The sequence below is a fragment of the Rhipicephalus microplus genome, chromosome 6, assembly GCF_043290135.1.
Source record: "Rhipicephalus microplus isolate Deutch F79 chromosome 6, USDA_Rmic, whole genome shotgun sequence".
NCBI lineage: Eukaryota > Metazoa > Arthropoda > Arachnida > Ixodida > Ixodidae > Rhipicephalus > Rhipicephalus microplus.
This window is the reverse complement of record NC_134705.1, coordinates 202782102-202854190: the sequence shown is the minus strand read 5'-3', so window position 1 is coordinate 202854190 and position 72089 is coordinate 202782102. Positions and strand designations below refer to the sequence as shown.

The following is a 72089-nucleotide window of genomic DNA, read 5'->3' as shown; positions in this document are numbered from 1 at the left end:
AGTCGGCGAGTGGTGAAATTCTCGAAGGGAATGGCAACGAGTGCACAAGACTGATGCGTCGAAACTCGTGACGCGGTAGTATAATATTGCCATACGCAAATATTGCCATGCCAGATGAAAGATGGCATTTCGTGTGTGTGTGTGTGTAAGAGGGGGTGAGGTGCGTGCGCACGCATTCATTATTCTACATGTGGTACAATTGTTTCGTATGCAAACTGCTTATTCCGTAAGTTTCCCAACAAGACAGGTATCTGGGAAGACCTCCCGCGTACATCCTAGCGTATACAATTACTGTGAGTATAATATCAATCCGACGAACATCCTATAAAGGTTTGCAGACCGGCCGCGAAGCCGGAAGCTTCTTCCGGTGTTGTGATCGCTGCTAAAAGTCATTCTCGAATCTTCCCCATAATCGTGCCTTTCTCGCCTTTGCACTTTGGTCTTCTTTCTCTCTATTTTTTTTTGCATTTGAACGTGACAATAAGGAGAAGTTAATTGCGTTTCTTCTGGCAACGTGTACCCCTCTTTAACGCAGCCACATTACGCGCACCGCCTCCTAGACAGCAAACGTAACTTGTAGCGGATCGCCATCATTAAGGAAATCCTAAGGCACGCCGCACAGCTGAAGAGCAACGCCGTCTGTAATTACACTGCTCGGTTTCATTCATACGACGCGCCCGGCTGCGTCGACTCGCAGAGGCAAGAAGCTCGTTAGCGTGAGTGCCGAGACCGTAACGAACGATCAGGGGAGCGTGAAGCCTGAATGCGTCGAGAAGGGAAGCATCGGGAGAAGTTTCGTCAGGAAACAAGGTAGCAAGATGGCGCTCCAGGACGGAACGTGCGGACGAATACCCGGAGAGGCACAACAAAATGATGAACTCGCATTAGGAGGCCGCATTAGCGGTGCGCCGGGGCCACTAATTAGTGAGGCGATTAAACAGAGAGAATGTATCTACACACTGCGCACACTTTAATATGATAGAAACATTATAGCGCCAAAACTTCTCTGACGGCCCATTGCCGCCCGCATTCATCATAAAAGTCAAGCAGTATAATGACTTACGATATAAAATGCCGTCGTAAACGACGTCAATCGTGACTCAACGCTGTGTGTTTTGCGGCGGGTTGTTAATGTTCGAATACTCAAAGGAGGTTTGGCGGCAAATGCGAAGGATATGATTTAACTTTGCTTTTCATTACTTCTATAATTACCTTGATGCTCAACACGAAACATTATTGTTCAGCAGTATAGCAAAAATTTAGGCAAAAGTTGGTTATGATAGGCCACCAGTTTTGTTATCACGTCAGTAAGTATGGCACACTCCCCATAAACTCCCAGTCTTCTCTAGAGAGCCTCTCCTAATTCGAATACATTGACCTAAAAACGAAGCGCCCCAGCACAGAGTGAACTTGAGCTAAGTGAGCGCTGGCGAGTGATCGTGAAACTATACAGGCGAAACTCGACAATATGTACCACTTATGCAGGTGCTTATATTTTCACAAGTAAACATAGACTACAAGAAAATTAGATGACGCAAACCACCGAGAAGAGGCGAAAGGAAAGAGTGTCTGTTCGAATTTTCTTCCCCTGTGATTAGCGTCGTCTACTTTTCTTGTAGCAGGCACCAATTTGCCAACAACAAGTTTTCCTATACGTACGCAGTCGAGTGGGAATTGTTTTTAGCCGGCCTATAGGCAAAAGAAAAGGAAACGCCGCATTGCTCGAGGTCACGACCTCGAGGCGCATGAGTCATAGGAAAGACAGATGGCTCTTCGGGTGTGGCCAAGCCTGGGCCAAGCTAAACTCCGCAGCTTCGGCATCTCAATAAAGTAGCGGCCATGGCGCACCCTCGTCGGCAGACGTCTCTCGACGCTTAAAACCTCGCAGCTAAACGTATAAGCATAAAGAGACGCGAATAAAGAACACGCCGGTACGAAGACAGATCGTGCACCACCAGGGCTGGACATAAAAAAAAGGCGGAAATTTAAGGCCGAATTTCGCTTGTTAGGTGCAATGTCGGTGAGAACAGGCAATGATGCCAAGGAATTTATATGGGTTCTTATTGGTAGTAAATGCAATACAAACGTGAAGAAAAAAATGTGGACGAAAAGACAACTTGTCGCTGGCAGGGACCGAAACCAAGACTTCCGAATGACGCGTCCGATGCCCTACCAACTGAATTGCAGCGTCAGTCATTCCTCCGTCCACTATAGCTGTATTTAAACATGGGAGTCGGTGCCACTGGTAGCCATGACAGCGAGTGTTAAAACACTCTTGTTCTGCATGTTGGCGTCACGCAGCATCTGATCTTCTTACGCACTGACAGCTGACCAATAATCCCCCACATATAGTCCCGGAAGGAATGCTAGAACGAGATCCTCGCTGAAAACGAAGGAAAGAAAGTCTTATTATTATTGTACCACTTTTCTTTCTTCACATTTGCATTGAACACGCAGTAACTGGAATCACTCTATCACCAACGTCTATCGCGCGGAAAAGCAGCAGGGTAAATCAAAGGGGGATCACATTGCACATTAACTTGTAACATGCACTCACTTCCCCGTAGGCAAGACAAGACATAAAAAAAGTGCGTGTATGAGTGATCACAAAAAGTATAATGCTATACTGTGCCCGTCTGTCGCGTAAGCACATCGCATTATAGCTATATAAGGCATGACCGGTGCACGCCTTACAGCGTTGTCGCTTCGATCAGCTGTTGCTAATGTGCAGTGTTCCAGATGTGACTCTTTTCAGATACCACTTCGATGCCATAATGACCACAAGAGCTGTCAACGAGTCGGAAAGGAGCCGTCGTCGTTTATATTCCTCAGTGGTGATTTTCATGCTTTCGAATGCGACTGTAGCATCACAGGATGAGCACTGCGCGCTTGCATTCTCTGATTTTCTGATCCGGCGCGCTAATGTCGGCCTGAGAAAACAGCCAGATAAACTGAAAACTGCTCGTGTCAGAGAACTGCTGGGGACGCAGGAATTCAAGCAGTGACCACACTCTTTGCTCGAAATGCCCCTATACTGGTATGGCAATCACTTATCACTGCTCCCAGAATTAGCAACAAATTTTGGAAGAGTCAACACGAGTGGTAATTAGTCTTCATGTTGCATAAGCATGACGAGCACTTTAAAAATTTCGATAAGATACGACTAGCTGCATTTCGTGGACACTGTTGAAACAATGAAGCAGGCCTTCTTTTCGTCCGGCTGTCGCAAGTGTATGCTTTGCAAGTCTTTTAGATATGTCCTATTACTGCTCTTTATTAAACAATCTTTGTTAAGCTTCGAGGTGGTAGTATGTAGTTACATTGCATCCGGACTTACCACCCTTACCCACAGATTTACAAACAAGCTTCAGCTGTTGCCTTCATTTCTATTGCTGAGTAGTGGAATTCAGTCGATACGCGCGAATTATGATGGAAGTTTTCAGATAAGCCGCACAGTGGCTGCTGCACGGTGGGATTGTTTGTTGTTCATAGCGTCCAGATCCGAACGAGAGACACATAACGCTGTGTGTGCGTGTTGTGTATCTGCTCTGTCTCGTTTTGAATGCACATCGGACGCACAGTGGCTCGTTTCGTGACGAGTTTTCTTCTTCATTTTTTACTGAACGAACGGTGAGTATTTACCAAATTTCTGTGGCATATGCCAATTTCCAATCCGCGGGTGACAGCAATTTTTAACTCTTCAATTTTTAGAGAACTGAGTAGTGGGTTTTAGCCAGTTTCTGTGGCCCGTTGTTGATCAGCGTCATGATGGCGCAGGACATAAAAGTCATGACAGCTTCACCGCTGAAATAAGTTGAAAACACCATGTAACGCGAAGAACAGATCAGTCCTGGTCAAATGGAACGAGACTCTCGCCAAATCTGGTTCTGTATACACCTACATCCCTCCTATACCACATTAACATTTCATTTCGAGCTGTGTGGAGGCCCCTGGCCCGACCTCAGTCGTATACATTGGGCCTTTCCCAGTATATGTATCTATTGTAGCCCACAGGGCTTGCAAAATCACCCCGACACAGCAGTGAGAGGCCATACTGGTCAGCTCCGACTTAGACGAGCCAGTCTGGATCACTGGGCGGCAGGCGGGACTCCCGGCCGACTCTAAGCGTCAAAAGCTTCCTTAATCGAAAGAACCTGTTTCATTGATTTTCAATGAAAGTATTGTGATTCTCCTTTCGTCAAAGGAAGGAAAACGCGCCCCGCCGCGGTGGTGTACTGGCTGAGGTACTTGGCTGCTGACCCACAGGTCGCGGGAGTGAATCCCGGCTGTGGCGGCTCATTTTCGATGGAGGCGGAAATGTTGTAGACCCGTGTGCTCAGATTTGGGTGCACGTTAAAGAACACCATGTGGTCGAAATTTCCGGAGCCCTCCATAATGGTGTCTCTGATAATCATTTGGTGGTTTTGGGACGTTAAACCCCACATATCTATCAATCGAAGGAAGGAAAACGCAGTCGAAAAGCCGAGCCACGTTGCAGGCCTACTATTCAAGCTGCTGAAGCAATGTGAAGGCACCTTGTGAAGACAACGAGAAGCTCTAGTCTCGCAGCTCAAGAAAGAGAAGTTGTCTATTGCAAACGAATTTAAAGAAACTTGACCAACAGTACATGATTAAGGTTTGTTACCATGTGACGTTTTATCGAGGTCTTGAAAAGAGAACTACAAGCGCTATTTCATTTGTTTCCTTCTGGCGTTCAATGTTCCTAGTGAACGTTAACTGCCACATTCATCGAGGTTAGTCACGTCTGGCTCTTTGTGGGAAGGAACGTCTAGGCGGGCTGGTTGGAATCGCATTCTCGTGAAAACTTAAAATAGACGACGCAGAAGAGAAACACCCTTCTTTCAGCGTCGTCTATTCCAGCCCAATACGAGGAACCATCTCGGACCTCTCTTTGCAGAAGCAACACAACTGTACAAACACGGCTTCTGTGTACCTTTGATATCTTGTCCAGTGCGCGCTCCGCGAACGGCTGTTTCTCCAATCACTTCGTGCTTCGCGGAGCCGCCCATAAAGACGGGGATTCGTTCCTCGAGCAATGTGCACAGCGGCGCGTTTATTCGAGACCATCGCTCCCCGGCACATTACGCTGGCAGGAAAAACAAGGTATTCTGCGCCCCGCATAGAGATCCTGCCGTTGTGGCCATGATCTGAAGACGAAACAACAACATAGCAGGTGAATTTCTACGCGGTTGAGAGAACGAACGAGATGCCGGCTTGCATCAGTTGGCTTCGGAGCAACATGCGGCAAAACAGCAACGAAGCTGCGTTGGGCGTCAGATTGTGCCCGAGTGCAGGCTCGTAAAAGCGCCGGTCATAAAGAGCCGCGATGCGTCCCGCAAGGAGCTCCCGAGATGTACGTAAGCTGGTTTTGCCAGAGCAATCTGACGCTGTGTGTGCAGGAGGAGAGACTGCGCTTCGCCTCACGGCCGGCGTGGGGGCACTGCTATCGCGGAACGCTTTCACGCAGGACGCAGCGATACCGCGAGGGTGGAAAGCGCTATTAACAGTCACTGCAAACTGACTTTGTTCTAACCTTTTTTTTTCTTTTTAGTACGCTGTCTACAACGTGCGTAATCGCCAACTGGCATACTACTTCTTTAACAAAGCTTGAAGAGCGGTGAGATGGTGCATAGCTAACGGGAAATTCAAACGCAAATAACAAAACATTCACAAGAACAGGAGACAGGACGGACGCTATTCTCATCTAACTTTATTTGAGGGTGGTCCGTTCGCCCGCAGATATATTCAGAAAAACGCACATACGCGCACACTCAAATGCATTGTAGAACACGTTTTCACGTCACAAATTACCATCGAGATATTAAGTTTCTGCCTTGAAAAGCATACCCGACGTGTCGCTAACGCACAAACCTCCTTTCTTCTTCATATGGTACGCTTCTAGCAACTCCCTAGTCATCTTGTCCCTGCTTCTATCCAGAATCTTTATTTCACTCAATTCCGACTCACCTGCCCCGCAACACGCGTGATGCTCTGCCGTGCTCGTACTGCACATGCATAGTCGTTCCGAATCCTTGAATTTAAAATGCTGCTCGATAAAAAGACACGTTCACAAGGGGGAATACATGGACAAGCACAAACTCACTGTTTCTAAATGCGGAGCATTTCTTTGCGCACTGCAAGCACTTTCGGAGTCTATCTCTGCGTATCTAGCTATCTATCTAGCCGCTTACATCTGGGTGCTCTCGTGATCACCTTATCAACTTGACGTGAACTAAAATTAGTATGGCAGGGTAATATGTTTCGCGAATATGACGCGCTGGTCAAGATATGAATGATGTCACAATCTCGTTGCGTACGTCTTCAAACACTTTTCTCCGGACAGTGGCACATACCCGGAAGTGGGTATATGCCACTGGTATGCTGGTATGTGTCACAGGTCATTGACACTTAGTATCTACCCAGGAACGGCGAGAAACACATGGGTAATTTTAACACGTAGGCGTTAAGAAAAATCTCACATCGGCAGCGTTGACCCGACTAATGCAAAGAATAAATGTCAGGGTCCCTGCAGGAATCGAACCTCATCGTTTTGCATGGCAATCAAGCATTCTACCACAGGGCCACGCCAGGTCTCGGAACTACTTTTCAAATAGACCGTAATATTCGCAAACGTCAATTGTGGTTGCAGTGCTCGCTATCCAATTTTATAAACTTTACAAATGTCCCCCTATGATACAGCCGTCACGTGGGCTTAGCATCAATTTTAGTTAGGTGTCATCCGTTGAAGTGGATTTATGTATCAGTGCCCAGGGCTGCCAACCTTTCGAGCAGCAGCGCCTCATGTCAGCTTATCGCGTCTGCAGTTGCTAATACTCATATTCCTGTTGGCATCATTGCGCAAGCGCAAACATGATGTCTCATTTCTGTCGCCCAATGAATATCATTCCTACAAGAAGAAGGTGGACGGTGCCATTTTTGGAGGTCAGGACCCCTTTCGAGTCTGACCTGTGGTCTACTCACAGACTCCCTCATACAGCCGAAAGGTCGCTGCTGTTTAATCCACGTTCCGTCATATTTCAAGAATAATCCAATGCATCTCTTCTGCTACGACGCGTAGCAGCTGTTTCGGCTATCTGCTCACACCCTGGGCCCAGAAATCTCGCGGCAAAGCAGTAAGCTCCTTCTTTGCCGCCAGAATTTTGGGTCCAGGGCGTGTTCGGATAGCCGGAACAACCAACGTTTAAACAACTGCTATATTTTTTATGGGCTGAATCACTGAGTAAATAGGAAATATAAAACACTAATATCACACTTGAACACGCCAAGAATGAGATGGTAAATATTGCATTTCATTCATCTGCAAAATGTGAAGAAAAAATAATTGAGCTGAGCAATACGCGCACGTGCATAGATGTGATCCTCGACTGAATGAGATTAACCCCCGTATTCTAGAACCTCCCTTCACTCAACGCTTCGCCTTCACTTGAGAAAGCTGATTGGAGCGCCATTTCTAGGTACGGCAAGTCACTGCATATCAGCAATAGCCTGCGGCAATTATTCAGTAGCGCAGCGTCATTTTCAGCCGAGTGGTGGCGCAGTGCTCAACTCTTTCAAGTGAAGGGTGAAAGTCGAGTCGAGGAGCGTTTGTGAATACGGAGGGTAAGATTATCGAGATGTGCAAACAAGAACGTCAACGTTTGCTATATCACAGAAGGCATCTGCGTGTGTTTGTGATGCTTCTATCGGTATTCACAGGGGAGAGAGGGGGTTTTCTGCTGCACATGTGTAATTCTGATATCTTTCTTGGCGTATGCGCACACGTCCTCGCCTTGGTGTTTCTATTTCCTACTTGTTGTGGGATGGTTCCGCCCATGAATAAAGCAGCGTGAGTTTGCACTTGTCCCTGTACCTTCCCTTGTGAACGTGTCCTTTTTTCGAACAGCCTTTTAATTTCAAGCATGTCGTATCATCATCATCATTATCATAAGCCTGACTAAGTCCACTGCAGGACAAAGGCCTCTCCCATGCTCCGCTAGTTAAACCGGTCCTGTGCTTTCTGCTGCCAATTCATACCCGCAAACTTCTTAATCTCATCTGCCCACCTAACCTTCTGTATCCCCCTAACTGTCTTGCCTTCTCTGGGAATCCAGTTAGTTACCCTTAATGACCAGCGGTTATCCTGTCTACGCACTACATGCGCAGCCCATGTTCATTTCCTCTTCTTGATTTCAACTATGGTATCCTTAAACCCCGTTTGTTCCCTAATTCACTCTGTTCTCTTCTTGTCTCTTAAGATTACACCTACCGTTTTTCTTTCAATTGCTCGCTGCGTCGTCCTCAATTTAAGCTGAACCCTTTTTGTAAGTCTCCATGTTTCTGCTCCGTAGCTAAGTACCGGCAAGATACAGCTGTTATATACCTTCCTCTTGAGGGATAGTGGCAATCTACCTGTCATAATTTGAGAGTACTTGCCAAATGTGCTCCACCCCATTCTTATTTTTCTAGTTACTTCAATCTCGTTGTTCGGCTCCACGGTTATTACCTGCCCTAAGTAGACATAGTCTTTTACATGTCGTATACACTAGGCCAAAACAAGTTTCACTACAATATCGTTCTCAAGTACGTCCTCGTAAAATCAAAGAAAATTCAGAACTTTGCTGATTTTTGTGAAAATTCAGAAGAGAACTCCTGCCTGTGCAAGATTAAGTACTGACATGTGGTGCACCCGCGACTGGTAAATTTGTACGTTGTATTTTCACGCCGGGTGCAAATCAAGTGAGTGTGCGAATGTATTTCTGATCTATTTCTGGGAAACGGCGCTGCATCGGACATCGTGGTGGACACCATGACTTCTGCCTCCCCAAAGTGATAATATTCGTTTATCTAAATATATAAGCTAGCCGTGTTCGCATGCCAAAACTAGTTGCCCAAGCAGTAAATGCATTAGAAGGTGGAAAACCACTGAGTCATTTGATAGATGACAGACAGACACAAAACTTCTTAAAGCCCCGAGTACCACTATAAATACAGTTCAATGCGATAGAGTTACGGGCCGCTCCCACGTTGGGAAGAGAAGGCTCAGCCTCATAGCCTTTTCGCAGGCACTCTGGACAGCCCTGCAGAGTTGATGTAAAAGTTCCGAATTCCTGAGCGCAAAGCTTCATTACTCTTTGGTAATGCGTTGAGGACTTTGTAATGAAGGACATTGCCAGAGAATGTGGTCTAACGTAGAAGTAGCACCACAATATGGGCATCCTCTATCAATGCCTTCAATGAGTTGGCAGGGGGAATGAGTTGGCAGTGTATGACCTAATTTGAAACTTGTGGAAGGTATAGATGCCTGTGCTCTGAAGAGTTTCACGTGAGAAACGGCGAAGACCCTTCCACCCATGTATAGTAATGTTTAGTCACCTCGATGAACATTAGGAGATCGTCCCTAAAGACGCTAAGTTGGAGTCTGAAGATCCCCCAGGCAGCTCAGTACGGTAAGTTTGTGCACTGGTGTGGGTGATCTTCAGTAGACGAGTTTAATTAATCTTGGCAGTGCGTTTTCATACCATGCATAGCACAATTTCATACCATAAGCTATGTTCAAAAAAAAACTTATGGGTCATCTCTCTGAAGGGAACCCTGATGGGATGCGAAGCAGCACCGGTGCACACGGCGTTGACCCGGTTGAAACGGGCGTCTACACGGATGCTGGAATAACGATTTGAGCCGAAACTCGGTGTAACGTCTACTCGAGTAAACTTTTGTTTGGAATGCAAAGACACGGGAGGCGGGTTGAGTTTCATGTAAGTTTCATCGCAGATAAGCGAGCCGAAAGAGTGTTTCCACTCGGCGTGCTGTCAAGCGTAGCGGGCAGTGAAGAGATTGAAGCGAGCGAGAAGTGTGTGCGAGCGGGCGGAGGAGCCGGCAGCTGCGGTGAGCATGCTGCGGGTAAGAGAGAGAGAGAGAGGGACGTCAGCGCGCACCTGCGAGGGAAGCGTGTGAGGGGAGCGTGACGTCAACGCGCAGCTGCGGGTGACCTACTTAGCACCGCTCCAACAACTGCGGTGAGAGAAACGCGTTGCGGAGCGTTCATACGGGTGCACGTACGTACGGCGTTACACACGTGAGTCAAAGAGCTGCTTCACATTTAATAACATTTTTGTTGCCTCCTTCTCCAGAACTAAGCCAGCACATCGTAAAAGGCCCGAAAAAATTCTTGTTGCAAAGGGCCATCACTAATCCGGAAAATAATTTTCCTCAAACCAAAAAAGAGGACTTCCTTGTCCTGGCAGGCTGTGTACTATGAAAGCTTTGAAACTACGACATTTTTGAGTTTGCTCCAAAAGCCCTTATTGATAATTATCATGACAATGATTAGAGTTTACTGCCACAAGGGCCAAAGAGTGCCAAACCGCGCTAATGATTCTAATAAAAACCGCTCCCCTGTAGGGAAAAAAGACAAAATGAAACAAAAGTCAAGCAAAGGGAGGAGAGACGCACCTTGGGAAAGAAAATATGTTGTTACATATCTCCCCTCCTCTAATGCACCAGCCAAAACTACACAAAGTTTCTTCATGTTGTTGGAAAGTTCCGACCCTTCGCTCCCCTATTCACGCATTTGCCAATTGCTTCTCCCATTTCCTACGCTCACAAGCCCGATCATTCTCGACCACTGGATTCGAAGAGACAGGGAAGCTTTCAAAGCGCAATTTGGCTCTTCAAATCTGTTTCTGGATCGGATCGGGGCTGCCTTAGTTTCGGGAGCGTTCAATCGTACGCAAGATGTAGCCAGGAGGGGGAAAAAACGCTTTGAATCCCTCATTTATTGCACTAACCCCGTTTCTGCCCTTCTTTTTTCTTTTCTGTGTTCGTAGATGCCACTGCTTCACTTAGGCAAACTCATCGTTTGGCATTCTCTTGAAAAGCGCCGAAAGTACGATTTAATTAGAATAGTGCCCGTTAAAACTTTTGCGCCTTCGTCGATGCTAATGCCTTTTCTGGTTCAGTTCGAAATATCACGAATGCCGAGAGTTGAATTCAATGAATAATTTCGCGATGGATCGACAGTTTCGAAGCAAATACGAAAAATTAAGCCCAGTAAAATTACAGTTAAAGGGAGCAAGGTACAAATCAGAGTAATTGGTTAACCAGCTATAGCTTGGTGCACTACACTGAAGCAGGGGAGCGCAGGCAGAAAAATAAGATTAAACAAGAGATGCGCCCGCACACTTCGAAGCATTCACAGATGATCACATAACTTGATCTGACGAATTTTTCCTTGGGTCCCTTGGAGTTCGTTCAAGTGAAGTTTCACTAATTTACCTGAACGCATGCATTCTACTCTTTCAGCCATATCAAAATGGATATGTAGTTTCTTTTTCTTTCGCTGTCGAGGAAGTGAGGCTTTGAAGTCTAGATTTGGACGGAGAACTATCTGGCCAGGAAGATTATCGCAAAACGTTTCGGCTTCCACAAGGAAGCCTTTTTCGCAAATTAAAAATAAAACAAAAATCATTTATGAAGGGGCCCTATTGCGGGAGTCGAAACGTCTTGCTTTTATGTCCCTTTTATTGGTGGTCCTTGTCCATTTTAATTGTCTGCAAAGTGAGTATTTGTACCGTGACAATATCTAGATCCATTAAAGAAAAAGTACTTATGCAAATCAACCAGAGCAGTTCTCACAGCTTTTAGCTGCCCTTATCGCAACGTGTTCTTGTTGTGGAATAAAATGTCAATTTCAATTTCAAAATCCTGTCTCACCATATTTTTGTTTATGTTGCTGTTTTTTATATGTCTTCTCATATCATGGTTTTGAACTCGAATTCCACATTATGGCTCAGATCTCTTTGCCGTACACAAGTGGGCTAAAGGAAATGCATGCAAGCTATACAGGAACAAGATTGCTCTAAAAATTGTATTCGTTTTTAAAAATTCCCTTTCTCCTTAGTACGGAGAACTTCAGGAGCCCCGGCTTGTCATCCATTCATGTGGCGTGACAACGCTCACACTAAAGCACTCAATACACAGGCAATGACAAGCAGCAGTGCTCAAATGTAGCTTAAAATGAAACGAGTAGGGTCCTAGAACAATTCATTTCACATAAATATCCGACGGGTTATTGCATTACTCAACTTAGAATCCCTAAAACATATCGCCAACATAGCGGTGACTCCAGTGGGGAATGACCTGTCTTCTCTCCTGCTCCACGTGAAGTTTTTTGCGCCTGTCTTCTGCACCAAATGACGCACGAGAGGCGCCTCGCCGAGTGAGCGAATGTCCATCCCCCTGCACCGCCTCTGCATCGGCGCTGCCTGGCGGAATTAAAGCGCAGCACAAAGTAGTGCACATTTCGCACACCGCGTACAGCCGTGGCCACGTCTGTGTAGAGCACGCGAGCAGCCGGCTTTAGCTGTTATGAGATCACAACTCGGGTGGCACGAAATAAGAAAAAAACAACCTACTACCAAGGACACAGTGGGGCTCGAGCCCGGGTCCACTGCGTGCCAGCCCAGTGTTCCACCACTGAGCCACACCGGTTTTTTTTTTCTTTATTGCATGATCACAGGCGCGTACATCGAACCACGAGCATAACAGATACAAGCAGTGACAGACCTACGAGAGGGACACAAAATAAAATTATTTTAAGTGCTGCCAAGGGTTTTACTCTGGACAACCACTCAGGTACAATCTCCTGTGTTATCTGCAGTTCAACAAACTTGGCGATGTGTGCGATGTTCTATAACTGTACCCCTGTACCGCGCCATGCAGTGGCTCCGGAAGTATAGCTGAAGTGTGTGCGCATATATATATATATATATATATATATATATATATATATATATATATATATATATATATATATATATATATATATATATATATATATATATGAATAAGGGAAAGAAGTATATACCTAAGGGCTCGTTTTTCCGTGTTTTTGACACAATATTATTGATATCTAACAGACAGTAATGCCAAGGAATGTACAGGGGAAGTTATTAGAACCAATGGAATGTAAATAAGAAAAAAAAGTAGGTGAAAAAATAACGAGCAGTGAGCAGGAATCGAATCTACGACCTTCGAATAACGCGTTCGATGCTCTAACCACTGAGCTACCACAGCGGCCTTCCCTCCATCCATTTTTTTTGGGAGGTTTATATGTGAATTTAGAAGTAGGAGTGTCAGTCAGCGCCATCTATAAGCCAAGCGACGAGTGTGAAACACACTCATATATATATATATATATATATATATATATATATATATATATATATATATATATATATATATATATATATATATATATTTTAGGAATGAAGATCGATGGTCCGGTGTAATAGATGATTGAAGAGAAGGACGCACGTACGAAATGTGGATTTATTAACGTTTCGGCTGGTGGACCAGCCTTCGTCAGAATGATTGCAGTATGTTACAGGCACTTAATATATAGGTAGGCGGATGTATACACAGGAACAGTGCCCACTGCCAGATGCTATGCGCAATGAAAGCAAGGTACATGCGCATGGTGGACACAACACCGCACTGTGACTCACAATCACAAAAACAAAGATATCGCGTAAAAAATAATAATAATCGCGTCACTGGCCAGTGAGATACCACGAGCACAGAACATATAAGAAATATAGGCAATGCGCCGAGCGTACATAGCACAAGATTGACTCTACAAAATAATAATAATAACGATACATAATGCACTTTTACGAAGGATTAAACATCCATTCACACACACACGAACGAGATAAGTCTGTCGCCGCATGAGGCCGAGCACGCACTGTATTCTACGCAATTATGCTAGCCAGTTTGCCCGCGTTTTCGTTTAAACCCCTAGAAGCCGTTCCGAACTTATGAATTAGAAATGATTCGCGTATCTCACGCTTATAATGCGACGTGAATCCCGCCTCCAATACAGTTGCCCTAAATGATTCAAAACTATGTCCGGTAGTGGCGACGTGCCTTGAAATCGGCAGATGAGGCATGGAGTGCACATGGGCCTTGTGATTGTTGAAACGGTAGCGAAATGAATTTTCAGTATGACCGATATACTGCAAGTGACAAAAGGAGCACTCAAGCAGGTAAACCGCATTATCTGTGTCACAGGTGAAATCGCCACGAATTTTTAAAGTGAAATTGTTTGCGGAGCTTTTAGCCACAGCGGTGGTTGTCATCTGTTTGCATAACTTGCATCGAGGTTTGCGGCATGGATGGCAACCAACGTGTGAAATGTAATTGTTAGTCCGTACTTTGGAGGACGTGAGGATGTCCTGCAAGTTCCTACAGCGACGAAACACGGCGCGGGGTGGCTCTGAAAAAACTTCTTTTAGATGATCGCTTTGCGTCAATATGTTGTGATGTTTCCTAAGAATGGCTGCTACATTGGGTGCGGAAGCGCTATGCGTGAGTACTAGGTTAGCATTATTGAGGCTATGGGAATGTTTCTCTGCATTGATCAGTGTTTTTCGGTCAAGCATATCAGCACGTGCCACTGCGTCATCAATCATCGGTGCCGGGTATTTCTGCTTTAGAAGAGAAGCACGCAGTTTATCACAACTAGCGATGAAGTCTGCTTGCTCGGAGCAAAGGCGTTTAAAACGAACAGCTTGGCTATATGGTATGCTGGATTTACAATGTTTAGCGTGACTGCTGTTGAAATGTAGGTATTGTTGTCGGTCAGTAGGCTTTTGATAAAGCTTGGTGGTTAGGTTGCCGTTTATTAGGCTAATAGATACGTCTAAGAAGTTTATGGTTTCAGTCGAGTAGACGTGCGTAAAAGAGATGGATGGGTGAACGTTATTGAAATCTGATATGAATGAGAGAAGGTGCGATTCACCATGAGGCCAAATAAAGAAAATATCGTCAATGAATCTTTTATAGCATAGCGGTTTTAATAGGCGACTGCGTAAAAACTCCTCTTCAAGCTTCCCCCTAAAAAAATGTTGGCATAATTTGGCCCAATCTTAGTCCCCATCGAAGTGCCGCCGACCTGTACATAATGGACTTCATTGAATATAAAATTGTTCATGTGGAGAATCATTTCAAGTAGCACCGCAATGGTAGTGCTGTTTACTGGCTTATCATCGGAACATTTCTCATACGCTTCTACAACCGCGAAGATGCCATCCGAGTGAGGGATGTTTGTGTAGAGTGACGATACGTCCAGCGTTACCAGAAAGGAACCATTAGGCACGGTAATGTCGTTAACTACCGACAAAAAGTGGTTCGTGTCCCTCAAGAAAGACTGATACGTGGCGGGAAGGTGACGAATCAACGAGTCTACATAACAAGACAAGTCTTCTGTCACCGTTCCGTTTGCAGAGACTATGGGGCGGCCTGGGTTGTTCGGCTTATGAATTTTTGGCAGCATGTAAAATCGGCCAGCAGACGGACTTAGCGGGACTAGTGTTGTGGCTGCCTTATCACATATTTTTTTATCTCGCCAGAGTGCATATATCTTTTGTTTTAAAGTTTCTTTGAAGTCCATTGTGGGGTCTGCATCAAGTCGTTTGTAAAATGAAGTGTCATTGAGCTGCCGAAGAGCCTCCTTAATATAGTCTGCTGTGTTCATAACCACGATGGCACCACCCTTGTCGGCTGGCTTAATAGTGATGTCGTTGCGCTTTCTTAATAATTCGATCGCTTTCAGTTCTCCGTCGCGCAGATTTCGACGGAACGAAGTTTTCTGCCTATATGCTTGAATTACATCGCGCTGAACAGCATCAATATATAGATCAAGGTATTTATCGCGTTGTAATGGTGGTGTCCAACGTTTAGCTGACGGCAGCACCCCGGAAGCATGGCTACTGTTATTTCTACCGTGAAAGAACTCCCTCAATCTCAGGTTGCGTGCGAAATTATCTAAGTCACTGAGTAGCTGGAATTCATCGCAATGACCCGTTGCGGGGCAAAACTTCAAACCACGCGATAATACAGACATTTCATCTTTGGACAGACTACAGTTCGATATGTTGACTACGTTTGAAACATCATCCGAACGGGGTGTATTTTCGAAACGGGACGGCGCCGTACTTAGATTTTTAAGGAGTTGCGCGGGTGTGCAATGAGACATCACGCCGTCCCTGAGTAACTTCTTACATTTGACAGCACATATTTCATTGCGTTTCTTTTCCTCGAATATGCACAGCGAGTTAACCTCCAGAGTACTAAGCGGGGTTTGATTACACATATTCTTCTCTTCGTTCATCAGAGATTTCAAAGCCGAGCGGTAATGATTAACAGTAATACGCAGAAGTTCTAGCGAAGACTTCTGTAGGGTGTCTTGCCACCTTTTTGCGTTATTATTTGACAATTGAGAAGTGGCAGGGCGTAGGAAAAGGTTCAGACCTTTTGGTGCAATAGAAGCAGCGAGGTAAGTTTCTAAAGTGGCAGTGTGTAGCTCGTAACGAACTCGTTTTTCCACTGCCTTTCTCATCTTTTGAAATCCCTTGGAACAAAGGTGCGAGGTAAAGTTCTCATTGGCATGCGTCGAAGCTAGTCAATTCTTCGAATTACTTTTTACAGCATCGGAAAATTTTTTTCGAAGTGGATACCTTGGGTGAGCAGTAGGACCAACTGCTTTCGTAGTGGGTCCTGCTTGAGTAGTGGCGATGTCTTCTGTAGCAGTTGATGCCGCGGCGCCAGTAAAGCGTCCCTCACTTTGTTGCAACGAATGGCCACGGCGGGACAGGATGACGGAGGAACTTGCAGTGGAACCACTCACGCGAGGGGCTGTATCCGCTGTGTGTCGTGATGTGTCGAAGGTCGGGTAGTGTTCCTTACCCCTCTGCGAAGGACAATGGCCAGCGGGTGGCTGGCATTCGGGGGTGGGATTGTTTCGGATCACTCTCGAAGTGCACCCACCATCATCAGTACGATCACCACGATTCTTGTTTTTGCCCGTTGGTTTCTTTAGCAGGGACACGGCTGTGGACGGCTCAGGACCTACCCCTCTAGTAGACGGCGTATGGTGCTGTATAGCTGGGGCACAATCTTGCCAAGATGCAGTGGTTGCTTGACTCGGAGACTCGAAGCACAGTTGTCGGATATGACATGCCACGAGAGCAACGCCTTCAAAGCTGAGATGTACGCCATCCGCTGCTAGGACTCGTGCGGGGGGAAAACATTCGAGTGCATGGTCCAGAAGGTGCGCCGTACTTAGGGCAACTGTATTGGAGGCGGGATTCACGTCGCATTATAAGCGTGAGATACGCGAATCATTTCTAATTCATAAGTTCGGAACGGCTTCTAGGGGTTTAAACGAAAACGCGGGCAAACTGGCTAGCATAATTGCGTAGAATACAGTGCGTGCTCGGCCTCATGCGGCGACAGACTTATCTCGTTCGTGTGTGTGTGAATGGATGTTTAATCCTTCGTAAAAGTGCATTATGTATCGTTATTATTATTATTTTGTAGAGTCAATCTTGTGCTATGTACGCTCGGCGCATTGCCTATATTTCTTATATGTTCTGTGCTCGTGGTATCTCACTGGCCAGTGACGCGATTATTATTATTTTTTACGCGATATCTTTGTTTTTGTGATTGTGAGTCACAGTGCGGTGTTGTGTCCACCATGCGCATGTACCTTGCTTTCATTGCGCATAGCATCTGGCAGTGGTGCACTGTTCCTGTGTATACATCCGCCTACCTATATATTAAGTGCCTGTAACATACTGCAATCATTCTGACGAAGGCTGGTCCACCAGCCGAAACGTTAATAAATCCACATTTCGTACGTGCGTCCTTCTCTTCAATCATCTATTACACCGGACCATCGATCTTCATTCCTAAAATATTATACAACTATGGATTCCCGGAGGACCACGTCGAAATATATTTCATGGAAATTCCCAAAGGCACCACCTTCCACTGTCGTCGTGGGTGACTCACAAACCAAATATTTGTTCCAGCACTTTGACCCTCTATTGGCAGGTACGCCAGCTTTTGTTTCACATAATGGCGCTGTTATAGCTGACATGCCTTTGCTGATCGATTTTGTCCCTTCAACGACGTCTACGTTGATTGTGCACATTGGCACCAATGACTTAACGAAGAACAATGCACGTGCCGTCTTCGAAAACTACATTCACATGCTTACCTGCATCCAAAAGGAGTATCAAGGTATACGGAATATTTACGCCACACTTATTTTGCCGAGGGCTGCCAACCGCCGCCGTGGATACAAGAATCAAAGGTTTATTCACCGGTTCAACCGTGAAGCCAGCCTTTTCAACAGTCTCTTACGCCGTTATTGCAGACGTTCCAGTACGGCGCACCTTCTGGACCATGCACTCGAATGTTTTCCCCCCGCACGAGTCCTAGCAGCGGATGGCGTACATCTCAGCTTTGAAGGCGTTGCTCTCGTGGCATGTCATATCCGACAACTGTGCTTCGAGTCTCCGAGTCAAGCAACCACTGCATCTTGGCAAGATTGTGCCCCAGCTATACAGCACCATACGCCGTCTACTAGAGGGGTAGGTCCTGAGCCGTCCACAGCCGTGTCCCTGCTAAAGAAACCAACGGGCAAAAACAAGAATCGTGGTGATCGTACTGATGATGGTGGGTGCACTTCGAGAGTGATCCGAAACAATCCCACCCCCGAATGCCAGCCACCCGCTGGCCATTGTCCTTCGCAGAGGGGTAAGGAACACTACCCGACCTTCGACACATCACGACACACAGCGGATACAGCCCCTCGCGTGAGTGGTTCCACTGCAAGTTCCTCCGTCATCCTGTCCCGCCGTGGCCATTCGTTGCAACAAAGTGAGGGACGCTTTACTGGCGCCGCGGCATCAACTGCTACAGAAGACATCGCCACTACTCAAGCAGGACCCACTACGAAAGCAGTTGGTCCTACTGCTCACCCAAGGTATCCACTTCGAAAAAAATTTTCCGATGCTGTAAAAAGTAATTCGAAGAATTGACTAGCTTCGACGCATGCCAATGAGAACTTTACCTCGCACCTTTGTTCCAAGGGATTTCAAAAGATGAGAAAGGCAGTGGAAAAACGAGTTCGTTACGAGCTACACACTGCCACTTTAGAAACTTACCTCGCTGCTTCTATTGCACCAAAAGGTCTGAACCTTTTCCTACGCCCTGCCACTTCTCAATTGTCAAATAATAACGCAAAAAGGTGGCAAGACACCCTACAGAAGTCTTCGCTAGAACTTCTGCGTATTACTGTTAATCATTACCGCTCGGCTTTGAAATCTCTGATGAACGAAGAGAAGAATATGTGTAATCAAACCCCGCTTAGTACTCTGGAGGTTAACTCGCTGTGCATATTCGAGGAAAAGAAACGCAATGAAATATGTGCTGTCAAATGTAAGAAGTTACTCAGGGACGGCGTGATGTCTCATTGCACACCCGCGCAACTCCTTAAAAATCTAAGTACGGCGCCGTCCCGTTTCGAAAATACACCCCGTTCGGATGATGTTTCAAACGTAGTCAACATATCGAACTGTAGTCTGTCCAAAGATGAAATGTCTGTATTATCGCGTGGTTTGAAGTTTTGCCCCGCAACGGGTCATTGCGATGAATTCCAGCTACTCAGTGACTTAGATAATTTCGCACGCAACCTGAGATTGAGGGAGTTCTTTCACGGTAGAAATAACAGTAGCCATGCTTCCGGGGTGCTGCCGTCAGCTAAACGTTGGACACCACCATTACAACGCGATAAATACCTTGATCTATATATTGATGCTGTTCAGCGCGATGTAATTCAAGCATATAGGCAGAAAACTTCGTTCCGTCGAAATCTGCGCGACGGAGAACTGAAAGCGATCGAATTATTAAGAAAGCGCAACGACATCACTATTAAGCCAGCCGACAAGGGTGGTGCCATCGTGGTTATGAACACAGCAGACTATATTAAGGAGGCTCTTCGGCAGCTCAATGACACTTCATTTTACAAACGACTTGATGCAGACCCCACAATGGACTTCAAAGAAACTTTAAAACAAAAGATATATGCACTCTGGCGAGATAAAAAAATATGTGATAAGGCAGCCACAACACTAGTCCCGCTAAGTCCGTCTGCTGGCCGATTTTACATGCTGCCAAAAATTCATAAGCCGAACAACCCAGGCCGCCCCATAGTCTCTGCAAACGGAACGGTGACAGAAGACTTGTCTTGTTATGTAGACTCGTTGATTCGTCACCTTCCCGCCACGTATCAGTCTTTCTTGAGGGACACGAACCACTTTTTGTCGGTAGTTAACGACATTACCGTGCCTAATGGTTCCTTTCTGGTAACGCTGGACGTATCGTCACTCTACACAAACATCCCTCACTCGGATGGCATCTTCGCGGTTGTAGAAGCGTATGAGAAATGTTCCGATGATAAGCCAGTAAACAGCACTACCATTGCGGTGCTACTTGAAATGATTCTCCACATGAACAATTTTATATTCAATGAAGTCCATTATGTACAGGTCGGCGGCACTTCGATGGGGACTAAGATTGGGCCAAATTATGCCAACATTTTTATGGGGAAGCTTGAAGAGGAGTTTTTACGCAGTCGCCTATTAAAACCGCTATGCTATAAAAGATTCATTGACGATATTTTCTTTATTTGGCCTCATGGTGAATCGCACCTTCTCTCATTCATATCAGATTTCAATAACGTTCACCCATCCATCTCTTTTACGCACGTCTACTCGACTGAAACCATAAACTTCTTAGACGTATCTATTAGCCTAATAAACGGCAACCTAACCACCAAGCTTTATCAAAAGCCTACTGACCGACAACAATACCTACATTTCAACAGCAGTCACGCTAAACATTGTAAATCCAGCATACCATATAGCCAAGCTGTTCGTTTTAAACGCCTTTGCTCCGAGCAAGCAGACTTCATCGCTAGTTGTGATAAACTGCGTGCTTCTCTTCTAAAGCAGAAATACCCGGCACCGATGATTGATGACGCAGTGGCACGTGCTGATATGCTTGACCGAAAAACACTGATCAATGCAGAGAAACATTCCCATAGCCTCAACAATGCTAACCTAGTACTCACGCATAGCGCTTCCGCACCCAATGTAGCAGCCATTCTTAGGAAACATCACAACATATTGACGCAAAGCGATCATCTAAAAGAAGTTTTTTCAGAGCCACCCCGCGCCGTGTTTCGTCGCTGTAGGAACTTGCAGGACATCCTCACGTCCTCCAAAGTACGGACTAACAATTACATTTCACACGTTGGTTGCCATCCATGCCGCAAACCTCGATGCAAGTTATGCAAACAGATGACAACCACCGCTGTGGCTAAAAGCTCCGCAAACAATTTCACTTTAAAAATTCGTGGCGATTTCACCTGTGACACAGATAATGCGGTTTACCTGCTTGAGTGCTCCTTTTGTCACTTGCAGTATATCGGTCATACTGAAAATTCATTTCGCTACCGTTTCAACAATCACAAGGCCCATGTGCACTCCATGCCTCATCTGCCGATTTCAAGGCACGTCGCCACTACCGGACATAGTTTTGAATCATTTAGGGCAACTGTATTGGAGGCGGGATTCACGTCGCATTATAAGCGTGAGATACGCGAATCATTTCTAATTCATAAGTTCGGAACGGCTTCTAGGGGTTTAAACGAAAACGCGGGCAAACTGGCTAGCATAATTGCGTAGAATACAGTGCGTGCTCGGCCTCATGCGGCGACAGACTTATCTCGTTCGTGTGTGTGTGAATGGATGTTTAATCCTTCGTAAAAGTGCATTATGTATCGTTATTATTATTATTTTGTAGAGTCAATCTTGTGCTATGTACGCTCGGCGCATTGCCTATATTTCTTATATGTTCTGTGCTCGTGGTATCTCACTGGCCAGTGACGCGATTATTATTATTTTTTACGCGATATCTTTGTTTTTGTGATTGTGAGTCACAGTGCGGTGTTGTGTCCACCATGCGCATGTACCTTGCTTTCATTGCGCATAGCATCTGGCAGTGGTGCACTGTTCCTGTGTATACATCCGCCTACCTATATATTAAGTGCCTGTAACATACTGCAATCATTCTGACGAAGGCTGGTCCACCAGCCGAAACGTTAATAAATCCACATTTCGTACGTGCGTCCTTCTCTTCAATCATATATATATATATATATATATATATATATATATATATATATATATATATATATATATATATATATATATATATATATATATACCGTGTCTACCCTAAATACGAAGGGGTAGACATGGTATGCAGTGCGTGTGGAGAGGAAGAAGAAACTGCCGAACACTTGATAATGTTCTGTAAAGGGCTTCACCCTATAGCTCAGGATTATGGCGCAGTTTTTTTTTTTTTTTCAAAGCACTGGGGTTTAGGGACAGGGAGGGCAAAATAGACTTCAAGCGGGTAGACTTAACTAGAAGGAGGTTATCTGATTGGTGGCTAAAGTCAAGGCACGAGTGAAAATAAACCTTTCACTGCAAAGTACGAATCCTCAACCTCACTATTTAAAGAAGAAAAAAGGATAAATCTAATGGTTAGTTCACTAAGTATTACGGCTAGGTGGTGTTAGCCGCCACCCGATCTAAAGGGTACAGCCACATCTATCCATCCATCCATCCAACCACGTGAACATTTAATTTTTGAACCACTCGCACCATTGCCCATAGTAATGTCTAGTGGGTTTTTTTTTTTTTTCATGAATCAAACAGAAATGAACAAGCAGCATTTTATTGCGTCTCTTGATGCATGGAAGGTTCTTTATTTAGAGAAGTTAGATCAATCACTAGTGATTAATTGTGGGCGGTCCGCTTGATATCATCTGGATAATTTCGAAAATGTTCTACTGCGGCACTTGTGTTCTTGTGCATTCATCTTAATTACTCGGTAAGTAGGGCACTGCTATTGATAATATTGTTGTTTTAGATGTCATACATTGAGCTTTCAATCTGACGTAAATTGCAATTCGGTTTTAGGGTTCCTTTAAGCGATTGAGGAGAATGCAAGTGCCTCCTGCCACGAAGTCCTTTTTTAAGGTTCACGTGGGTACATGATCTGTCAGGTCATTTGAAGCAGACCGTGGTTTTTACTCACCTTGGGGACAAATTGCCTTATCTGTGAAAAACCGGACACTATAGACCACGTTTTTCTTACATTGTTGGGAAGGGGTATACCTTTGGTATGCTCTTCAAAAGTCGATAAAGAAGGAATTGCCTTTAAGCTCTTATGGCCAATAGTTGACGAAGAGGGAATGCCTTTTGATTTGATTATGCTATGCGACCTTCACTGCTTATGGTGGGCCCGTATGGCGGGATTTTATTGCGATCAGGATGCGTGGCCTGCACGAATGTATTTCCGTGTTCGGGACTAGTTTCCAAATTTGCCTTAGGCGGGCTTGATGTCGGGAAATGAATCGCGTTAATATGAGAAATAAAGCGCTTTAGAACATCAAAGGAACAACCAGGTGGCACACAATGCGAATAGCATAACGAGTGGGTCGTTCAATAATCCAACCCATTATAAAAGCTTGTTTTTGATCACCTATTAACTGCGGCGCATACCCACTTCAGGCATAATTCTTTATCGTCGTCAGCCACTGCATGAACAATTGGCACGAAATTCCTTGCAAGTGTTTTGCGGATGCCACGTGCTTCTCAAAAAAATGACAAAGGATAGCATAGCGAATGTCGGCGTACCACCCAGAAGTTATTGTTATTAATGCCGAAGTGGGTACCCAGTAAGCGTGCTTGCAGCAGTTACCAAATGAGTGTATAGAAAAGGCTGTGAAGCGCCGCTCTTCTAGCTTTCGCTGTTACCTATTTTGTTTGTCGCAGCTTCTTAATATCTTCAATACTCATTCATCATGTGTGCATCAATTTCGATTTATTGTCTGCTGATGCTCTTTTTATTTATTATTTATTATATAGTGTTTATTTCATTAAGGTATACTTGTCTTTCTTTTTTTTTTTACTGTTCACTCGCATTCTGCATCGAAACACTTGTCATCGCATCTTTTATCTGGTTGCTGTATTTTTTTTTCATCTAACAGCTATGAATATATACGGATATTGATATCTTTATACGCAACTGTGTTTAAACCACAAAGCTTGTTTTAAACGAGAAACGCCCGAGAGCGCTAACTCAGACGTGCAAATACCGCGCCAGCGAGCGGTCGCGTCCTCTGCAGGCTGTATCATAAACTCTTTCAACTTTTTCGCCTCGTTCACGACACTAGGTAAACCTTTCTAACCACTATATATAGGCAGTGCCTCTTCTATTCAGATGCCTGCCGCATGAGAACGAAAACAGCTTCCACACCATTTTCCTTTTTTCATTTTCAGTTAGTGTCCGTCGCTAGCGCCACTTGTGGCGGCAAGTGCAAACACTTGGCATTTTGCATAGCCTCCGAACTAATGAAGTGCATAAAATAATATTGTATAAAACTATATGGTCATGTGTTTTGCAAATCTCAATAAACACTCGACTAGTAAACTAGAATATGATCATATTCTAGTTCACTATTCTCTCGAGTATCGCGCTCTTACGTGTCACAAGTCACATGCTGGGCTCAATGATGTGTTGAAGGGCAAGAATCAGAACCTTCAGGGAAAGCTAGAGGATGAGATGCGTAAGCTCCGAAAAGCCTCTGGAAGTGTGCATGTGACAATATGCACAGTCCCAGAGGTCTGGGGGCAGCCTCGTGGGATTGAAACGAGGGTAGTGGAGGTCAATTGTGTGATCAAGGGTTTGAGCCGGCAACTCGGATACAGCGTAATGGAAGTTAACCAAGACATGTACGAGCCCGGCGCTCACCCCTTTGCACAGGATGGCATTCACTACAGTGGTGCGACGGGCAGGGGGTCGGTAACAGAATGGGTCGGAAGCCATAGCTTTTTTAGGGGGACCCAGAGCCCTGAGGCCAACAGTGTAGCCAAAGATTGCTCTAAAGGGGCACAAATATTCAATTCACACGGAGTTCATAGGAGAATAAATCGACGTAAGCACAAGGGCCGAGCTAAGCCAGACGTAGGCTATATTAACATGCAGGGTGGCAGGAATAGGTTAAATTGGAAAGAGATAGAAGAGCAGTTGAGGCAGGAGGAGCTGATGGTATATGGGGTTGTGGAGACACGTTTTTGGGACATGGAGCAACCACCCTGCAATCCGGACTACGTATGGGAATATTGCAATAGAACAGAAGGCAGCAAAAAGGGGGGTGGAATTGGTGCATTCATACATAAGAGCATGGGTTGGCAAAGAGTCAAGCAGGGATGCAAGGAACATCTATGGCTAAAAAGGAAAGTGGCAGGGCAAATGACTCTACTTGGTTTTGTGTACTTGTGGACGGGAGCAAAGGCCAGAGAGGAAAACCAGGCAATGGTAGAGTGCATATCAAATGACAATCAGGAGTTAGGAGGAGAGTGCGAGATAAGTATACTAGGATATATGAATGCACACATAGAAGATATAGATGGGTATACTGACTCAACAGGCAAAATGATCATGGATATGTGTGAAAGGCATGATTTGATCATTTGCAACAGTACCGAGAAGTGTGAAGGGCAAATAACATGGGAAGTAGGAAGGCTGCAGTCAACGATAGATTACGCACTAATGTCACATGGGATGTATGATAAGCTCAGGGAAATGCACATATATGAAAGTGGCTCCAGAAGTCTGGGTAGTAATCACAAACGTATCAAGCTAGGTTTTGAAAGAGCAGCGAAAGTGTGAAGGAGACCAGATGAGCAACTACAGGAAAACTTCATTGAGAAAGGCAAATAGAAATTGCTACTAAACAAATTGAGAAAGTAATCACTGAGGATAAGAAAAATGTGCGGACATACACAAATCTAATTAGACTGTTTCGGCTAAAGCTTGCTAAGGCACGTGAGAAGTCATCCCGGAAAAGAAGACACAAGCCCAAGAGTAGGTGGGATGAGGAAGTTAGGAGAGCCATAGCAAAACGTCAGGAAGCCTCTAGGGAACACAGACATGCTAAGCAACGGGGTGAACCAACAGATGATGTTGAAAGAAAATGGGAAATCTTTCTTAGCTCTAGAAGGAAAGCATCCCTCCTGATCAATGAAAAGATTAGAAGAAAGGGTGCTCAGTGGCGGGCAGAAGTACATAAAAAGGACAGAAAGGCAGCTGCGAAATTCTGGAACCATCTAAACTCGCTAAGAAATGAAACAAATCTTGAGCAGAGGTTTATAACTACAGCTCAAGGTGCTAGGCTAGAAGGGGACGAAGCTATTGAATATATAAGAACAAGGATGACAGAAAAATTTCAACAAAGAAGTGCCTTATGCGCCACAATAGACAGGGATGGATGAAGTGGCACAATGGCTCCATTTTCACAACGAGAGTGGGAAAGGGCTGAGAAGATGGTTCCAAGTAGTACATCAACAGGCCCAGATGGCATTCCAATTATGCTGATAAATACATTGGGTCCGAAGTCTGAACAGACTTTGAGAGAGGCAGTGAACAGAACTATAATCGATTGTGAAGTCCCTGATGGATGGAAACTTAGCAGGATGAGCATGATTTATAAAGTAAAGGGGGACAAAGATGACATAAACAAGTACCGTCCCATAACAGTGACATCAGTGGTCTACAGGCTGGCGATGCAGATTATAAAGGAAAGACTGCAGGCATAGATAGAGGACGAGGGGGTGCTGGGTGAACTGCGGAATGGGTTTCGGAAACACAGGATGTTGGAAGACAATCTGTTCTCACTGACGCAGTGCATCGAAATAGCAGAAAAAGAACTCAGGCCCCTGTGGCTAGCATTTTTGGATATCAAGGGAGCGTACGATAGCGTGGTTCAAGAAAACTTGTGGGGAATACTAGACACACTGGGTGTGGAAGATGGAATCACTAATCTTTTAAAGTAAATCTAAAAAGTAACAAGATAGTTATAAAGTGGGAAAAACAGGTATCCAAGCCCACAGAGGTGAAACGGGGACTTGGGCAGGGGTGTCCACTGTCACCCTTGTTATTCATGATGTACCTACAAGTAGTGGAGGCCAAATTAGAGGGAAGTGGACTTGGCTTCAACCTCTCTTTAGTTAATCAAGGAAAACTCATTGATCAGGCACTACCAGCATTAATTAATGTACGCAGATGATAAAGTGCTAATGGCCGACAACAAAGAAGATTTGCAGAGATTGATGGACATCTGCGGTAATGAAGGAGATAGGTTAGAGTTTAGATTCAGTAAGAAAAAATCAGCAGTCATGATTTTTAATGATAACGAAGGTAGTGAGCTTAGAATAGAGGAAGTCACGCTAGAGATAACAGATAAATACAAACATCTGGGCGTGTGGATAAGCAATGGGACCGAGTACTTAAGGGAACACAAAAAATACGTGACTGAAGGTAACATGAATGCAGCAGTGATGAAAAATAGGGCATTGTGGAATTACAATAGGTATGATGTTATGAGAGGAATATGGAAAGGGGTCATGGTTCCTGGGCTGACGTTCGGCAATGCGGTTTTGTACATGAGGTCAGAAGTTCAAGCAAGATTAGAAACTAAGCAACGTGGAATAGGTAGGCTTGCTTTAGGAGCTCACGGGAATACACCAAATCAGGGAGTACAAGGTGATATGGGATGGACATCATTTGTGGGCAGGGAAGCTAGCAGCAAAATAAAATTTGAGAAGCAATTGAGAGAAATGGGGGAGGAGCGTTGGGCTAGGAAGGTTTTCAGCTACTTGTACATAAAGAATGTCGATACAAAATGGAGAAAGCGAACCAGGAAATTGACTGGTATATACTTAGAAAACAGCAGGTGGCCAAACCAAAAAGACCTATCGGTTAAGAAGAAAGTGAAGGAAACAGAGACTGACATGTGGAGAATTGGCATGATTAAGAAGTCCGCACTAGAGATCTATCGAACTTTTAAGCAGGAAATTGCCAAAGAAAGGATCTATGATATACTCGGGGTAATTCTCTACTGTTTGAGGCCAGGACGGGAGTAATGCGAACCAAGACATATCGGGCCAAAAACGAAGGGGTAGGCACAGTATGCAGTGCGTGTGGAGAGGAAGAAGAAACTGCCGAACACTTGATGATGTTCTGTAAAGAGCTTCACGCTATAGTTCAGGATGATGGCGCAGAGTTGTTCAAAGCACCGGGGTTTAGGGACAGTGGGGGCAAAATAGACTTTAAGCGGGTAGACGTAACTAGAAGGAGGTTATCTAATCGGTGGCTAAGGTCACGGCACGAGTGAAAATTGAACCCTTCACTGCAAAGTACCCATCCAACTTTACTATTTAAAGGGGAAAAAATATAAATCTAGTGGCTAGTTCACTAAGTATTACGGCTAAGTGGCGTTAGCCGCCGCCCGATTTAAAGGGTACATCCACATACATACATCCATCCATCCAGTAAAAACGCCGTGATGATAGCATTGGTCGTGAGCGCCACCGTGAAGGCAGGGCGACTTTGTATTCTAGACTCCACTGGCAACACGAGCCATTCGTCAGGCATCTGAAATAAAGGAGGCGTTGATCTAGGCAACGCCACCTCTATTTAGATGCCTGCCGCATGAGAAGGAAAACAGCTGTCACATCCTTTCTCTCCTTCGTTTCAGAGTGTTCTCGGTCGCTAGCGTCACTTGTGGCGGATGGTGCAACAACGCAACACTTAGCACAGCCACCGAAACCGAGGGGCACAGTTGCAGGTCTCAAACAACTCTCGACTGACGCGCCCCTATGGGTCGCAGATAAAAAACACTTCGCTGGTACAACGCCTTTAGTTTCCCGTGCCTGCCGAATGAGCGCGAAACGCCGGTTTTCTACGGCAGCGCTGCCTACGTAGGGGTAAGGGTCTTTGTACTTGGCCTTTGAGATTGGCAACTTTGGCTTTTGCTACTCAGAGGATGCGTTGTATTAAAAAAGTTGCTTGTTGAATGACGGCGTCACTCACGTAGAAATATTTATAATTACGTTTACGCCCTTTTAAAATTTTTACGTTATTTTTGTTGCATATAAGCTCCAAAAGCGTAAAAACTTATTTGAAGACACCCCCTACTTGAGTGGCGCCACTGCTGTAGTTCCGACGACCGCTGCTTCCGAAGTGACCATCGATAATCCGGCAGGCACAGGAAATCTAAAAGGCGATGGCTGGTACCGCCTGCTGCCGGGATGATAGGGTCGATCGCGAGCGCCAACGCGCGGCGCTTGTTTAAAACTGAAGGCAGGCCAACTCCGCTGGGAGCGCGAGCCATTCCTCAGGCATCTATTTAGAGGAGGCGTTGATCTAGGCAACGCCTCCTCTAGGTAGATGCCTGCCGCATGAGAAAAAAAACAGCTGCCTCACTCTTTCTTTCTTTCAACTAGAAAATGTTCTTGGTCGCTAGCGTCACCTGTGGCGGACGGTGCAACAACGCTACACTTTGCATAGCCTCCGAAAGAGTGATGCACAGTTGCAGGTCTCAAACAACTCTCGACTGACGCGCCCCTATGGGGCGCGTCAGTCGAGAGTTGCATCATCATGCAACCATACCAACAAGCCCAAATCGCCACCCTCATTGACTGCAACTCGAGACCTGCAACTCGAGAGTTGTTTGAGACCTGCAAAAACGCTCCGCCTGCCACCGTGATTACAGTGGCTAGAATAGGAAAGTCTGATGAACGCGCCGGCTAGCGCGTAACGCCTTGGGAGGAAACTGCCAGATGGCGCTAGCACACGTTTGCACGTCACCCAAGCTGGTGATGGGCTGCGCATGTATGAGACGGGAAACAACCACGCGCGCGGGCAACGCGAAACATATAAAATATATTTTGTTGCTCGTGCATGGTTTCAAATTGCGACCGAAAAAATATGCTAATAAGCTTCTGGAATTACTGGATGCCTACTCGGGTGCACGACTGAACTGAAATATCGACAGGGTGCCGAAAGTGAGCGCGTTACGGCACTGAAACATTTTATTGATGTGAAATGGTAGAAAAGTGGAACGATGGACTAGGTTGTGAGAGACTGTTTGCAACACCTTCTACGGCGAACCATCATTTCAGGAACGAGAATCCCGAGTTGTATCTTAATGAAAACCTTTTATTTTCTGCACACTGGTCATACAAGGCATTTCCGAGTAGTGACTCACTATCTGTTTACAACAATGCATACTTGATAATTGGTCACGCGTCTTTTTTTTTTTATCCCAAGAAGAAAAGTTTTATATTTCACAAGCACCCCACAGAACATTGTTTCCTTTGGACTGAGAGCAGATGACGCGCCTAGGCTTCAGGTACTTCTTTTCAAGGGAAAATGCTCGCTCCTTGTGGAGTGCCTTTGTGTAAAGACGCAAATGGGTGAGCAGAAAAAAACGTGTTCTCTTGATTGGTGAGGCTCAAACCATGTTGTGCGCAGCCCAGTGTGACATTTTTGTTTTGTTTTTTAATCAGAAAAAAGGCTCTTTCAAGCTGTCACTGTGAAGCTCGTTGTAGCAAAACCACTTTGAAAAAGAGATTTCAAGGGCGTCTACAAGTACGAAGAGCTTCACCGAAAAGTCTACCAATAGGCGTCCGCACAAGGGGGGCAAAGGGGGTGAGCACCCCCCCCCCCTAGTCACCTGTGAGGGGGACGCTAAATCTGCTCTATAGATTGACTAGGCAGCGGGGCACTTTTTAAGTCATCTAATGGGGGGAGGGGCGCAAAATCTGCCTCATACACTGAATTAATAGGAAGGGGGCGCGCTGCAACGAACCTTCGCCCCTCCCCCCTCCCCCCCGAACGACAAGCACGCCTAAGGGCCTACCCCTTTCTATGCGAACCATTTCGCCGTTCACAGTGAGCTCGAAGTGCCGGGAGATGTACATACCTCTCGTCGAAGTGCAGCTTGCACACAGCCAAGTTTTTTTGAAGCGGCTTGTCAGCGCGCGGGATCGCTCTCCGCCACTGCGCAGAGCTTTGTTCTTACTAACGCCGAACAACCTGACTTGTAGCCTGTAGTGCACCCCGGGACGAAGCAATGACTTTATTTTCGCGCCATGAGAGTGCATACAGAAGCATTGGTGTGAGAGTGCCACGGAATAAAAAAACAAAAAACGTGGACGAACGCGCCCGACCAACCTGTCGGAAACGTGCAAACAACGTATGAGGAGGAGCCGCATGGGGGCGCGACTGCGCGCGCCCCCACGCGGCTCCTCCTCAGAGGCTTCAGTGCGCTCCGTAGGCGCTGCTTGCCGCTCATCACAATTTTCTATTCTAGCCACTGCAGCCGTGATGTTAGTGTCGGTCGCGAGCGCCACCGCGCAGAGCTTGTTTAAAACTGAAGGCAGGCCAACTCCGCTGGGAGCGTGAGCCATTCCTCAGGCATCTTTCTAGAGGAGGCGATGATCTAGGGCATGATCTAGGGCATCTAGGGATACTGCCTCCTTTCGCGTGCGTAAACAAACATGGCTCTCGGTACAGTTCGCGATAGCCCGATAAAATGCATATTTTTCTGCGAATTTCATCCAACGGCTGGGCCGAAGATAATGTACCAGGTGCGTGTACGCATTCAACTGTGTTATGCATCCTGTTGCTGCCCAGTAATATGAACTGATTGCTTTCGGCAGGTTCCCGTGAACTACATCAGTGAAGAAACGTTTAGTGCCATCAGCGTCTACCTCATACCGAAGCCCGAGCTTCAGCACAAATTGATCACTGTGTAAGGTTTGGGTCTTCTTTTACAAGTCTCTTGCATATTGAGCGTGTCAGGGAGAGACTGAAAATTGGAGCAGTTAGCTTCACGATAATGAACTGCCGTGAAACTGATTCAGAGTAACTAAATGGCATTTACACACTACCGACTTTCCAGGAACATGTGCGAAATGAAAGTGATAGGCTATCCAGTGGGGATCGACAGTGCCGAATACGACAGAAACAGACTTATGTTTAATCTCTGCTTCGTCTGTGATGCCAAAATGCGCACCATCCAGTACGAGCCTATCGTGAGAAAGTTGGCCAACTACCTTACGACCCTTGAGGTAAGCCATGCCACTAATTTCAGTGAACGTTTCGTGAACTGAAACGATTGCTTGTTTGGCCCAACGCAGCAAGAGACCAATTTTATCCGCAATGACGCCAAGAAGTGCCAGCTGCCGGAGATCATGTCGAAAATCCTCCACGACTTGAACATCAAGCGGAGCTGTTCAATTCCGATAAGTATGCCTTATATTTCCTGGTGGTTATTCTTTTCTGTCGTGTTGTTGCCATCCTTACTGTAGTATTGTGCGTCGGACGCGACGCACGGAGAGCACAGGGCACGGCGCGAAGCGGCGGCCGCAAAGAAGTATGCAGCAGCCGGTAGCAAAACTGGAACTCATTTTTATATACACAAGTATCACTATATACGCATATGTACAACGGCCCCTAGGGGTCAGCCAACCGGTTCCAAAACTGGAACCGAAACCCCGACACCACATCACCCCCCCCCCCCCTCTTGAATTGAAGAACACTCGGGGGTCCTACCAGCTAACACATTGCCTAAGAATAATGAACATGTATACAGCATACATACCAAAAGTACAACAGTATATCAGGCAAAGACGAATACACAATAGAATAAAAATGTACAGTATACACAGACAAGTAAGGCAATGCACCTGTCTCATTACCACAGATGTCTATCAATCCCTGCAGATCTTCCTTGTTGTTGGCTATTAATACTATATCATCTGCATACATCAATGCTGGCAACGACAATCACTGTTCAATGTGTTTTTCTTGCTTGGCAAAAAAAGAGGCTGAAGCCGAGTCGACTCCACTCCAATTTGGATTCTAGTTCATGGAAATACAGCATAAATAACAAAGGTGACAAGGGACATCCCTGTCGAAGCCCGAATTGTATCTCTATAGGTTCAGATACCTGTTCTTCGCATTTGATAACTACCTTGTTTCTTTTATAGATATCCTTTAGAAGATTAGTTATTTCATCTTCCACATCTAGTGTGTCCAGTATTCCCCACAAGTCTTCTTGAATCACACTATCATGAGCCCCTTGATATCTAGAAATATACATATGTAAAAGGCCCCTAGGGGCCAGCCAACCGGTTCCAAAACTGGAACCGAAACCCCGACACCACATTTACCTTTTTTTTTCTGTTCAGATTCTTTGTTTGGAAACGAGTTCCATGACTGATGGTTGCTGAAAAGTGATGTTTCTATAGTGAAATCAAACTGTTATGATATTTATAGCAATATAGTGATTTTGTAAGCCTTCCTTTTGCTTTTAGTATTTCATAAGGCATGCACATGCTCACTCATAGTTGTTTGGCCATCTTATATGACAGATTACCAATCATCACTGTTGCTGAACATGCATATCCAACTGTAATTTAACAGAATGACATAAGTAACATCTGAAGACAATATAGTTAGGACATCCTAACAACCTTGGAGCTAAAACAGGGACAAATAGGGAGGTAACGGTTCCTTCCTAGCCATAGTTCTTAAACAGGAGTTAGTATAAAGAAAGAGGTGTTTCAATTTAGCAGAAAGAAAGAAGTGTTTCAATTTAGCAGAAAAAAAGAAGTGTTTCAACTTTTTGTTTCGCTAAATTGAAACACTTCGTCTTCACAAGGCCAGACTTCAGCTTCAAGCTTTCATCTGACTTCAGTCAGCGGATTCTCATAGAAACCTTCAATGGCCAGTGAAGAGTTAGTATCCTCACAAGATTTTGAAGCTAACACGCTCCTTATAACTGCGAACACTGTGCTTATTAATTGACTAAAAAGGCATTTGTGATTGGAAATCTCAGTTTTGAATATTAGTCATAAACTGACACCTCCCACCCACTCCTTCGCAAAGCTGATGGGGCAGTCCTCTTATGCTAGGATTTTCTGAGAACTTATCTTGCAAGAGCAGGGCTCCTTAGCACGGCATGGTGTTCTTTCAGATGAATCAACTACAATTTACCTGAAAGTGACCACAGTGCACGAAGCCCCTCGATTGGTGTCGGACCACGACGTGCCTATCTTTACAGCTAGTCGCCCAGCGTGCACGCCCTCTCAGTGGGACCTCACCACGCAACAAGTAAATTTTATTTGCCTGACTCGTGCATGCCGCTGAGGCAGTGAAAACACTGCATCCACGTGAAAGAGCTCAGCTTTTATCCTGATGAGGATGGAATCCAAGAAGGCTCTTTCTCAAACCAAAGATAATGTGACTGCCTGTATTTAAAGGAGTACTGACACCATTTTGAGGTGCATATTTTGTTTCTATGGTGTGCACTATCAATGCTCTTCACACACCGGAGCAACGCAACACACAAAATATTTTACTTTGATTTGAAAGTTTTCATCACAGAGTACCGGCAAGCTAGTTCTACCGCAGTGGGAATCATCCTGACGAGTAAACACAGTTCCACTGAATTTGTGAACTCTGCATCGGCATGGAGCCTCAATCACAGAAATGGTTGTCGGGGTCAGTGGGTGATAATTCACTAATCATTGTATTTGTGAGCAAACAGGCAGCTGTTGTGAGTATTTCCACAATTTGCAGTCTTCCCGACATCAGGCTTGTGTTTAGTCTGTTTGCACATCACTGCATAGACTGCCTCTTGATACCTAAACTGATATTGGTGTTTTAAGGTAGTGGTGTTAAACATATAATAAATTTATTCCCAATTTTGGGGTCTTTGACACCAGTGTTTTGATTTAGAGCTACGTTCTGGAAATATTTAAAATTCGTGTCAGTACTCTGTCAATTTCCAATATGTGGCCTGATGAGTTCAGTATGTGCTTTTTGCTGTTAATGGTAACACTCAGCACTTTCCAGAAGGAACCTTTTGCTATGGTGGCAATTATATGGACTCTCCAGGTTCATTTTTGCCATTGCCCTGCGGTTACGTATATGACATCTGTTGCCTCTGTTCTCTGCGCAAGTGAGAGCCTGCAAGGGTAGCTCAAGCTAGGGAGAATGATGCATGAAAGGCTGCCTACCTTGTCTGCATACAGGTGGTACAATTTTAGCAGGGATTGCCCGCACCAATGTACTGCTGTGTTTGCATTGAAGCAATGTACTGTATCAAGGTTGCTTATTCACACCACCGTTTTATTCAGTTACGCCAGGTTGGTTGTTAGAGGAGTTGGCTGGGAGGGGGAAGGGGGCTTACAGCATACTGTTATTTGTCACTATCACCATCTTGTCTCGTTCTCATGGATAAAGTGTGCCTTTCTTATAGTATAAAAAAAACTGCATGGAAAACATGCTGTCCAGGAAGTCGTAAAGATGAAAATTAACTAAAGGTAGGGTGATGCTCTGATAAGGATAATGTTCCCATGACAATCAATCAATCAATTTATTATCATGTCATAAAAGGATGTTACAGGGAGTAAAATATACAGACGAGGGTCCCAAAGTACAAGACTGCAACGGGACCCTCGACAACATGTAAGGACCCTCGACAACATGTAAGGCTTCGTTCAGATGTCCTACATATCGGCCAGACCTTTGAGATGTTACAGACACCTTTTACTGCACTGAAATTTGTATTGTCTGAAAAAAAATTTGAAAAAGTTCTACATACTTGTATTAGCAATTACTGATGATGTTAGATAGTTGTCAGGTTTCTGAATGTCAGCATGGGCTGCATTGCTTATGCACTAACACTATCATCTCCATACCCCATCAGGATGCCTGTGCTAAAGATTGAATTTACCACATCTAGTGAAGCAGTCTTCAGCTACCTGTTGATGCGTCAGGCAGCCTTGCAGGGTTGTGTTGAGTTCACTAAAACCCAACTAGCATTATAAGATGTTCTTGCGGTGGGGCGTAGCATAGATGACATAGCCATGTCAGTGTACCTAAGTAACCTCAGATATCCAGCAGGCATACGACAGCACATACACTTCGTATAATCCGAACAACCATCAAATGTCCACGAATGTTAACCGTACGTGCAACGGATGTACATTGAATGTACAAACATAACAAATTTGTACAGTTGCTCGGCAAATGAATTCTAAAAAAATATGGAGTCCAAGTGGGCTGTCAAGAGCGATCGAACGTTTATTATTATATATCAAGCTTCATTGCCATATATCAAGCTTTATTGGCTTCAAGAAACGACAATAAACAGCTGGTAGTCTGCGCTCTTTTCTGTCTCCCTTGTTTTCCTTCAAGTTTGTGCAGCAAATCAATTTTTCAAGTATGAACCAACTAGTCTGCAAAAAAGTATTGGCTAAAGTACATTGATTGTAGTCATGCTCACAGTGGCTTTGACCAGGTGTTTATTGATGGTGATTTGCGACAAATAAAATTGCTTACTAGCAGGACTTTAGAACTCCTCGTGTAGATGTGTGGGGAATTGATACATTGCAGGAAGGTTGAAACTTTTTTAAAGCAACTGCATGTAAAGGTTCGAAATTTCTTGTCATATTTATGTTCTCTATTTCACTTCTAATGCAAACAAAAGCATGGCAATATATGGTAGCACAAACTTTACTTAGGAGCATTCCTATCCTGTAGAAATTGTGTAGCTGTACTCCTTAAAAAAAGCAACAGTGCATAAAAGCCTTTTTTGTTAAATTGCTACCTTTATTTTATTCATGGCGCCTTAATAAAATTTTGTTAATTTGCTTTGGCTGCAACTTGGCATTTGCCATTTCCTTATTGCATGAAATTCCACAGGGTGACTCAAATTTGCATATATTAGTCCCACAAAAATTCCCGATTTACGAAGCCTTGCAGCATCTGTGTCATGGGCACATCCTTGCTGTAGCAGTGTTGTCCTTGTGCAAGCAGCTTCTTGTTATCGTGTGCAATGGTGTGATGTCTGGCTTTCTTCTTTACATGTCCTGATGTGTATGGTGCAGTGGCTGCTTATTAATGCCCAGTTGTGTGTGCTCTCTTTTTTCTTCCCGTGCCCACCCCTGTAATTTTTTTATTATTATTATATTCCTTAATGGATCATCAGTGGGATATCACAGCAATGCAGGTAAGGCATGTCACATCTGGCTTTTGGTCTTGCTCTCTGTTAACAACAGCCATGCTAAAACACATCGCTACAGGAATTGGAGTTTTCAGTGTTTACCGATTTATGTTGGACTAATTTTACGATTTCACTATGGCTGCTCGCACCGTGTTACCGAACAGTCCCAAGTATATTGGATGTAGGGCCACTTGCTGCTTTCCCGTTTGCAAGTCTGGTGTTATTTTGTGGAGGGAGGCCATCATGACGAAAAAGGGCTGTATCTGTTCTTTCGTCACCTGGCTGCACGAAAAAGTGGCACGTTAAGCTGACGGGGGGTTATTTGTAGTATATTGGTGCGCCTTTCTGTTCATACCAACTCACAAACAGATTGAGTGGACAGGTTTCAGGAAAAACTCTCAGGGTCTCTGAAGCATTCACTTGAGACGACTCTAAAGTTAAAGCCATCTTCTTTTTATTCTCCATCAATGTATGGACTCTCTCCACCACCTTTTGAAAGTTTTCTGCACTTAACATGGTTTCGCAAGATTGGAGGCACCCACCTAATTTTGCATTGCCTCCGTGATCAGACCGCCTTTCATCAAGCAATGATGCCACGTGATGATGTCGTGTGGCCGTCACTGATGTCAAAATGATGTCACAATGATGTCACAAATTGTGGTCATCGTGACATCATCACGTGATCGCATCTTCACGAGTTTCAAGAACTTTTTGAGGCAATGGATTGTGGAGGCCATAATCGCAGATACTAAGATCATGCGAAGATCACTTGGAAAAGTGTTTTTAGACCTTTTATATAGACACCAACACAAAAAAAAAAGAATTGCAGCTGAGATATTCTGAGGGATTGATGCCTGTGTACACATATGTATCATTTACGAACAGCGGGCACACCTTGGCAGACAATATTTACAAACATGAAAGTGCATGATCAATGCTATACACTGCACTTCGTAATATTGAAACCATCTACCTGATAATCACCACTAGTGACCTGATAATCATCATCATCGTCATAGTGACCCCCTACTTCCAGGACATCAGGGCCGAGAATCAAGCTGGCGTGGCTAATATGACAATTCACCATTACGCTCTTGCCTTGCTTGCGGCTATTGGACGGCTGCATGCGAGTCCATGACTGTGGTGAACATAGCTCAAGAAAGTCGTTGCAACTGCATGACAATAGTAATGATCACAGCACCACGCATGTGGTAAACAAAAGAACACAAGCAGACAACAGAAGTAGTGCAGAAGTGCATCAGAGTGCTGTGTGCTGTTTCACATGCTAGAAGTAGTAGTTGCACGCGGTGTCTTGTTGTGCTCAGAGCTATTCCAAATTGAAGTTGAGACTGCTTGATAATAAACGGACTATTAATATTCTGTGAGACGCTGCAGCTAGTGATATCCCCCAGCTACATATTGCAGCAAAAGAAAAAGAAAGCACCTGGCCAAACTTTTTGTCAGTACCCCTTTTAGAAAAATTTCCACTGTAATTAGTTGCTGCCTTTCGTTAATCAAAATTTTTTTTCTTGTACAGTTAACTTAACTAAACATTATTGAAAAAAAAATATTGAAAAAAAAAACATATGAACAGGAATTCGGTAGAAGTGGGTGCACAATTAGTGTTGCGTTCCAGCTGTTTGGCAACATTGTGGAAGCAAAGAAACATCGTTTTTAAGCAGTTTGATCTCAGTGATTCATCTCTGTTAGAGAGGTGGTCATTTGAACTTGAAGCAAGTCTCTGGCGGCACATTATTCAAGCGTTCTGCAAGTCCGTGGCCTCAGTACTGTTCCGGGGCAGACACGTGCACGTTAGCAATGTCGGAATCTCCTATGCTTTTTCAATGGAGTGCCCTACATTTACATTCATATGTGGCTGCAGCTGTGTTAGTGGACTAGATGGCATCATCTTTGAGGCCCTTCCTGTGCACTTACTGGCAATTGTTGCCCACACGACGGTGCCGCCAAAGGTAAACGGGGCTCAATTTCCTATGTATCCATCTTGTGCATTATCCACTTTAGTGTGGCACATTCAATTGCTTGAAAAAATTGCGATTCGTGATATTGTGGCACTTTTTATCGCGTGGACGTACTGAACCCACCAGTACATTCCTAGTGTAAAGAAAGCAGACGAAATGTATAGTAACTGGGCACTTCAGCAAACTTCACAAGCCTGAACTTGCGCATGAATATGTCCAGATGTTTGAAAATGATGCAGGGCATGTGTACCGACCTTCCAGGTGAGTCAGGTGGGCAGCCGCTTAAAACCTAATTCAATGCCTAACAAGATTAAAGCTCACACACGAGTTTCGAGATGAGTGTCTCAGGGGGCAACATTTGTTGCAGTGCAACGCGTTCCATCTTTCTCATTTGTGTCGAGAGTTTCGAAAGCTTTCTAATGTTAAAATAATGTTGCGGGAGAAGGACCAAAAACGGGGGTGCGCTGCTCACTGAGTGGAAGACGAAGCGAAGGAATCGGTGGAGGACAAAGTAGATATTCCACAAGGTGGATACATAGAGAATAACGGCCTTCACTGAAAGCCTCGATATTGCATCTTGCAGGCTGATGCGTATGACTACGATACTCGTTTGACTTATTTTTTTACTCTCAGCCAGACGTGAAGAAGCTTTTGTGCAGGTCTCTTGACATGGAACCAAGTTTCGTGGTGATCTACCTAGAGCACGGGCTTCATGCACACCAGAGAATGCCAGCTGTAACCTAGATGTCAATCCTTTGGAGCCCCGACTCGACTAATGAGGAGCATGCACGGCATAGTTGTCAGGCTGACCATGTCAGGGCCTGATATTGCCAACCGAACTTACAGTTTTGACAGTGTATGATACCGTGGCAGATTGGCAGAGGCAGCTCCTTGCTTCCCTATAACCTCCAAGATTGCGCGCGCCGCAGCTGTTGATGAAAGCTGCCTATTATCATCATTGTTCTATATTTGATGAAAAAGTGGAAGTCATGTCTCACGCTCTGCAACATTGGCCGGGCAGTGAGGACAGTTTGGTTCTTTGCTCGAGCACTTCAAGGTTTCAAACTTTTGTGGGTTTGCTTGTAATACTTGACAAAGCTCTTTGCTTGCAGGCTTTGAGGAATCTGGTCTGATTTCCATTCGTATGGGTTGGGTTGCCACTTTCTTAAGGCAATAATTTGAAAAAAAGTGACTTAGTTATGATGAGGGTTTACTGTAACTAAGTATATAAGTGTGCAGAGCTTCTCACGGTGCCAAAAACGTTGAAAATACAGCTTTGTAAAAAAAAAAATGTGCCTATAAGTACCGAATTTTCTTAGAATGCAAATGCTGAAAAGTCTGATCTCTACCTAAACTCAACATCCAACTTTCTGCGTGTGCTGCTCTTGATAAAGTTGTGTGGCCTCCTAACCTGGGTATCTTGTAAACAAAGCATTTGCTCAAGTGCTCTTGTTGCATCGTAACCTTGCTGTGATGTTCTGACAGGTATTGATACTTGTCATGTGTGAGATAAGTGTCAAGTGCAATTGCATTGAATGGAGCTCTGTTACTGCCTCATGAGAGCAGTGCAGTGATTAGGCTGTTAGCTTGACACACTGACTGCCAATTTGTTCTGTTTAGCAGATGGCACGACTTCAAGTTGAAATCAGCCCTTTAACCAAGTGGGCTCGTTGCTTTATTTTATCAAACTATCAGCCAGGTTTATGTCTTGTTTGTGGCTGTGCTATTGTAAGCAGTATTCAGTGAGGCATGACTTCGCGTGGTTGCTGGATAGCGTAATCTGCTGCGTTTTCTCAGTGTGCTTATATAAAGAACAGCATGTCCTCAGGCTATTCTAAATGGTGGAGCTGGTGCCTACTGCATCCTACTCAGATTTGTGTCAATAATGCTCATTAGCAAATAAGCATCTGAGGAAATTAGCAGTTTTACCTCACTAATGTGTCGAGGTTCAAGGGACTTGGTGTCCTGCAAACATTTGAGGGTTGGTGTCCCTTAATTTTTTGGTCAAATGCAACCCCTCAGAGTGAATTTTTGATTGCCAATTCAAATCTTTTGTAACAATCTTCCCTTAATATTGTAAATTTTTTTGGGTGATGACAAAGTGTCCTAAAGCTCGCTTGTGTTGTCGCATACACATGGCTTAGTCATGATTAACAGAGTGGCCTTTCTGGAGCCTTTTAAAAAACTCTCTTGGGGAATTTACGACAAATGCACTTGTGAGGCAACCCCTACACCATAAATCAAGGTTTTTGTGAAGTTGGGGAGCACTTGCTGCCATTATTGGTCGGTCTGCAGAGAAACTACACATCTGTAAGGCATTACAAGTAGATGGTAACGAACTGTGAATTTCATTCAAGGGTAGTAAAGCACATTTCTGTGTCACCTCCTTGGGATCCATGGCGGGGAAAAAAGAACGGCAATGCGCAAAACGAGAATCAAGCAGTTGAGGGAGAATGCACTGACCGGCAAACTGTTTCACGTGTTTTACTCTAATGGAGAAGTAAATAAAGTTCGAATGAAATTTTATATTCCCTCGAAATGAAGTATTCCATAAGAACTACTCTACAATGATAACACACCCATAAAATTTAGGGTCTAAGGGCTGCCTGTGTGTCCGAAGTTGTCAGCTGAAACATCACATTGACGCAGCGACAGTGTCAGCTGGAGGGAAGACCCTTTACGGCAAAAAGTCGCACTGCTCTCGACTTGTAACAAAGTGTAGCGCAGGCACGGCAGCTGTAACAAAGTGTAGCGCAGGCACGGCAGCTGCGGTTACTATGCAGCTTACGATGCTAGTGATCATGGCTTATGGTACTGTCATTTTGATAGGATCATTGCATCTGCTAACAAAACACTCGGGTTTTTAAAACGCCATTTGCGTCACGCTCCTAATAATGTCAAATTACTAGCTTATCAATCTCTCGTAAGGACGAAGATAGAATACGCATCAGCCATTTGGAGCCCGCATCAAGCATATCTCATCAATCAGCTCGAGTCACTTCAAAATCGAGCCACACGATTTATTCATTCTACGTACTCTTACGACGTGAGCATATCAGCACTGAAAACAGAATCTGGCCTATCATTGCTTGCATCTCGTCGCCGCATTTCTAGTCTTTCCCTTTTTCACAAGTTTTTTTACAGCTCGCTCGGCAGGCCACCATACATTCTTCCTCCGGCACGCATCTCCCATCGCACTGGTCACCCGCAACAAGTTGAGCGGCCGCGTACGCGCACCGTCACTTTTTCGTCCTCATTCTTTTTTCGTGCAGCTACGGACTGGAACGGCCTTTCTAACGAAATCACCGCCATAACCTGTCCTACCACCTTTTTGAACACCGTAACAAATTACCTTGCATTGTAAAAAAAAAAATGGCTTTCACGTTTTCATATATGTACCCACCCCTTATGTAATACCCCTTCAATGGGGTCTTTAAGGTAATAAAATGAAATGAAATGAAACCACTTGTAGAGAGAAGAGGGAACAATCTTTAGCTAACTTTGAGAATTCGTTGTAAATTACACGCAGTGTCTGAATTTTTGGCGCATGCATTTTCAGAGCCTCTGCTATTGATTGGCAGCATATTTGGACCACACAACAAAATTGCTACAGGGCGCATTTAATTTGTGTATGAGACATAAGTAAAGTGCGCCTGGGCACATAAGTTATGTGGCAAGCGGAACACGTAGTCCAACAATCATTCCCACCACCAGCCACTTAGTGAAATGAAGCCTTTTGGCTGTGCATTACTCAGTACGGCAGAATTCTTCTGGCATACCCACTCTTCGAACTATTTGCGTGTGAACTTTTGTCCAGATAGCACGAAACTCTACTACAGTGTGACTAACTACCGCGTTCACAGTCACGCCTAATTTTATGTAATCTTTCAAGGCTAGCTTTAGTCGCCTTGGTACAAGGATTCAACAGCTATCTTAATTCTTCGCTCAAAAAGCTAAAAATTATCTATCAAGAAAGGAGAGCCGATTGATGCTATGCCTAGTGCATGTGCTTAGCTTGTTAGACTAGAAAAGATTCAGAGCAAAGGTCAGTGGGCCTGGACAACTTGTGGTCTGGAGATCCCAATCAGCAGCGTATTATTGATGACTTGAACTAAAGAAGTGTGGAGATTGTCAGAAATAAGGTTGTTTTAAACAGATCTCTGGCAGCAGTGCTTTCAGCAGTTGGAATATTTCGTCTACAAAAAAAACTACTGTTTGAAAAGCAATTGTGCATTTATAAGCACTAGCCTATGTTTCTTGTTAGGGAAAAGTATTTTTACAGTAAAAATGCCAAGGGTTCTTGATGTTGCATCCTCATTTGGGTCCAGTCTATCATTCAGTATGCAGTATTTATCAATAATCAAAACCATGTCACCTCTTTTTCTTTTTTTTAAGACATTCACTGAAGAATGTACCGACACTTATCAAGCTACTCGTGCAGTGGGAGTAATTTATGTTTCTCATGATTTTCAGATATTGCCATTCATTGATGGCTTCAGGCATGTGGCCAAGATTGCAGTTGAAGCCGACGTTGAAGTTAGCTTAGTCAAAGAGTGCATACGAAACATGCTGTGAGTTCTCCAGTGATAACAGTTTCTTTGATGTGTTTGTTAGATGTGTTCCGATAAGAACAAACACGAGGTCCTGGCCACCATTTTTAATTTTGATAAAATTTACTGCTGACACAGAGCTTCAACCCAGGATAACAATACTGTAGTTAGCATTCTAAAAAAATTTCCATGGCTTAAAAAAAGTACAAGTTTAGTTTTAACACACTATTCTGCCTATTTTGCCATTTCTAATGTTGAGCCCATATAGAAAAAAATTGGTACAATTCTTGGCCACAATATTTGTTCCCAAGAAAGAACAAAAGATATGCAGTCATGTGAGTATGGTATTTCTAAGGGACAAGAAACTTTAAAAATGATGAACCGTCTGTACATATAATTAAAAAATATACTGCAGTTAACAAGTTAATATGATGGCAATACAAATCGGTAGATATTGCACACTGAATTTGCTCTTTCCTTTCAGTTTTGAATTCTGCTTCAAAACTGTACCAAAGCCTGTGTAATTTCACCGAAAAGGCCTAAACCTGTGCATTGGAAGACGGGTGATGAGGTGTCATTCTGATGTGTTAAATATGGTTGTCGCAGTGTAGAATGCATCTGCATGCAAAACATTTGGAAGGACAGTCCGACATTTCAGGAAACTGCACAGCTCTATCCTACAATGGCTCATAAAGGAATGAAGGTGTCCAGCCAAGCCAGAAACTATGGCAATACATTGATTGATTATATTAGACTGGCCGTGCAAAGATGGAAACAATAAGAAAAAAAAAAAGCAACACAAATGCCGGCTTACAACTGCAAAGGAGCACAATGGCATAAAAGAAGGCACAAAATTTGGGGAACCCTTAAACTTCGCCTTTGAAAGTTGTGATGGCGATATTTTGTCCCTAGTGAGTGCTTCAAACACTTAGTGCACGAAATCTTTTCGAACACGCTGTGCACCCACTTTGTGGCCTTAAGGGTGCAGCGTGTGTGCCTTTGTAGTGAGGGACGGGCTTTAAACCATGAAGACATTATTATAATCACATGCTGCGACGTGCGATGACACTTGTACCGCACATCATTAGTGCAATAGTTAATGTTTTATTGTGGAGCATGTATACGGGACGTGTGTGTTTGTAATGCATGAAAGTTACTTTCACTGCATTTCCAAGCAGAGGAAGTTATTTTCACTGTATTCACAAGTAGACACACGGCTGTGTGGTAGAGCACCCGCTTGCCACACAAACTACCCCGGTTCGATCCCCACTCAGACTCGGAATTTCTATTATTTATTTTGTTTTTATCTTTGTCCATTTTTCGGTCATGCACAAGATGATTTTTCACTTACAAGCAACGATGACGCCGGAATTTCTGCGAAACAAGCTCTTTTTACTTGCACATGCCTAGGCATTGGACAATACCTATCAATCCAGCTTAGATTGACAAGTCTCCCCCACCCCCACCTTCATGTTGCTAGTTGGCATTTGCGGTGTCTTGACTTTTTTCTTGTGTCTGTGTTTGTCCACCCAGTACTTACCAATTAGCTTGGCTCCGAGCATTTATGGACTTCTGCCATATGCTTCTACTAGGCAGATCAGTGTAGAATGCTCAGTAGAAACGCCAAATCGACCAGGCATGCTACAGATTGAGTCGATATTTTTATAAGTAACGCATTGCAAGTGTATTTTGCGTAGTTGTAGCAATCATTAGTGCAGTTTGGAAGACTGCTACTGTGACTATGAATTGATGCATTGTGCTGAATATTTGTTCATATTTAACCATATTTTTGTGCCACTGCAGGTATTACGGCATAGTACAGCTGATTCCTTTATTCCTCTACTCTGCTGTGTATGCGACGACACCAGAAATCAGGACTCTTGCAACAGACACACATGTCCAAAAGGAGTGCATCTCCTATGTTGCCAGACAAGGTGACGTTCTGCTCCAATATTGACGATTGGCTATTGAAGTTAGCATCTGCTGGGTGTCTTTCCTTCTTTTGACTACATGTACATGTTTTTTTTTTCATCAAAGTGCCATGGCAATAATGCACTCAACAACTATGCAGACGAACCCTTTACTGAGGCAAAAATACTTATGCACTCCTAAAATAATATTGAAAAGACCCGAGTAATAAAAATTTTCTTAATTTATTATGAACTTAAAGGGACAGACAACCACTCAGAATATGAATCATACCCGCCACGATAGTCTAGTGGTTAAAGTACTCAGCTGCTGACCCGCAGGTCGCGGGATTGCATGCCAGCCATGGCGGCCAGGATTCGATGGAGGCGAAAATGCTTGATGCCCATGTGCTTAGATTTAGATGCACATCAAGAACCCAAGGTGGTCAAAATTTCCAAAGCCCTCCACTACAGTGTCTCTCATAGTCATATGATGGTTTCAGTTCATTAGAACCCCAGAAATCATTATTATTATTATTATTAGTAGTAGTAGTAGTAGTCGTAGTAGTAGTAGTAGTAGTAGTAGTAGTAGTAGTAGTATATGAATCATGATTACTCCTGAAATTAAAAAAACTGTCTATCGTATTGACTAGGACAAGCCCAGTTATTCTCATTACACAAAGATATATATTAAATACGAAGCATTTCTTAGGGAACTTCGGCGACTTTGAGCGTATCTATCTATTTAGCCGCCTACGACTTTTAGCTCGCCTGGCCGTTTTGATAATCATGTCGATACGATACTTGTGTAGTGGAGCATACGCACTAACACATATGCGCCTTTCAAAGAGAACAAAAAACCCCGTGCTCTGATTGCGCGAGAACCTGTGCCGCCTTTGCCAGACTTGCCGTACGCCCGTTTTTCGTCGCGACCTCGCTGCGACTCCTCTGTTTGAATAAACATTGTCGTATTTGGTGGAGGCTGCTGAGATCCCTAAGCAGACCTGGAGCTCCGCTCTCGCAAGTTGGCCGAAAGACCACCGTACAACATGACTGACGCAGTCGCCAACCAGCCCATCCCAGCACAGCCAGCACCATTGGCTGCACTGTCGACCTGCCCCGGCGCTACCCATCAGCGGTACTCACCAATCTTCAGCGGCAGTAGTGAGCAAGACGTCGAAGACTGGCTTGCCATGTACGAATGCGTAAGTGCCAGCAACAAGTGGGACAACGATTCTAAGCTCACCTATGTTATCTTTTACTTGGCTGACGTCGCTAAGCTATGGTTTACCAACCGCGAAACCGCCATCGCCAACTGGTCCACATTTAAGACCCTCGTGACCGAAGCGTTCGGCCGACCAGAGGTCCGCAAACTCCGCGCTGACCAGCGTCTACGCCACCGAGCCCAGCAGCCTGGCGAGACTTTTGAGGATGTGCTCGACCTCTGCAGGCGTGTTAACCCATCTATGCCTGAAGAAGAGAAAATTCGACAGATTCTCAAGGGCATCGAGGATGGCGCATTCCAGATGTTGCTGGCGAAAAGCATGACCACGGTGGCAGTCCTCGTAAGCCTGTGCCAAAGCTTCAATGAATTGCGTCGTCAGCGTTCCATCGCCCGACAGAGTGTCCCATCACCAGATTCAATCTCGGCCGTCGCACTCACAAATGGCAACGCACGCCAAGGAACTCTGTCGAACCAGATTAAAGAATTCCTCAGGGAGGAAGTCGCCCGACAGCTCTCCTTGCTGCCACATAGCGGCGCGCCCACCGCAAGCCTCCCTTCGACGCTGCAGCAGGCTATACGCACTGAAATTTGCGATGCCCTCCCTACAGTTCTAGCCCCTTACCCATGCACTTCGGTACGGTCTGATCTATCAACTGCCGGCTACGCGCCACCTCCGCCACCTTCACCTCCCAGCTACGCAGCTGTGTTCGCGCGGCCCCTACCGCATCCAGTTGCCTTATCGGCTCCACCTCCTCCGGCTTCGCCTCCAGTTTACAGGCCCCCACCTCACTTTTTCGTCCATCTAATGAGTGGTGCACCCAAGACAATCGTCCTATCTGCTTCGCGTGTGGCATCGCTGGCCACGTTGCACGCTTCTGTCGCCGCCGTCCCACACCTGCGCACCACGCATACTTCGGAAGTCCTACCTACGCGCCGCAGCGATGATGTTTATTCAAACAGAGGAGTCGCAGCGAGGTCGCGAAGAAAAATGGGCGTACGGCAAGTCTGGCAAAGGTGGCACAGGTTCTCGCGCGATCAAAGCACGGGGTTTTTCGTTCCCTTTGGAAGGCGCATACGCATTAGTGCGTATGCTCCACTACACTTGGTATACCATTACATGACTATATGAAGAATATATTTGACTAGTCATAACATGAAAATCATGGCATGTCATGAATGTCATAGTTTACATTTTATGGTCCTATAACTCTTGTGGTGGTTTCGTTCACATGACATGTTGCAAAACTAGTATGGTATGCCTACTGGTGCAAACATGATAATCATGAGATGCGTGTCATGTAACAACATGACTACATGCTATGCTAATGATGCGCTCGCAGCCGTTTCACTAGCTTCACGTGTACCATACTTGGTATTACGCGACGCGAACGAAGGACATAAATATTGTTATGGTTGAATTAAAGGATAGGTGGATTTATTTACAGGGTGAGGATAAAGTTTGGCAGTCGCAATAAAGATGGAGTCCTCAGGCCGCACCAGACAACGTCGTCTTCCTCTTCTACCTCTCCGGCACATACTACAGCCCGGCTCATACCGTAGCAATCCCCCGTTCACAGACGAAGCCCGCTGGGCGAGTTTATGTCACTGGAGGGATGAAACATCTTGAGGCGAGTCACGTGCACCAACTGCGTTCAATTTGATCGACGAGAAGGTGTCGTCAAGCGTGCCACAACGTACGTCAAGTCAGTCAAGCGATCTACAATGACGTAGGGGCCTGTGTACTGCGGTAAAAACTTCTGACATAAACCAGGTTTTCGTTGGGGGGTCCACAACCACACGAATTCACCTTTGCGGAATGAAATGGCATCATGGCGTTGATCGTATCGTTGCTTGGAGCGATCTTGTGATGCCAGTGTTCGCAAGCGAGCAATTTGGCGGGCTTCTTCAGCCCGGTACAATGTTTCGGCCACAGACTCATCGGTATGGAGCTTAAATGGGAGGATTGTATCAAGGGAGCTGCGTGGTGATCGAGCGTAGAGCAGGTAGAAGGGCGTGAAGTCCGTGGTCTCGTGCTTCGCTGTATTGTATGCATAAGTAATAAATGGTAAGATCTCATCCCAGTTTTTGTGATTGGACGCGACGTACATTGCGAGCATGTTAGTAAGAGTTCGATTGGTACGTTCTACGAGACCATTCGTCTGGGGATGGTATGGTGTCGAATGTCTGAACTGTGAAGTGCAGAGGCGAAGCAATTCTTCCACAGCGTCCGCGATGAATTGGCGACCTCGGCCACTAATGATTACTTGAGGCGGACCATGACGAAGAACAACGAAGCATAATAAAAGGCAGCGATGCCATCAGCTGTAGAAGATGGTATCGCAGTGGTTTCGCCGTATCTGGTAAGGTGGTCGACGCACACTATTATCCAGTGGTTGTTGTTCGAAGATCGCGGAAAGGGGCCTAATAGGTCGATGCCCACTTGCTCGAAAGGCGTAGTAGGCGGTTCTACGGGATGAAGAAGGCCGTGCAGTGCACTGGTAGGTCGTTTGTGACGCTGGCAGTGCTCGCAGCTCGAGACATATTGTTTTGTAAAATCTCGCATTCGGGGCCAGTAAGAACGCTGCTGCACTCGATGCAGGGTGCGAATGAACCCAAGGTGTCCCGACGTTGGATCATCGTGTATAGTACGGAGAACGTCGCATCGAACACTTTGAGGTACAACCAGTAAATAACGTGCACCGGTTGCTGAGTAATTCGTTTTGCACAACAGTCCATCACGAATGCGAAAGCGACCACTGCCTTTGAGATTCTGAGCGTCAACGAACAATGGGTCTAAAGATAAATCATTCAATTGTTCTCGTTTGAAGATATTGGCGTCAGGAAACGTGTGAAAGACCGCAGCAAAACAGATGTCAAGGGTATCTGCACTGTCCTGCGTCGTGGTTATAGGTAGGTGAGAAAGGCAATCAGCGTCCGAATGACGTCGTCCACTTCTGTACGAAATGCTGAAGTCAAATTATTGAAGGCGTAAAGCCATCGAGCAAGGCGACCAGAAGGGTCTCGGAGGGTAACAAGCCAACATAATGAATGATGGTCTGTCACAATCGTGAATGGACGACCGTAGAGGTAACATCGAAACTTCTGAATGGCGAATACAGCCGCTAAACATTCTTGTTCTGTCACCCTATAATTCATTTCAGCCTTGCTTAGAGATTGACTCGTATAAGCAACAACATGCTCTGCATTATCATGGCGCTGAACAAGCACACCTCCGATGCCAATTCCACTTGCGTCACTGTGCACTTCTGTAGGAGCAGAACGATCGAAATGACAAAGAATAGGCTCAGATGTTAGTAGAAATTTCAGTTCAGAAAAGGCGGCATCACAATCAGGTGTCCATTCGAATGGGCTGTCTTTTCGCAACAAGCTCGTCAGTGGGTGTACTACGTCCGCGAATCGGGGCACAAAGCGGCGAAAGTAGGAACATAGGCCCAAGAAGCTGCGAAGTTCTTTCGGTGTCTGGGGCGGTTTGAATGTGCCGACTGCTTCGATTTTGCCGGGATCCGGCCTGACACCATCTTTGTCAACTAGGTGACCGAGGACTAAAGCTTGTCGTTCACCAAACCGGCACTTCTTAGAGTTCAAAATCAAGCCAGCCCTTCCGACACAGTCTAAAACAAGGCTTAAACGGACATTGTGCTCTTCGAAGGTATGCCCGAAAATGACGACGTCATCCAAGTAGCATAAGCACACTTCCTATTTAAGACCACGAAGGACAGAGTCCATAAACCTTTCAAAAGTGGCGGGGGCGTTGCAAAGCCCAAACGGTATCACATTGAATTGGTACAGTCCATCAGGCGTCACGAATGCAGTCTTCTCCTTGTCTGAAGGGTGCATAGGTATCTGCCAATATCCTGATTGTAGGTCTATTGAAGAAAAGTACGAAGCCGAGTGTAAGCAGTCAATAACATCGTCAATTCTAGGCAGCAGATATACATCTTTTTTGGTTACGGCGTTGAGTCTTCTGTAATCAACGCAGAATCGCCAGGCACCATCTTTTTTCTTAACCAAGATGACCGGTGCTGCCCACGGGCTACACGACTCTTCAATAACACCCTTCTTCAGCATTTCCTGAACCTGGTTGGCAATAACTTTTCGTTCTGATGACGACACTTGGTAAGGCTTTTGTCGGATCAGATGGGCAGTGCTGGTGTCAATCCTATGGTGAGCGCGAGAACATGGTAAAGGTAGTGGCCTCTCCTCTTGGCAAAAGTCAAACACACAAGCATGTCGCCTCAACAGATGGCGTAATGTTTGCTGCTCGTGTGACCGCAAAGTGGCGCTAATCATGCCTAGGATCTGGGACTCATAAGAGCAACTGCGCTTGCCAGAGACTGAACTTTTCTCACTTTCATTGTTGTTAACGACCGCTACAGAACCTTCAGTGGAATCATCGAAGACACCAAACTTCATTCCTCGAGAGAGCACAACCGGCATTGGCGAACAGCTTTGGTCTTGGCATACTTCCACGCTTCGAGAGTTTTGTCTCTAACAAGCTAATCTAGCCTGTCTTTGCATCGGTGTTTCAGGAGGCAACTTTGGCTTAGCTTGAGGTTTGACAACCAGAGCTGCGAAAAAATCCTTTGAAATTGTATCGCGATACAAGATACTCAGGCACCGCGTATTTGAGACATAGATACTTGCGACATAACCACAAGCGTTTCCTGCACTTTTTCTTTTCAAGAGATAAAAACAGATACCTAGTTATTGTATCCAATGCCTTCTCTCCAAAACGATACTGTAATGCATTTGCAAATTTGTGATTTATGGACCAATGTACTGAAGTAGTAAATATGTATTTACAAAAATGTTAACTGCGAAATTTCTAAACTGCAACCAACTTAGTTTAACTTTAATGAAATATCTGTATGTTTGCCAAGCTTTTTCTTTCATACTCAAGGTATATTAATTTAATTCTGAAACTACTTATTGGGATTTGTTTGGTTGACATGACAGCTCTTTAATTTGCACTGTGTCATCGGTGGTTTTAGCTTGAGACTTCAGTAATTAATGGGCAACATGGCTGTATTTGCTGACCAGCTATGGGGTTGCCATCTACTAACAAAAATGTGTATAAGCCTCCGCACGGCGATGCATATACCACTCAGAGTCTTGCCTTGTTCGAGTATTGCTATTTTACTAAGCCAGATCACCCACCACCTGTAGAGCAGCAACGCTGGTAGCAGCATTTTTTTTGTTACAATTTTATTTGTGACGCACCATGCTTACATTGAGGATAAAAAGACTGCTATTTTTTTTATATTCTACCAGTCTGCTAGTGTGAAGCGTTCATTAATCACATATTCACTAATGTGCAAGTGACCCTGCAAGACATTTCCAAGTAGCCATAAGATGGTTTCACTAAAGACGTTTATTGCCTTGCAAAAGTTTTTAAAATCTGTGAAATACACGAGTGGAGCTAAGCCGCACTCTTTTATTGCTTTCCGTTTTCTCTCATCCCAATGAGTGTGCTAAAAGCTAAGCAAAGCACTTTTCTTTTACTTTGATTGCATGGCTTACCTTTGGTATGATCGCGTGTGTGCTCCTGGCAGCTTCACACAGTGGGCGCACTAGCTGTGAGCCTACAAAGCTAGTCAGCCAATGGCCATGAATTTGGGTATATGGTGCAGTCATTTGAGTAAATGGCATCATTTAAAGTGAGACCGGTTTTTTTGCAGACTGAGCAAATTTTAAATTCTTGTCCACATGCTGCACTATATAATGTGTGGCCTGAGTGTTTTCAGAAGGCTCTACTACAGGTTGGCAGCGTTTTCTTGCCATTGCATATCGCACACAGTAATTTTTCCAGTCAGTGCCCTTATTGCGTTTCTTATACCTTTGTATGTGCCGTGCCACAAAGTTATCTGAACAACGTAAAGCCAGCTGTTCGAAGAAAGTAAGCAATCTGGCACTCCATATGCATGGTATTAGGGTAAAGGCCAATTGTATCTGTAGGACAACCAAGACACTATTGGCTAGCTACTTTGACTGGAGGTTCCACAAACCAGATCTTGCCTATTGTTATCAGTTAACGTAAAAAAATACTTGCTTTCTAAAACACAGGGCGGGACACAAGAATGAAGTCAATACTCCGGCATTTCTTGCGTTCTTGTTTCCACGAACCTTTTTTTTTTAATAAATACTCATATCTACTAACTAGCTCAGCCCTTTGTTACTCAAATACTTCCCAAAATATATGAATGGGTGTATAGGTAACTACTGCAGTGGCCTCAGTGTTCGTACCAAAAGTGGCATGCAAGATCTGCCGAATAATTGAATAGGTCGTGCTGTTAGGTTGCTGTCATTATCAGCTTGGCTGTTTTGCTACTGCTACTTGCAGTTGCTTCTAGTTCTGCAAGTGCACAGGCGAGGGTTACAATGGTTGTATACATCACGCGAGAAACTCATGAGCACGAGCAGCCACTGGAGTTAATCGCAGGCTTTTCTTTCAGGCTGCAGGTGTCTACTTTAGCATAATACGATTCACACGCTCTCCTCTCATATTAGCAAAAATGAGGGAAGGGCTATGCAGCGATGGCGAAATGGTTAGAGCATCCGCCTCCCATGCAAAAGGTCCGTGGCTCAAATCCCGGTGCCGCGCAGTTCCCAACCGGATTAGAAAAAATCCGTGTGGTGATGGAACTGCATTAAGAGGCCTGGGGTGCGGCGTCACCACTAACCACCGCCGGCAACGCACACCCTCACCAGAGAAGGATTGGCCGCCCTGGTGCATTATCGGGCCACTACCTCCCACATGCATACTTCAAATAACTCACGGCCCTCAGTCCCCAGCAGCTGCGAAGCAACTGACCACGGCGGCGGTCAGATCTGCAACGCAACAGAGGGTGCTAAGAATCTCTTGATCCGGACGCCGCCATTGAAACCTGAACTTGGCAATGTTTAACGCTAGAACCTTATCTAGTGAGGGAAGTCTAGCTGTACTATTCGAGGAGCTAGAGGGTGTTAATAGGGCTCAGTGAGGTTAGGAGGACAGATGAGGCCTATACGGTGCTACAGAATGGACACGCCCTTTGCTATCAGGGCTTGGCTGACAGAAGAGAACTGGGAGTGGAGTTCCTAATTCACAGAAACATAGCTGGCAACATAGAAGAATACTATAGCATTAATGAAAGGGTGGTAGGTATCGTAACTTTTTTTTTTTTTTATCACATACTGCGGACCAAGTATGGTCCATGCAGGAGAGGGCAATACAGTTCAAAATTCTTCTACATACATACACTTCCGCTGCAGTATACATTCACTGCAGAACAAAATTCATGTACATTAAAAATTCGTGAAAAACAAGGGACAAATACAGGCAAAGAAGCAGACTTAAGCGACAAGAAAAGGGTATAGTTTCATCTCGGCGTGTTGCGCATAGGAGAATCATGGGGCAGAGCATTCCAATCAGAGACAGTTCTCGGGAAAAATGAATACTTGTAAATGTTAGTGCGTGCAAATATAGGTGTAATGCTACGACTATGTTTATGACGTGAAGCCCTGGTTGTGTCCTGTGTTATGTAATCTGGTGCATGCAATCCTGATCTGGAAAAGTATAAAAGGTGGAAAAAGTTAAGCCGTGCAGTTTTCCTTCGATCGGCCAAAAGTTGGAGGTTCGCATCCTGCAACAGGGCTGACGGCGAATCGCGACATCTATACCGGTTGTATATAAATCGAGCAGCTAATCGTTGTATTTTTTCTATTTTCTGTATATTACCAGCTGTGTGGGGGTCCCACACAATGCTGGCATATTCAAGAGAAGGACGAACTATGACTTTATAGGCTCTAAGTTTTAGTGAACTAGAAGAACGACCCAATTTATATTTTAGAAAGCCTAATTTTCTCCTGGCAGCAGAACATATACCATCAATATGTGCTGTCCAGCTAAGCTTCGATGTAATCGTTACGCCCAAGTACTTGAATTCTTCTACTTGCCTGATAGCATATCCACCTACATTATAAGTAAACTCCAGTTTTCGGATTTTGTTACTCAGACATAAATATGCAGTTTTCTCAAAATTAATTACCATTTCCCACTTTTTACACCATTCTTTTATGTAGATTAAGTTCTCACACAAGTTACGCTGGTCAGAGATAGAATTTATGGTATTAAAAATTATGCAATCGTCTGCAAATAACTTAACAGACACGCCAGGTCGGATGAATAAAACTGAATAAAAGATACAGGATGAAGGTAGTACAGGCTTACGCACCTACATCCCGCCATGATGACGCTTCAGTTGAAAGATTCTATTAAGACGTGGAATCGGCAATGAGTAAGGTAAAAACACAGTGTACTATACTGATGGGAGACTTTAATGCAAAGGTAGGGAAGAAGCAGGCTGGAGACCAGGCAGTAGGAGACTATGGCATCGGTACTAGAAACACCTGAGGAGAGCTACTAGTAGAATTTGCAGAACGCAATAATTTATGGATTTTGCATACCTTCTACCGAAAATGAGGAAACTGCTAGTGGACATGGAGAAGCCCTAATGGCGAAAATAAGAACGAAATAGACTTTATAATGAGTGCACACCCAGGCATTGTGCAGGATGCGGAAGTGGTTGGCAAGGTACGATGCAGTGACCATAGAATGATACGGTCTCGAATTCGCCTAGACTTGAAGAAGCAACGACAGAAACTGATACGCAAAAAGCCAATCAATGAGCTAGCACTGAGAGGGAAAGTACAGGAATTCAGAGTCTTGCTTCAGAACAGGTACTCGGCTCTTAGTGAGGAAACCAACCTTAGCGTAGATACAATGAATGATAATAATCTGATGAGTATCATTACGAAGTGTGCAGTGGAAGTTGGAGGCAGGGTAGTTAGACAGGACACTGGCAAGCTTTCTCAGGAAACGAAGAATCTCATTAAGAAGCACCAAATCATGAAAGTCTCAAGTACAACAGACAAAATAGAACTGGCAGAGCTTTCAAAGTTGAATAATAGGCGTAAGGTATGCGATGTGAGAAGGTGCAACATGGAGAGAATTGAACACGCTCTGAAAATTGGAGGAAGCGTCAAAGCAGTGAAGAGGGAACTTGGGATAGGCAAAAATCGGATGTATGCACTAAGAGACAAAGAAGGCAAAATGACTACCAATATGGATAGAATAGTTAAAATAGTAGAGGAGTTTACAGAGATCTGTACAGTCGCCGAGACAACCACGACCTTAATACTATAAGAACTAGCAGTAACCCAGATGACACCCCACCAGTAATGATAGAAGTCAGAAAAGCTTTGAAGAGCATGCAAAGAGGCAAAGCTGCTGGTGAGGATCAGGTAACATCAGATCTGCTGAAAGATGGAGGACAGATTGTGTTAGAAAAACTAGCCACCCTGTTAACGAGATGTCTCCTGACGGGAAGAGTACCAGTCTTGGAAGAGCGCTAACATCATCTTAATACATAAGAAAGGAGATCACAAGAACTTGAAGAATTACAGACCGATCAGCTTGCTCTCTGTAGTATACAAGCTATTCACAAGGGTAATTGCTAACAAAGTAAAGAAAACATTAGAATTCAATCAACCAAAGGAACAAGCAGGATTTCGAACAGGCTACTCAACAATCGACCACATTCATGCTATCTATCAGGTAATAGAGAAATGCTCAGAATATAACCAACCACTATACATAACCTTCATAGATTACGAGAAGGAGTTTGATTCAGTAGAAGTATCATCCGTCATGCAGACAATGCGGAATCAGGGCGTCGATGAAGTATATATAAACATCCTGGAAAAAATCTACAGGGGATCAACTGCTGCCATAGTGCTTCATAAAGAAAGCAACAGAATACCAATCAAGAAGGGTGTAAGGCAGGGGGACACAATCTCCCCAATGCTATTTACCGCGTGCTTACAGGAGGTTTTCAGAAGCCTAGAATGGGAACAGTTAGGGGTAAGAGTTAATGGAGAGTACCTTAGTAACCTGCGCTTCGCCGATGACATTGCATTGCTGAGTAACTCAGGGGCCGAATTGTAACTCATGATTACGGAGTTAGACAAGGAGAGCAGAAAGGTGGGTCTTAAAATTAATCTGCAGAAAACGAAAGTAATGTACAACAACCTCGGAAAAGAGCAGCGCTTCGAGATAGGTAATAGTGCACTTCAAGTTGTAAAAAACTATGTCTACTTAGGGCAGGTAATAACCGCGGCGCCAAACCACGAGATTGAAGTAACTAGAAGAAAAAAAATGGGGTGGAGCACATTTGGCAAGCACTCTCAAATTATGACAGGTAGATTGCCATTATCCCTCAAGAGGAAGGTATATGACAGCTGTATCTAGCCGGTACTTAGCTACGGAGCAGAAACCTGGAGACTTACAAAGAGGGTTCAGCTTAAATTGAGGACGATGCAGCGAGCAATTGAAAGAAAAACGGTAGGCGTAACCTTAAGAGACAAGAAGAGAGCAGAGTGAATTAGGGAACAAACGGGAGTTAAGAATATCATAGCTGAAATCAAGAAGAAGAAATGGACATCGGCCGGGCATGTAGCGCATAGACAGGATAACCGCTGGTCGTTAAGGGTAACAAACTGGATTCCCAGAGAAGGCAAGTGGGTTAGGGGGAGACAGAAGGTTAGGTGGGCAGATGAGATTAAGAAGTTTGCGGGTATAAATTGGCAGCAGCAAGCACAAGACCGGGTTAACCGGCGGAACATGGGAGAGGCCTTTGTCCTGCAGTGGACGTAATCAGGCTGATGATGATGAGGGCAGGCAAGCTTTATTGGGCGTGTCAGAAGTAAACTGAAAAGATTAAAGAATGATGAAGCGAGGGGTGGGGGATCCATGTCCTAATGTAGGAAGCTACCTTTCCCCACCCCCCCACATCATATTTTTTTGTTGCTCGTCACTCTCTCTTCCCTTTTGACCCCACCCCCATTTTTCTCCTCTCTTGTATGGGTTGGAAGGCAGGGTGCAAAACATACACATTCATACACTAAATTAGGTAGATGCTGCTTTAAAGACTACATCATCATCATCATCATATGTCCACTGCAAGACAAAGGCCTCTCCCACGTTCCGCCAGTCAACTCGGTCCTGTGCTTGCTGCTGCCACTTAATACCCGCAAGCTTCCTAATCTCATCTGTCCACCTGACTGTCTCCTCTTAGCCCGTTTTCTTTTTCTGGGAATCCAGTCAGTTACCCTTAATGACCAGCGGTTATCCTGCCTACAGGCTATGTGCCCAGCTCATGTCCATTTCTTCTCGATTATGTCCATTTCTTCTCGATTTCAAATATCTTGACCCCGGTTTGTTCCCCGATCCACTCTGCTCTCTTCTTGTCGCCTAAGTTTACACTTATCATTTACCTATCGCTCGCTGCGTCGTCCTCAATTTAAGCTGAACCCTCTTTGTAAGCTTCCAGGCTTCCGCGCCATCTGCAAGTAGTGGCAAGACACAACTGTTATGTACTTTCCTCTGGAGGGACAGTGGAAATCTACCAGTCATGCTTTGATGGTGCTTCCCAAATGTGCTCCGCCCTTCTTTTTCTAGTTAACCCCGTGGTTCCACTTCGCGGTTATTACCTGTCCTAAGTAGACTTCAACTGCTTTATTACCCATCTCGAAGTGCTGTTCTATTCAGAAGTTGTTGTACATTACTTTTTTTGCATATTAATTTTAAAACCTACCTTTCTACTCTCGTTTAATTCAATAATCATGAGTTGCAACTCGTCCCCCAAATTAGTTGGCTATGCATTGGCAAAGCGCAGGTTACTAAGGTACTCTTCAATAGCTCTCATTCCAAACTCTTCCCATTCTAGGCCTCTACAAACCTCCTTTCAGCATGTGGTAAGTAGCATTGAGGGTGATCATATTTTCTTGGGATCGGTATCCCGTTGCTTGCTTTATGCAGCACTATGGTGGCAGCTGGTCTTCTGTAGGTTTGTTTCAGGATGTTTAGATAAGAGTTGTCAACACCCCGATTCTGCAGTGTCTGCATGACTGCCGATATTTCTACTGAATCGAATGCCCTCTCTTGATCTATGCAGGCTATGATAGTGGTTAGCTGTATTCGGAGCATTTCTTGATTACGTGCTAGCATGAATGTGGTTGGTTGTCGAGTATCCTGTTCGAAATCCTGCTTGTTCCTTTGGTTGATTGAATTCTGCTGTCTTAATCCTGTTAGCTATTACCTCTGTAAATAGCTTGTATAAGGTGGAGAGCAAGCTGATCGGTCTGCAATTCTTCAGGTCCTTATCTCCTCTATGTATTTTGATGTGAGCATTCTTCCGAAATTCTGGCACCCTCCCCATCAAAAGCTCTTCATAAACGGGGTGGCTAATATTTATAACACAATCTGTCCTCAGTTTTTCAGCAGATCTGATGCTACCTGATCCTCAGCAGCTTTGGCTCTTCACATTCCCCCACCAAGGCTCTTTTGACTACTTCTGTCATTACTGGTGAAATGTCATTTGGGTTACTGCTAGTTCTTACATTATGGTCGCAGTTGTCGCAGCTACTGTACAGACACCTGTAAAACGCCTCCCTTATTTTAAATATCCTATTCATATTGGTAGTTACTTCGCAGTCCTTGTCCCTTGGTGCATACCTCTGGTTTTAGCCTATGCCAAGTTTAGTCTTCTCCGCTTCAACACTTTCTTTCAGAGTGTGTTCAATTCTCTCCATGTTATACCTTCTAGCATCAGATAACTTACGCTTGCTAATCAACTTCGAAAGTTGTGCCACTTCTATTTCGTTGTTCGAGGTTTTATGCTTTTGACAATTCTTATTGAAGTTTGTCTCCTGGGCCAGCTTACCAGAGTCCAATCTAACTACAATACGTCCAACTTGCATTGTACACTCCGTAATAATACTGCCTGTCAAAATGTTTAATCTTCCCTGATCTAATTAAGACTGTCAATCAGCTGCTCATGAACTTTCTTTGTTGTTTTAGGTCGACCACGACCAACATTTAGGTCAATATTCGAGATGTACTGCAGTTTTCACCTGAGCAACAGTGTTCGAGATGTCTGTGCCCGGACTAATCCACACAGCCTTGGAATAGATGAACGGTGAGACTGTGCATTTTACATAACATCGTCATCGAAAGTGAAGGCATCAGTGCTTAAAAATGTTATAAAAATTGTGAGAAATATAGAGACTTGTTACATGGCTTTCAGACATCTATATTTTTAATTTAATGCTCATATAGTCCTACCCTTTTTATTTTTGAATGCTGGTAGCCTACTAATAAACAGGTGATACTGCCCAATTCAAGTTTAACCCTAATGCATTCTACTTATCCACTTGAATGCCCATCCCTATGTCTAGTACACAACAGTTCACACATGTGCAGCCTATTTAAATTCATACTTTTATTGTAGGCACTCGCTACACATTTTCAGAGGTTCAGCTATAATCTATCCATATTGGGAGGATTACCTTGTACACACTAGGGAGGGCACAATTTACTTTAAAAGGACTTGATCACTAGGTCTTGGGTTTTGATTCCACTGACAGACTAAGAGGCAATCATAATTGCTACATATTAATGCCGCCTGTACATTACTTGAATGGTTTAATTTATTTGGGTCTATTGTTGAAGTGTTTTTTTTTTTTTTTTGAGTAAACAACTTTCCAGCCTAAAGGGCTCGCAGATTTGCTTTCAATTTGTCAGAGATCCAAAGCGACAACCTCCAAATTGGGAGTCGGATGCCACGCGTTGTTGCAACAAGGAAAACTCCACTTTTCATTGAGACGCATTATTGAGAACAACCAATTATTCAAGTGATAATTTCAAAGAAAAAAAAAAAAGAAGACCAATAGCTTGGTTTGTCATCACTTATGTACAAAAAAAGGTCTGTAACCTCGGGGCTTTTTTGTTTTCTCCCCCTTTACATGTGGCTGATCAGAAAGCTTGTGCAATATGGAGTCATGAAGGGCCTCCTCCGTCGGTTGCACAAGTATCCCATAGACTTGAAGCGGGCAGCTGACAGTACTTCGAAGATTAAATCGGTTTCTAAGTACTTCGATGGAGCTCACAGCTATGATGACATTTGTGCCAAGACTGGTGAGTGTCCTACACTAATTGCAATTGACACGCAGGCAGTCAAGTTCAATTGGTGCATTTTTTCAACAGGGATGAGCTACAAAGAGCTGGACGACATACTTGACAAGGATCCCAATGTCTGTGTGTGCTGGAAGTAACCAAACCGCACTGGTGCAGCAACTGTGTATATTTAAGTTATCAAATGAAATTATTTTATTTGAGTTTCGTATATGAAACAAAGTGACTTACATCAATTCATGGTAGCTTTTTTTGTGTGTATGCCACCACTGCAGCAAGAGAGAGAAAACACCAGAAAATAATGGCAATACTTTTTATTGATCCAGTAAGTTGCGAGCAGAAACGTAGCACTTTCTTTCCATCTTGACGAAAATTACCAAGTTAGTGCAACATTAGTGAAACTCTCTTATCAGCTTCCTTTACCTCTTTGTGGTGTTGGCGCACCTGAATGAGTGTTCATTACAAGTGTTATAAACTACAGAACAATCACAATAAAACAAATTATATTACCCCTCAGTTGTGTTCTTGTACCTGAAGAATAACCTCACCAGAAAGGTAGAGGACTTAAGAACAATAATAATAGAGCACAGATTATTTTGCTAGATTATTCCAGGGCTCATGTATGTAGACAATATATACCGCTAGTCATTATTGAGCTATCCAGTGCCTAAAAATATAATTGTTGGGATTGTTTGAAGATACCTGCAAGCATCAACTTGTGTAAGCTGTGGCAATTTCCCACAAAATAATAGAGAGTTTCAAGCTGCCAGTGTGCTTTTATTATGTTCGCTCCAGTTCTTAAGTTTCTGAATTACTTGATTTTAATTGAGGAAGAAAAACGCTCATCTTGGACACCAGGCATACAGCATGCGATGATCGGGCCTACACGCTGTAAAAGGCCACAATAGAGGTCCACACACTAATTTTGATATTGCTAATTAAGAATGCTCCAATGATGAATGTGTCATACCAGCAGTCTTCTTATTCCCTCATTCATATGCACTTCAGTAGGCATTAGTCAAATCTTGCTTTTCCTCGTAACTGCATTGATGATGTAACATAAGTGGATGGCCAATCGGATACAAAAGGTTGATATTCTTCATTTTGACAACAGTACTAAATACCGTGAGGCATTAGCACAAATATGCAAACATCATACATACTGATGAAACACTAAAAAAAAAAACCTTAGGAGAGCTTTTGCTGTTCAATTCTCCAATCATTGCAGCGCTTCACCATCATGACCACATATATTACAACACGCTCTACTGGCAGTTCCTCATAGTACTGTAGTTCTATAGCCCACACACACACACAAAAAAAAACTGAAAAATCAACACATATGGGCACAACTTGCAACAATGTTTCAGGATGGGTGCAAAGTGCCTGTAATCAAGATAAGTAATGTTGCCTATATAAGCGGTAACTTGTTTTGGAAATACTGTAGCAAGTTAGCACCAGTGTGTGTCGCATCTGTCTTTTTTGTTTTGTGTTTTTGCATACAATAGGCATAGCCAGCATGCCTAGTGCAATAAGTTCCTAAATTCTACCCTTAAACATCTCAATTTAGAGTCACGAAAATGTGACCGATTGTGTCGCAACATTTAATACAATCAACCATCAAGGCACAACAGCCAAGTTTCATAATATTGTTGTCCTGTCAGTCTTGTGGGAATGCACTGCAGACACCCTAAAATTGTGACATTTCATGCTATTGCAGAACCATTTTATCTATTGCAGAATTGATTTATAATTTGCAGTAATGAAACCAAATGGCACTTTCTGCAGTGGCAGCAGAGATGAAGATGCCACAAGAAAAAGTGCTATCACACACCACTTCCACAGACTGTACCATGCAACTTTGTTAGCAGACATTGGAAGATTGGCCATTTATATTGTGTGGCAGGCTCCCTTCTCCCCTAGCACCTGCCCCTATTCCGCTCCAGTTTATTTTTATTACAAAGTGAAACACAGTCGAACTTGCATGGCATTCTTCCAATGTCTGCTCCAGTCAACAGAAACCCTTTCAACCATCACCATCCAAATGTGATGCATTAGACACACCACACACCAAAAACTTACCCTGATATTTCCGCTTAACTTGTTAAGCTCTAATGGGGGAAACGGTGATAAAAATGCATATGACCATGGCTATGCCCTCACTGTATGCTAATGTTTATCCAACCTTACAACACCTAAGAACATGATATTCCACAGTGCTCAAATTGCATTCTGTTTTATTTCCAAAATTTAATTCCTTTTTTTTAATTCCTTTTTTTTTTTTCAGCACATTAAAACATCATTACTACTGCATCATGTCGCCCTTATACCGCCAGAAAAGTATTACATTCTTTGTTCTGGTTGACCTCAATAGCTTTCCCACACTTTCTCTTAATTAATATTTATATACTTTTTTTTTCAATAAGGCAAATTACCCTCAAACTGCCAGAGATGTATTACATTCCCAGTTCTGGCTGACCTCCATGCCTTTTCCAGACTCATGTCTTCTTTTTTCATTAAGGTAAACTGGCCTTACTCCGCCAGTGAAGTATCACACGTTCCTAGTTCTGGCCGACCTCCATGCCTTTTTCTTTTTTCTCTAATCAATATTCTTAGTCTCGGAATGTTTCTGTTCCGTTTCCTGGTAAGGCAAATTGCCTATAAACCACCAGAGAAGCATCATATGCCTAGTTCTGGTAACCCTCTATCGCTTTATCTATTTTCTCTCCAACATTCCTAGACTCGTCAAATCTGTTCTTTTTCTCGATAAGGCAAATTGATCTAAACCACCAGAGAAGCAAGACATTCTTAGTTCTGGTAGACCTCCATGGCTTTCACACACTTTCTCTAATTGATACTCTTATACTCATGTCTTTTTTTTTTTTCCTAATAAAGTAAATTGCCCTTACACCACCTGTAATTATCACGTTCCTAGTTCTGGTCAACCTCCATGCCCTTTTCTATTTTCTCCCTAATCAATATTCTTGTCTTATCATGTTTCCGGTCTTTTTCCCCGACAAGGCAAATTGCCCTGATGACGCCAGAGAAGTATCATATTCCTTGTTCTGGTTGCACAACAGTCACACTTTTTGTGGAAGACCAACAATTACGCTGTATTATCTCGACCCATGCTAATTCTTTGCATACCAGTGTGAGTACACATATCAAATCTAACACTGTACTTCAATATCGATCACTACCTACTATTTTCACAGTGTTCTTGTATCTCCATCTAATAGTGTACCATTATTCATATTTCATTCAACTTCTTTTGATATTACATTTCAACAACCAGTTTTCATATGCAAGAACTGATTTTGGTTCAATAGTGTATCATTATCTGTTACAACTTATTGATTTAAACAACATTTTAATCGCTTCCATTTGGACTCCAAATTGTTTTAGCCGTTAGGTACCCTGCAAGCTCAATATTTCTCCGACCAACTAACTAACAGACGTGCTAACCCCCCCTAACTAACTAGCAGACACACTAACCCCCTCCCCCTCTGAGCTTCTTCGTCTTTTTTTTTTGCATAGACCAAATGGTTTCTAAGAATGCACTAACTAGCCTGAAGAAAAGCTTTACTGAAAGAAATAGAATTCATAGAGCAAGTTTGCTGGAAAAGTCCAAATAGTCAAACGTAGAAATAACTACATCTCTCACTGCACGGCAACCACAGACAACTATGAGGAGGAGGAACAAACTTCATTGCGAGCCGGCAATTTGAATGACATAGCCTAGGCCCTCTAAGTGAGAACATTGAGATCTTGCCTCTTCCCTAGTTCGTAGGCCTGCTGACGAAATAAAGCTTATGCTGCACAGCAACCTAGGTATAGCACAGGACGGTGACAACATAAGCAAGGTAAGCGTTATGGGTCAAAGAGGGCGAGGATAGTGTTTATTTTGGGATATCGAGCGACATCGACCTCCAAAAGATGAGCCAACTGGGTCAAATTAACAATAAAATTGGAGCATATAATTGCACATTAGAACAAATACGAAGATTTTGGACAGGAGGAAAACTGATGTCAAAAAATTAATGAAACAGTAACTATAGATTAACCGATGAAGTGACTATTGAAGTGGAAGGTAAAGCACCAAGGCAAGGAGACCGAGTCAAGTTCTAAATAAGGAGCTTGCAGAGCTAAGCTAATAAATAAGAAGAAAGTTGGCAACATAAGGAACTACAATGTTAAAACGAGAAAGGCAGTGGTACAAAAGGTACAAAAAAGCATTATCAAAAAAGAGACAAAGTTTAGGAAGGAATAAAATGCATGCTCTAAATGGCAAGCAGAGGAAATATTACTAACAGTTTCAGGTGTCGCAGGAAATCTACACTGAACTATGTCGTTTGAAAATAACCCTGGAGCAGAAGAAATATGAGCAAGACTTGGAAGTTTTACGTGCAACACCTGACAACGCTATAAACCATTCATGCACCTCAACAGCTCGCCAGATCACAACTTTTGATGATTTACAAGTTGTTTATTAAAGACAAGGAGAAAACTAAACAACTGCCCCAACCTGGAGAACAAGCCAGTTGTAGGGAAAGCAGATTTAACACTGATTTCATCCATGTTATCAAACAGTTAGTAATGGAAAAATGGCTGATGAATACAATTAACCCTTTTGACTTTGCTTTCCTAGTACAGATGCCAGCACATAAATTTTATTAGCAGTAAGGTGACATGGAACACCTACATGGCTTAGATGACATATATAAGTCAATCGGGAAACGGAACCGAGCATGGAACGAGCAACACTCCACACGAAGCATCGAGTTTCAGCGCATCGTGCGATGGTATGCTCACTCCATGCTTAGTCTTCGTTTTTTACCACACTTTTCCTGGGCTATAATCTTCACTAACCAGCTAACAACTTCACCCACTTAACACTTCAATACACACATAGACGAAAAAGAAAGGCTATAAAATTCCGATTTATGAAAGAGAGGAGTGCAGATTCATCTCTGCTACAGTTATGACCTGCTATTGCCCTCTACATCCTTGTTGCAAGCGTTTGTTTCCTTTTCTTCATATGGCATCCACAAATATTATACTGCCACCAGTTTGTTACTGTTCACAGCAACTACTCGGTAGAGGACTGTGCTGCAATTTACACTACCAGATACCCTATACGTGGCACTGGCCCTTAATACCAAACCATTCATTACACCTGTGCAAAACTGACGTGTTTGCCTCTTCTATTATTTTGATTGTTCGAAATCTTTTTTCGTATACCTCAACAAAAGAAGCTTTACTTGCATATTACAACAGCCTCTTGTTTAACACACTGCACCAAATTTTTAGGTTCAAACGTGCTAACCTTCCACATACCACACGAAATCTTTAAAATGAGCTTAGGTTCTAAACATTCTCTAATTTTTCATTACATCTTATAAACGATGTTCCTTTTTACTAACCTCTGCAATCCTTAAGCTGGCAATTCCAGGTTACTTTCTTGGTACTTCTATTACGATTATACCTTAGGGAGCCTACCTTACATTACGAAGTCATGCCTGTCTCTTCTTGCCACACTGTTCTTGCACCTCAACAGCTCGCCAGATCATGCGAAATAATATTATTTAAGTACTGCATGCTGCTGAGAAGTAAGACTTTTCGCATTGTTTCTCCGCTATCTCGACGGATTTTAGCTTTCTCCAACACCACTCCAAGTTTGTCTGCAAAATAAAGTTCCTGCACACCTGAATACCCAGCATACTCTAGTTTCATTTTAAAACATCAGTACCCATTGTTTTTAACAACCATTTGTTATCTAATTTCAATCTACACTTTTGCTACAGCTTCTAATATCATTGAAAGCATGTTTATGAAATCGATCTTCACATGCTTCGGCATTTTTGTTTAATGGCGTGTCCCACAACTCTTACACACAACTGTTGGCCATTACTTTTACACCACATAGACACACACCGATTATTACTGAAGTAGTCTATGAAATAAATTTCCACATCTTTCATACTTGGATTTAAAGTTCATTTGTACTGTTGATTTTAATGCCATACAGGCTGTTTCGATTCGATTTATACAGGCTGTTTCGATTCGATTTAAAGCTCTATCGTTTATTATTATTTTCATACCATATCTATTTCTCAACTTATACTACTACAAATACTTTGCTAAGTAGGTCCCTGAATCATTTTCTGGTATGCTACAATATCTCGAGATAACAGTGTCTCAGTCATTACACTTTAATACTAATTTAAACACATTACTATTTTAACACCTTTTATTTTTCATTATTTACATACGGCCCAACACTACTTCATTGAATATTCATTTAAGTGCATCTATGAAATCAATTCCTTGAATACTGTAACATTTCTTGATAGAAATGCACATGTTCTCCATATGTTACATTACACCATCTTGCATTATATATCTACCATCTTGCATTATATATCTACCATCTTGCATTATATATCTAAATCTCGTCCAAACATACTTTTTAAGTCGCATGTCAAACAATGCTAAACAACTTATTTTTGCGTACTGCGATTTTCTGCTTGAATAGCACCTCATACAATATACTTATTTCGGCACATTTCAACCACTGCTTATCAATAATTGTATACATCTCGACTCATGTATACAATGTATACAGATACTATTCAAGGCTTTATAAAATACCAATCCACCTTCATGAAACGGCAGTGTACATCTATCGTACACTGCGATATCTGCATCAATAGCGCAGCACTGATTGCTAATAGTACTAATTTAGATTATGTCATTTGAATTGTTGCTTTTTATACACATTTTCCTGCATTGCTCGCCTCAACATTGCATCATCGCTCGTACTACTTCTACTTAACCATACCACATAAACCACTGTACCTCCTTTTTACATACCATCAAACTTGTATACAGTTTACTTATATACGTGTCTAAAAACTATGAAATATCATCTCACTTAGAGATTTATATCGCATTGTTAATTTTATATTTTTGTGTTAATTATGTGCCATCTCGTCTCAAGCCACTTCTCTATGTACGATTCAAGGCAAAGGAAACCTTCATGAGCATGCTGTTTAAAATTTTTCTTATCCTGCCACGCGTTCTTTTTTCAGTGCATTGCACGGCGTTTTCGTTGAAGCTACTGGACGACGTTACTCACATATGTCATATCATCCGTAAGACAACTTGCAACTGCCATCCTCGGACTGATGACCTCATTGAGCCCTTTCATAGAACTATTTTCGATATGATATCCATGTATATGAACGTCAAATATACCAACTGTTATATCAATCTGTCATTTGCAACCTTTGCTTCTAATACTGCTACGCATGCACAACGGGCCCTTCTCCCTTGTCTACGGCCGTTAACCAATATCTCCCCACAACTCTTTTTTATGATGTTCCAGTCTAACATCGGCGTCATGAAGAGAAAACTTACGGTCTAAAAAACACTGCTACTTTTTCCTATTTTTCAATATTTTGGTTCAATAAAAATATTATTGATGTCCTTTTAAAAAGTTCTTTTATAGCACACATATAATAACCCATGAAACGTCTATGAACAATCATAATTTATTGTACCAGTTTGAATGTTGTCTTAAACCATACATCTCTAACCATAAAAGTTTACTAAACACGAACATAACTCATCTATGAAGTTAATTTAGTGCATCATTATTGATTGTCCTATCTATGAAGTTAATTTAGTGCATCATTATTGATTGTCCTTATTATTCATTTTTATGCTTCTTCATTCGACTCAATACTTTTCATTATTCATACAGACATTTTCACATGCCATTATAGAGACAGCTTGGAGTCTGAAATCAATACTGCCATAATGTGATACTTGAACTTGACAGCACTTATAAATTGTGGATGAAAAATTTTCGTGCGAATTAATAACACCTCTTTACACACCTTGTCAACCCACACATCTTCGTTCACTTATCAAATAGGTTTTCACCCTGCTTTTGTTATCTTATTTGAACAACGCATCATTAACGCATCATTACTGATGACATTCAACTCCTTCAGATCACACTGCGTCAAAGGTTCTATCACAATCGGGGCTACTTCTTTGAATGCCACACAAAGCACATTTGCAGAAACAATTTGAACATGATTTTATATTTTGATACAATGGCACATCATTATTCGCTACTCATCTAAACTCTTTTCATGATTTTCTATTTTCATTCAAGAGCACATAATTATTTGCACCTCACTAACTCCTATTGATCACATCGTTTCAACGGATTCAATTTTTTATTCAGATATACCTACTCATAGTTCACTCAAGACACTTGAACTATTTAGTTACAAAAACACCATTTTTATACTTATGTACAATTTCGAGTGACGCTAATTTGTATACCATGAAAGTACGTCTGTGAAATCGATTTCAACCTTCTTTCGACTGTCCAGAAGATAGCATGCAATAATTAGGCACATTTCATTCCAACCTTATCGATCCAAAAAAAAATGTCATGCGAAGTTTATAACAAGATTACCATTAGTTCTCACCCTGCTTTGTTGTATCACCACATTGAATCAATCCATCTTCACTACTTCATTGAATGCTATACCTAGATCACTGACGAAATGGATATTTAAAGACAACTTTGTATTTTCATTCAATTAGCTCATAATGTTATTTGCACCTCATTTCAACTCTTTTTGACCACATCATTTTAGCCACTTTAGTTTTTTTCTTTATTCATACTTAATTTAAAAGGTTTCTACCATTCCATGGCAAAAAGGATATTTCTGTACTGATGTAGCGTCTTAGGCCACACCACTTTTTCCATATACGCACTATCTCGACCCAAGCCACTTCTCCATTTATGATTCAGTGCAAACTTATCCATACATGCCATTCAAAGCTGCACCACCATATGAATTATCTGCTACTGGTTCGTGTACCAGCTGAAAAAACCTCTTTTGGGTGCACCACCATTCAACTTATCAATTCAGTACAACTACTTCGAATGCCATACTAAGTGCATTTATGAATCATTTTCCTATATGATTTGACAATTTCATTCAATAGCTCATTCAGACTCCTTTCGATCATGCAGGTTCAGGTTCAACTGTTTTTATACATACCAACACGTTATTTGAGACCATACCATTGCAACAGCTATCGCATATTCTTAGGTACCATATCAGGCCATGCTAAGACTAAGGTACTCTTCTATTTGCAAACATTGTTCAAATCCTGACAATTATGTACCACATCAAACAACCGTTTCATACTTTCACACCCACCCTTTAGATTTCTTTGCAATAACCATGCCAGTGCGTCTATCAGTTACTACCATACCTTACTTGCTGCTATCGCATTGTATTATCACTCGTGCTACAACTCGTTTCAACCATACACTCAAACCACCATTTTTCTTTCATAGGGATTATTCAACTATGTGTCAAAACACTCAATTTCACTTTCGATCAAAGCTAATAGTACATCATTCAAATTTTCATATCACGCCATTTAAAAATTTATTTTATACATACCACCTCGACCCAAGCTACTTCTCCATTTACTACTCAGTACCAATTTATCTACATATATCATTTAAACCTTTGTCACTATCTCAAGTATGTTAACAGAACAAATATCTACATATATCATTTAAACCTTTGTCACTATCTCAAGTATGTTAACAGAACAAATATTTTTGCACCAAATTTCAATATGTTAACAGAACAAGTATTTACTTAACGAATTTCAATATATCAGTTCATTAGCACACAAAAATCATCGATAGCTCTTCAAAAAGCCTCCTTCCCTAGCATATATTCAATATCCATCCACAAAACCTCTTTAAATAAAATCAAAGTACCCATGCGTATCATACCAGTTTCAATGTTTCCTCACCCATGCATATATCAATCGACCCATATAACTTAACCAAATACAAACATAACTACACCTACTAAAATTAATTCTTGATGCACTACGACATCCTTGTTAGTCAAACATTATTGATTATTCATAGCACCGACTTTTACGCTTTATCATTTGACCCACAACATTTCATTTATTCATGCAGATGTCAAGTCACAACTAAACAGCACTTATCGAAACCAGGCAACTTTACAAAATCTATTTTTAACAATTTTATATTTTCAATCAATAGCTCACTATTATTCGCACCTCATTCAGACTTTTTTTCAAACCCCTTTTGTTTTCCTTTGGATAAAAAAGGTCAGGTTTAATTAGAGACTTTTCAAACATTGCATTGTAGAAACAGTATTTATGTACGATCTCGAGCCACAGTCATTTTTGTAACACCAAGGTACACCTGTGAGATGGATTTCAACTTTCCTTCGTATCTTAAAATATCATGTAATTATACATATTACATTCCAACCCTATTAAAATTACTGCAACAACTGCATTTGTTACTTTTACACCCCTTATACCTTTTAATAACTATGCTATTGCGTCTACTAATTACTACCACACACTCATTAGTAGCTTTCACAACGTATCATTACTCGTACTACGCACTACAGCTACTTTAACCCATAGTACTGTTGCTCCTCTATTATACCATAATCAGCTACGGAGTTTCAACTCGTTTTTCACCAAGCTCCTATACTTTGCTTTGAAGCATATCATGTCTCATTCAACTTTTTTATACGGTTTCAACTCTTTCATTCTTTTATATATTTTATTTACCATCTCCAGCCAAGCCATTCCTCTATTTACTTTTCAGTGCAAATGCATTTATATCAGTAATACCTTTATTTCATTGCATTGTAGAAACAGTATTTATGTACGATCTCGAGCCACAGTCATTTTTGTAACACCAAGGTACACCTGTGAGATGGATTTCAACTTTCCTTCGTATCTTGAAATATCATGTAATTATACATATTACATTCCAACCCTATTAAAATTACTGCAACAAATGCATTTGTTACTTTTACACCCCTTGTACCTTTTAATAACTATGCTATTGTGTCTACTAATTACTACCACACACTCGTTGGTAGCTCTCGCAACGTATCATTACTCGTATTACGCACTACAGCTACTTTAACCCATAGTACTTAAACCACTGTTGCTCCTCTATTATACCATAATCAGCTACGGAGTTTCAACTCGTTTTTCAACAAGCTCCTATACTTTGCTTTGAAGCATATCATGTCTCATTCAACTTTTTTATACGGTTTCAACACTCTTTCATTCTTTTATATATTTTATTTACCATCTCCAGCCAAGCCATTCCTCTATTTACTTTTCAGTGCAAATGCATTTATATCAGTAATACCTTCATTTCATTTTATTCATTGCCTTATGGCAATACTGTTGTTTTTCTTACCATCACAAAAATCACTGCATTTTCATATACCGGTTGAAAATATTGTTAGAATCTAATACCACTATTGTTTCGATATAGTTCAATTATGCATGAATACTATTGATATTCTTTAAAAGCCTTACATAGCACATGTCCACCCACTAAACTGCTTTGAATGGAATCTTGTGTTTATGATTTATTATACCAATTTTAATGTCATCTCATTTAACAT

The 72089-nt window shown here is 43.2% G+C and overlaps 1 protein-coding gene across 3 annotated transcripts; it reads left to right on the top strand.

The window, feature by feature from the left end:
• Positions 1-31288: 31288 nt before the first annotated feature.
• Positions 31289-61077, top strand: LOC119166937 (Nitrogen permease regulator-like 2). 3 transcript variants are annotated; one of them, XM_037418327.2, is made up of 11 exons: positions 31289-31439; positions 31512-31603; positions 31754-31922; positions 31992-32100; positions 33833-33969; positions 36854-36874; positions 43321-43418; positions 45201-45331; positions 59449-59566; positions 60407-60564; positions 60634-61077. In XM_037418327.2, exons 1-11 carry the CDS (start codon positions 31350-31352, stop codon positions 60699-60701), a joined length of 1191 nt encoding a protein of 396 aa, XP_037274224.1. In that variant the 5' UTR covers positions 31289-31349; the 3' UTR covers positions 60702-61077. The 3 variants fall into 3 exon arrangements, with proteins under 3 accessions (XP_037274224.1, XP_037274225.1, XP_037274226.1); XM_037418328.2 differs by lacking the exon at positions 36854-36874; XM_037418329.2 differs by lacking the exon at positions 31289-31439 and having other exon boundaries at positions 31512-31608.
• The last annotated feature ends 11012 nt before the right edge of the window (positions 61078-72089 follow it).

Bases quoted from the DNA above. Each gene is read 5' to 3' on its own strand.
- LOC119166937 (XM_037418327.2), top strand. From the start codon at position 31,350: ATGGCTCTCGGTACAGTTCGCGATAGCCCGATAAAATGCATATTTTTC. The intron at 43,419-45,200 runs GTGAGTTCTCCA...GTGCCACTGCAG, and splicing joins GAGTGCATACGAAACATGCT to GTATTACGGCATAGTACAGC. The intron at 60,565-60,633 runs GTGAGTGTCCTA...TTTTTTCAACAG, and splicing joins TGACATTTGTGCCAAGACTG to GGATGAGCTACAAAGAGCTG.